The 72,089-nt window shown below is 36.9% G+C and overlaps 2 protein-coding genes across 5 annotated transcripts; one reads left to right on the forward strand and one right to left on the reverse strand.

Annotated features, from left to right (window-relative positions):
- Positions 1-13,817: 13,817 nt before the first annotated feature.
- On the reverse strand, positions 13,818-29,327 carry LOC130464084 (uncharacterized). Of its 4 annotated transcripts, none has more exons than XM_056833484.1 (11): positions 28,711-29,327; positions 28,368-28,437; positions 25,213-25,383; positions 21,297-22,285; positions 20,969-21,213; positions 20,437-20,649; positions 20,262-20,354; positions 17,305-17,406; positions 16,749-17,177; positions 16,580-16,654; positions 13,818-14,125 (listed from the first exon to the last, which is right to left on the reverse strand). In XM_056833484.1, the coding sequence occupies exons 4-10, from the start codon at positions 22,102-22,104 to the stop codon at positions 16,607-16,609; spliced, it is 1,938 nt and encodes a 645-aa protein (XP_056689462.1). In that variant the 5' UTR covers positions 22,105-22,285; positions 25,213-25,383; positions 28,368-28,437; positions 28,711-29,327; the 3' UTR covers positions 13,818-14,125; positions 16,580-16,606. The 4 variants fall into 4 exon arrangements, with proteins under 4 accessions (XP_056689462.1, XP_056689460.1, XP_056689461.1 ...); XM_056833482.1 differs by having other exon boundaries at positions 28,364-28,437; XM_056833483.1 differs by having other exon boundaries at positions 28,364-28,450.
- Positions 29,328-46,065: 16,738 nt separating this feature from the next.
- LOC110776641 (dof zinc finger protein DOF1.4) lies at positions 46,066-48,858 on the forward strand. Its single transcript, XM_021981192.2, has 2 exons — positions 46,066-46,523; positions 46,792-48,858. Exons 1-2 carry the CDS (start codon positions 46,440-46,442, stop codon positions 48,025-48,027), a joined length of 1,320 nt encoding a protein of 439 aa, XP_021836884.2. The 5' UTR covers positions 46,066-46,439; the 3' UTR covers positions 48,028-48,858.
- Positions 48,859-72,089: the final 23,231 nt, after the last annotated feature.

The raw sequence follows: 72,089 nt of genomic DNA on the forward strand, positions 1-72,089 counted from the left end.
TTAAGTTAACTCTAGTGAATTGAGGCTGAATTTATTGTGTTCACATACAACAGATTTTTTGTAATTTTGGTGGGTTGCATTTAAGAGACAAAATTTGTGGGAAAGTGACCCTATTTATAAAGGGTTTCAACTCCCCTGTTTTAGCTTTTCAGTTTGGAGGGAAAAGTTGGAGGGAAAAAATCCAACTCCAAACTTTTTGTTTTGGGAAAGTTTGGAGGGAAATGAACTTTTTTGGAGGAATTCACGTGTAAACTTAATTTGTTTGGAGGAAAAGTCCCCACTTGCACATGTATTGGTCCCCACATCAAACAGATTTTTCTGATTTATTAATAAAGAAATAAATATCTTTACTTTAAATCATTTGTTTATTGTTTTCTCTCTCTTTCTTTATTCCAATCACTTACACCCAATTATTACTCTTACACCCAATCATTACACAAATACCCAAACATTCAAAGATTCCAGTTTTCTTATTTTCCACACCCATTCCCAAATGGGAAGAACTTAAAGGAACAGAGGGACTATGATATAGGAGTACTCCGTAATGAATTATATTGCACTCTTTTCTCAATAAGGTAAAGAAATACAATCAGGAGACCCACCCTCTCGAAGGGTACGTATATATACCTAGTTTGTAACTTTGATGAATTAGGAGAATTTGTGGGCTATTATAAGTATTGATGTAGATGGACGAATTCAAAAAAATGTTCTACATTAGTTATTCCTTCAGCAAATCAGCAGCTCTATTTTCTTGAAACGTAGGGAAGAAGAATTTCAAGTGGGTGACAAAGTGTTACTCAAAGTTTCACCAATGAAAGGTGTAATTAGGTTTGACATGAAAAGAAAGCTTAGCCCAAAGTACATAGGTCCTTATGAGATCCTAGAACGGATAGGAAAGGTAGCTTGTTGACTAGCCTTACCAATGAAGTTGCATAGAGTGCATAATGTGATATACATCTCTCAGTTGAAAAAGTATGTTCTAGATAAGTCGCATGTGTTGCAACCGAAAACCATAGAATTAGACCAAAGTTTATCTTTCGAGGAATGACCTGTCAAAATCTTGGATAGTAATGTGCGTAGTACACGAACTAAGGATGTTAATATTGTGAAATTTTTGTGGTCTAATCAAGAGTCAAAAGAGGAAACCCGGGAAGCTGAGGACGATATGAGAAAGAAGTATTACGAGCTATTTCCTGAGGGTAGTTGAGTTACGGGGTCGTAACTCGTGTCTTTTAAGGGGGGGGGGGTAGAGTGCGGTAGAATTTCGCGCTTTTTACCTTATTTTATGCTTAATTTATTGCTTCCTATTGAATTTGCACTTCATATTGTCATGTTGAATCACTAAAGAGTACAACTTAAATTTTTGCAAGAAAACGTAATAAAGTCTCACAAAGCGCAAATTTTTGGCTATACCCGGGTACAGCCAAAGCTGGCTGTACCCCCATCCAAAACGGTGTCGTTTTGTGTTGTTTAAAATGAACATTGATATACTGGTACAAAAATGAACATTTACTATTTCGGAGATGAACATTTATTTATTTATTTGGAATGAACATTTACTATTTTGGAAATGAACATTTATTTATTTATTTGGAAATAAATTACAAAAATGAACATTTACTATTTCAGAAATGAACATTTATTTATTTATTTGGAATGAACATTTACTATTTTGGAAATGAACATTTATTTATTTATTTGGAAATAAACAATATAGGCGCTTGTAAAAACATAAAAGACCAATGAAGTGAACAATTTTATTATGAACATTAACCATATATTTATTGTGAACAAACAAATAAACAAGAAAGAACAAATAATTCAACAAAAAAGAATAAACAATATAAAATGAACATAAAATTCCAGAAAAAAGAACAACTAATACAACAATTATGAACAATTTTATGATGAATTTTAAAGCCAACATGAAAGAAAAAACAATACAACAAGAAAGAACAAATACTGGTACAAAAATTAACATTTACTATTTCGAAAACGAACATTTATTTATTTATTTGGAATGAACATTTACTATTTTGGAAATGAACATTTATTTATTTATTTAGAAATAAACTAAAAAAAATGAACATTTACTATTTCGGAACTGAACATTTACTATTTCGGAAATGAACATTTATTTATTTATTTGGAATGAACATTTACTATTTTGGAAATTAACATTTATTTATTTATTTGGAAATAAACAATATAGGCGCTTGTAAAAACATAAAAGACCAATGAAGTGAACAATTTTATTATGAACATTAACCATATATTTATTGTGAACAAACAAATAAACAAGAAAGAACAAATAATTCAACAAAATAGAACAAACAATATAAAAATGAACATAAAATTCCAGAAAAAAGAACAAACAATACAACAATTATGAACAATTTTATGATGAATTTGAAAGCCAACATGAAAGAACAAACAATACAACAAGAAAGAACAAACAATAAAGCAGATAATTATTATGAACAAACAAATAAACAAGAAAGAACAAATAATTCAACAAAAAAGAACAAACAATATAAAAAAGAACATAAAATTCCAGAAAAAAGAACAAACAATACAACAATTATGAACAATTTTATGATGAATTCCAACATGAAATAACAAACAATACAACAATAAGCTTGATGAATGAATTTAAAAAACAACAAGAAAGAACAAACAGTACAACAAGAAAGAACAAACAATACAAAAAGAAAGAATAAAAGATTAATGAAGAGTTTAATTATGAACATTAACCATATGATTATTAATAAACAAATAAATAAACAAGAAAGAACAAACAATATAAAAAAGAACATAAAATTCCAGAAGAAAGAACAAAAAATACAACAATTATGTAAATTTGATGATGAATTTAAAAAACAATATGAAAGAACAAACAGTACAACAAGAAAGAACAAACAGTACAATAAGAATGAACAAACAGTACAATAAAAAAGAACAAACAGTCAACAAGAATGAACAAATAATATGAGCGCGTCGTTTTTGGAGGGTACAGCCAGAGCTGGCTGTACCCGGGTATAGCAGTTAGCGATTACTCACAAAGTCTCAAGTTTTGAGTTTTAAGTTTTGGTTACCGAGCCCAAGTTTAGGGATGAAACTTCTTTTAAGGAAGGTAGACTGTAATTCTTCGTATTTTGTAAATATGTTTTATTATATTTATAAAGCATTTTTATTATTTCGAGAATAATGTATTTTATTAATTAAGAATATTTATCATTTTAATTAATAAAGAAACGAATTTAAATTTCAAGTTGGGAATTTAATTGGGTTTCAATAGTAAAACGATTTTAAATTAATCTAGCCCAATTCAATTCCAAGTTGAAGTCCAAACAAATTAAACAAGCTCGTCTTATGTTTAATGAAGCCCGTAAGGGAATCCTAAACCTTATCCCATCTTTGAGTTTCCTAAGCCTATAAAAATAGGTGATCACCCTCAAAATCCCTCACTATTGTTCATTAAACCTAAAAGTAAAACCTTAACCCTAAATCTCTCTTTCTTTCGTCGAACTTCTGTTAGGCTGTTTTTCTCCTACTTCCGTTCATTTTCAGACAAAAGTTTCTTCTTCAAAGTTGTAGATCTCGAAAAGTTCTTGAACTTTTCCTCAATAATCAATTGATGTGGAGTTATGAATTAGGATTTATGGCTGTTTTAAAATCCTGCAACAATATTTCACCTTTTATTTCTCCCTCTCTTTGCTCTTGTCCGCACAGCCCCACGAGAAACCTTGCTCGCTCGCTCGCTGCCTTGTGCCCCCGTGCACTCGTTTTCCCTCACCCTTGATGCCTCATGCTCGTACATCACCGCACAACACCGCACACCCATTGAGCGCTCGTCGCCTGCCCCCGCTCGTACGCTGCTCGTGCACCCTCGCTCTCCCTCTCCTTGTGCACGCGGCTGCAGTCTCTCGCCCAGTCATCGCACACCTGCCCCTTGCGAGTGCTGCTGCTCGGTGTTGATTCTTCGCACACCCTCGTGCTCTCTCTCTTGCTCGCGCCCCTGCCGAGCCTTGCTTCCCTTGTTGTTGTCCGTCGCACCACACACACACAAGCCTCGTGTGTGTTGTCGTGTGTTATACACCGTATCTTTTGATTATTTATATGCCCAATCACATCCAATTCGTGATTATACCGTGCTATAGGCCAGTTTGGTATAATTCTCTTCTTCCTTACCTATTCTATTTCAATTCCGTATTTTAAATTATATTATCATTATTGGTGTTTTATTAATTAAAATGCTAGGATCGGTTATGAACACCGACTTTTGATGATTTGTATGTTTGAATTATTGAAGAATGTTTTGAATTGAAGTATTATAATTTTCAGATTTGAAATATATATAAAAGCTTCAATTTTTATTAGTTTTAATGGGTTTACTTCCAAACTATGATTAGGGTTTTAATCTAAGCCTAATGACTAATTGATTAGCATAATTTGATGACTAATTTAATTATGATAATCAATTATATTTTTTCAGAATATTTTAAAGTCTTAAATTGGCGATTTTGAGCGGTTTTATGCACGAAAATAAATTAATTTCATGCTAGGGTTTTAATCGTTCAAATGAGACTATTATTTTATTAATAAACGAATGATTTCTAATTAATTCAAGTGTTTTAAATATTAATAAAGTTGCTGGAAGTTTAATGAACATGAATACTAATTAAATTTCATTATATTAATGATAGGAGGTGATTTCTAATCTAAAGCCTTGATTCACAAAGTGACCCCGTACTTGGATATACAAGGTACGTACATGTCTAGGGTGACAACCGTTTACGTGAGGACTTTTGTGATGCTTTATTGTTGTGAATCATGTGACTTGGATTATTATTGGATTCATGTTTGATGTGTGAACAAACATGTTATGGATTATTATTGAATTTATGAATTCTATGTGAACGATCATGTTGTGACTATATATTTATAATCGTGGAATTTAATGTCAAGCATGTTGTTCAAGTATTATATGCATGTATGGGAGTTTCACATGCAAGGGATAATTATTATGCTATAGTACGTAATGTCTAGCATATTTTGAGCCAAGTATTCGTGCCTCATTGTACTATTTATTCTACCCCGTCTGTAGGGTATGTTTTGGAAGTCTATGTGAGTTGAACTAAGGATTTTTCGCGCCTTGTGCACACCCCGCTTATTAACTGGCAATGTCGGGTTATCTCAATAGTATATTGAGAAGGAACAATGGGAGTAATATCACTTGAGTCTTGTACATTGATCACAAGTCCTAATGAATTAAAAGAAGTGTTGTTTGGTTGCTTTATTTTACCTTGTACTCCTACGAATTTACCTTGAGTATGAACAATTAGGGGAGTCTTGTCGGAAAACTTGTACTCCTACGAATGATACAAGAAGTTGTTTCATTCTTTCTTTTTATGAGCTGGAACTCCGTCGATATGGTCCAATAATTATTTACTTTTATTTATTTTTGTGTTTGGTTGGCTCCCAACACCCTTCATTTTATGGATATTTCTTTTGGGCCCGTTTGAAGCTTATTCTTAGTTAATATATGAGTCAAGTGTCGTGTCAAGAGTCGAGTATTGTATCCATGGTTTATTGTTTACTTATATGACTTTAATTGTTTATTTACATGGCTTTTGCATGTGGATTAATTATTGTGAGTGAAGCATGTTAATTAGACTAGGATTTCATTCTAGCTTGTTCGTACTCAACTTTCGTTGACTTCGTGCTTCATGTTTCTTTTGGTCATGGCCTTTGCCTTAATGACCCTATGATGATCCATCATTGCACTTGCGTTGTTGAGGAGTAGATTTTTATAAGCAGGTTTGTAGAGATAACTTGTGGGAGAAGTTATCTAGCATGGGATTGTGTTTGAGCGTTGTTTTCCCCAACATTCTAAACTCTATTTATTTTATTTAGTCTAGACTATCACGATTTCAAGTTAGTTAATGGATTTTGATTTAAAGTATTTGGGGTGAGCCGTCATGGTTCCAACTTGTAGTAATTCCATTAACTATTATTTATTGTTTTGAAAGTTAGTTGATTTCCGCTGCGTAATTCTGGTACTAGCCTTAACCGTTATCACGGTGGGGGTAATATTTTAGTCATTCCTTTACTTGAAGTTAGAAAATGGTTTTATAAAGACAAGGAATTATCATGGTGTTACATCGGAGGAGACGACGACGCTATAGGATGGGGACCCTCACCGCTAGTAATGACCGACATCTCCATACTGCCGCCAATCCTGGAATAACGAGCGACCAAGGGTAGAGTGTTAGATCTAGAAGCAGCAGCAACCGCAGCCGTAGACGAGCGAAGATGTTTTCTCGCCTGTTCGGCCATTTCGGAAGGAGACATCCTGGCCATAGGCTTAGACGACAAGGTATGTTCTGTATAAAAAACAACACCATTTTAGCCCTCGATTATCCAAGCACAAATCAAAAGACGCAAACCAAAAAAACATTTATCCAAAGGTAGGCACATTACCAGAAGTGTTCACCATCTCCACTTCAGTCTTTTCGCTTCCACCTTCCTCAGATGACGAATTTGCGATGACATCTTCAGCCAAAATCCTCTTCCCACGTCGCGTAATCAACTCAACCTCCTCTTCAACTTCCTCGTCCGCGTCACCTACCTCTTCACATTCTTGATCTTCGGAGTGACTCACGTCACGAAGAAATTTCCTCTCACCTTCAAAACAACCCAGAAACCTCGACGTCTTCTCATGAGAGACGGCGTTTAGACCCACTATCAACACGTCAACAACTGCAAAACAACACAAAGCAAGGCGACGTTCAGTAAAATAGCAACAAAACACATAAAACGACAAGCGTTTACCTTCTTGCGTCCACTCTTCAACCAGAAAGTAACCCATCTCCCCTAATAAATCTTAGTTCACAAAAACGAACCGACTTTTCCAACCTTTGTCGTTTACCCCTAGGCCAGTCGCCAAGTTCTTCATCGACTTTTTTGTAACCAAAGTGTACCGACTACAATCCATCATCATCATAAGATTGTAGGTATAGAGAAGGTCAGCCAAATCAAAAGGCGCCTCCCAGACAGCAGTACCCGGTCTATCACCGAGAAAATCCTCCAGATCTGAGGCATCAACTGCCCCGGACTCAAATTTAACACTTTGATAAATAACTAAGCAAGGGAGTGAAAGGAAACGCAGTCCAATGAGAAACGGGTATCGTAGAATACCACATACCCTTGGGGGAAATGAAACGCCTCCTCCTGTGGACCAGGAATCGCGACCTCCACCGAGGGCAGGAGACGGGAGATTGGCAATGACTCTTTCGCATCAGCAACCGTAGTGTAAAACGGAAGATTCGAACTAATCCGGCTAGATTCAACCCGATTTCTCTCTCTAACCGCTACTGTCTTAGGACTAGCCATACCTCTCGAAGAATTTAACTAAAAATACAAAGAACATTGGAGAAATTACCTGAACTGAGCTCGGAATTAAGCAGGGAGTTGATTCGCCTTCTTTCTCTCTCTTTAAAACTTCAGATCTGGAAAAATCCGGAGCCTCTTTGTGTCACGGTCCGAATGTTTTGACACTGGAACCGTGCGGCGCACTCTTGCCTATTGGCGCCAAGGATGCGAGCCTTGTGCGGAAAGAGTTTCTTGTGACTCGTAGGGGCACGAGTAAGCGTCTGATTCTGAAAGGTCGCTCTTGCCTATTGGCGACGAGAGCAAGGGACGAGGGTCAACCGGGGCGCTTGTGTTCGCATAGCAGGCACAAGCGGGACCGGCGACGAGAATTTATCTGTTTGTGGGACTTTTTGGGACTTTGTGGGATTTGGGATGCTTTAGAGAAAGTGATGGCACAATATCTATAAAGGCCTACAACAAAACACACGCAATAAAGCGATGGCAACAATTGGTGAGAAGTAGGAATTCATTCATTCATACCCCTCATAGAGGTTTATTTTGAATTAGCTACAAACTACTAGTGAACAATGGATTGACACTAACATAATAATTCTATCTAGAGCCTAGAAAACTATTAGAAAGATCCTAGAAAGCACTAGATAAGCAAAATACAAGTAAATGAAAGTTGGATTCTAACACTTTGAGTGGGTATTTGTGGATTTATTGCATGTTGCTATTTTCTATTTTTTTTGCATTTAATTGTTTGCGCTTACTCACGTCGAAAATTAAATAAGAAAATAATCCATAAAACTTACAAAGACCCCCCTAAAAAACTTAGGATAATACTAAATGTTGAAATTAAAATTTCTTTGATTGATTTTGTCATTTGGTATACCATAAATTAAATCATAGCATATGCCATTAAAATCTTAGCTCAAAAAATACGCACACTCGAAATCAACACACATTCAATAAAATAATGGCATAAAAATAATTTCAACTTTTTTATTCCTTTCAAATTCTACTAATTTTTTTATGCATTTATTTTACTTCAAACTTCTTTTATTTTATCTCAATATGCACTTATTAATTTGTTGACAAAAGTTAATAAAACTAATACGTATTACATTTTTTTTCTTTTAAAACTTGATAAAACTAATCCTTTAAGAGTCACAATTACAGTGTAATCAATTACTGTGTAATCAATAAAAGCTACTTATGATAAAATTTTCTAAAAAAAATTGAGATTAAAATTAATGTTGAGATTCCTCTCAAACTAAAAACAATTAGTCAAAATTGTGCAACTACTTAAAAACGATGGTGTTATTATAATAAAATTATTATATATTAATATGTTTGCAACAACATAAATATTTTGAATATGTTAATGTAAAAGATTGCAATATCACAAAATTTCGTGCAAATTTAACATTTGACATGTAAATCGTGCATCACACTTAATCAGGCTGACGACAAAGATAGACATAGATGATTGACTAATATTGACTAACAAATAGAGGTTTTGTGTCGATGAGCGGGTTTAAGGATATCATGTACCCACCTTGGTGATGAAGCGAGTTTTAATTTGTTGGATTTTAAAACACTCACTAAATCCTAATTATGTATGTCACTTTTTTAAAAAATAATTTATCAACATAATCAATTTTAATACCACGTAATAAACTTATGTCAAGATATTCAAAAGTTAGCTGGAAAATAAAGTAAATTATCTAGCAAATATAGGGATGTTAGATTAATTGTTAGCGGGGCGGGTTTTTTGGGAGATTGTTCCCCCCCACGGATTCGTCACATGGTCGAGCGGGGATGGAGGAAAGTTTGGTGAGTGATGGGGTTAAAGAATGTATTCTCCACGGGTGATGATCAGGCAGTGATGGATATTAGATTCCTTCCTTGATTATCCTTCATCTAATTCATTATTCCTTTTATATATTCCAATTTAATCGTCGCACTTTCTTTTTCGAGCGTCCAATTTAATTTTCATACTTCTTTTATGGCATGGACTCACTAATATATTACATCTCTCTTCTCACCGTCAAAAATTAAGGTCCCACTTATTCTCCCATTCAATTAAAATAGTTTTGTGTTTAAATAATAGATAAGCCAAAATCTACTTATTGTATAAACTCCGTGAAAACTTAATGTGACGATTAAACTGGGACGACTAGAATACTAACCTACATATTATGTAGTATAACGTTTTGTTTATTTACTCAATTACTCTAATCAGATAACCGAATTGTCGAATATTCTAGAAAAAATATTTAAAATTCAAAACTCTCTTACTGAAAAAAATAGACGAGTCTAGGGGTGGGTGTGGATACACGGATGAGTGGGGGAGCAGGGATGAATTTTGTTTTTTACCCCTTGAGACATGGATTGGGAGGGGTGGGAACTATCATTGGTGGCGGGGATGGGGATGAAAAATTTTAGGCGGGTACGGTGTAAAGGTCGCACCCTGCCTCAAAATGATCTCTAGCTAAATAAGGTAAATGGTCGGGTTATGTGTTAAATGGTCGGATAATGAGGCAGATGGTACGGGTATTAAGTAGATATGACTATCTAAGGGAATGGTGGATGAAAATAAATTTATTCTTGACACAGATGATGAATGAGGATGAATATAATTTTGTCCATGTATCATTTTTTGTTTTTTTTTTTTAATAAATAAGACAACTAATAGGGCAATAACGAAATTATTTATCATTAACTTAATAAGGAGGATATCTATCACATCTATTTTGATGATTATTTTCTACCACTATAGTTTAAATTTCATATAAATTTTATATTTAGGTTAGAAATCGTACATCGCACGGGTACTATACTAATTATTACACTATTGCACGACCTGCTATCTCACATTTCCTCCTCATATACTCTGCACATAAAAGAGATTTCATTGACATGGATGATTTGGTATATATTGATTACTTTATTGCCTATAAAACTCTATTATACGTCGTATAAGTTAACTCGTGAGATTATGCTTTGAAACACCCGTATAGACTAACTCGTGTGATTATGTTTGAAAACACTAGTGTTTGGGCTCCCAATTGACTCTCAATTGGGCCACTAAGTCCAAAGCCCAATGGCTCTAAACAACAGCATCAAACCTACCAATGGCTATTCAGCCATCCATTAAGGCCCAAAGCCCAATAGCAATAAATGACCTATGGGCATTTATTATGCAAACACTATAAATAGGCCGCCAAGGTTCACACCTCAAGGTACGTCCAATTTTATCGCCTTAAGACTACTCTTCTAGAGAACTTCTCTCTAGAATCCGAGCATCGTTCTTACTTAGGCATCGGAGGGGCTTTCCTCGGAAACACCCCCGAGGCTAGTGACTTTGCTCTTGTGCAGGTGAATTCGGACTCTACTCATTCAAACAAGCAAGATCTTCAACACATACAAAAGGGCCTTCATTCGAAGCCCATTGTTTCCATCTTTACAACACCGGAACAATTTGGCGCCGTCTGTGGGGAACAACACTTCAAAGCCTTTGAAAGACATCAATCACCTCTTTCCGCGAAAATGGTGAATGATGTTGTTAACAACAATGACGACGATATGATGGTGCGGTCAGATTCAGAATCTGACCAAGAGGAGCACCCTCAATCGATGGCGAGGTCACAGCCAAGCAGAGCTACGACCGCCACAAATGCGGGACCTCCGATTCCAACTAGAGAAGAGCTCACTGCGGCCATGACCATCATGCAAAACTTCCTCTTCAATGAGAAGCAGCAAGGACTGGCAAATGACCGCAGAGAAGAGAGGAGGACCAGGCGAAGGCTGAACGAGCCACCCAGTGCGGAAGTGTCCAGACCCGAACGAGAACTCCTTCCCTTGACAGGTACACACTTGACGTCGAGATGGATGGAAAGCACGTGGGACACCCAAAAAAGGGCACAACAGCAACCAGATTGGTTTGCGAAACCATCGCCTACTCCAACAGCTCTCCAAAGCGAATCGACTACTCGTAACACTCGGGTCCGAAGCTCGGTGCTCAGCAGGTTGAGGCCCTCGGTCCACTCAAGGTTAAGACCCTCGATCCATACGAGACTCGGGGTGGGCGAGCCAAGCAGATCTGGCGAACGACCCGAGGTCAGTAGCCGAGAGAGAAGAAGAGACAGGAGGCATGATCGAACCCCTAGCCCCCATCGTACGCCCGAACGTTCTAATCACAGAACCTCGGAAAACGAAGGCATCAGGGCTAGACTCGGGAAAAGAATCATGACTCCCACGTCATCCCCTTTCTCGGACGAGCTGATCATGGAAGAAATACCGAAGGTAAGACTGCCAGCGCACCTGACCTACAGCGGAATCACAGATCCGAGGGATCATGTCATCTCCTACGAGCAGCAAATGTTCTTGAGTCCCTACTCCGAAGCATGTTGGTGTAAATATTTCCCAACCACGCTAACCGGAGTGGCGGGAGAGTGGTTTAGATCGCTGCCGAAGGGATCGATCAAGAGCTGGAAAAAGCTGAAAAAGAGATTCTGCACACAGTTCGTGAGCAACAATCGCCCCGAGCGAACCACAGCAGAACTGACCTCAATCCAACAAGAAAGAGACGAAAGTCTGAGAGAATTCATGGCCAGATTCATGAAGGAATCAACAAACATACCAAACTTGCAGCCAGACGTGGCCATCTTCGCCTTGAAGCACGCGCTCCAGGAAGGGAAGTTCCGTGACGAACTCTCAATGAAGAACCCCTCCAGAATAGCTGACGTGCTCCAAATGGCTGATGCGTTCATCAGAACCGAAGAGTTCAACAAGGCCGCTGCAAGACTGAAAGGATCGTCGGATCCGAGAGACACAAAGAATACCCAGAGCAAGCCCGAGGGCAGCTCAAGGAAGGGGAAAGAGAAAGTAGGAGCTAGAGAGATGAGCCCGAAGAAAGACGGGAGAAGGGGTGAACTTCAACCCAAGTACACCAACTACACTCCACTAGCTCTGCCCCGAAAAGAGATATTCAGCCTCAACAGAAATGACGAAAAGTGGAAACTACCTGGGAAGCTCAAGTCCAACCCAGCTCGGAGAAACAAGAACAAATGGTGCGAGTTTCATGATGACTTCGGTCACCACACCGAAGAATGCAACTCGCTGAAAGACAACATTGAGGACCTCGTTCGCCGAGGCTACCTTAAACAGTACTTGTTAGACCGAAGGGAGGAAAAAGAAAAGGCCGCAAGCGGCAAACAACACGAGCAACCCCAGAAAAGGGTCTACGAAGCAACAGGGCACAAGAAGAATGACATCCTAGTGGTGTTCGGGGGACAGAAGTCTGGCAAGGCCAGCAAAAAACACCTAAGAGCCCTCTCCCATCGGGTCAACTTCAGCGCGGTGGGAGATAACCAGCCACACCCCCCGAACATGACCTTCACTGCTGATGATTGCTTCGGAGTCCAGTACAAACATGACGATCCTCTGGTCATTTCCATGGACCTCAATAACCACAACGTACATCGAGTGTTAGTCGACGGAGGAAGTGCCGTCAATATCATCTTCAGAAACTGCTTCGAGCAGCTGATCCTCGAAGAGCCAGAGGAAGCACTAACGAAAGTCAGTTATCCTCTGATCGGATTCAACGGATCCGCAGCTATCCCTCGAGGAAAGATCACCCTGCCAGTCACAGTGGGTGAAGGCCAGGCAGCAAAAACCCTTCGGGACGAATTTTTGGTGATGGAATGCGACTCCGTATACAACGTAATCATGGGGAGAACCATGATTCACAAGATGCAAACAGTCCCCTCACTACAAAAAAACGCGGCACATTGTGACGCTTTTTGGGACAAATTGTGACGCTCTACAGTGTCGCTATTTCACATAGCGACGCTTTGGGAGAGGGTCGCTATTTTCATTGCCGCTATTTACCGACGCTTTAGAGCGTCACAATTTGCAAAATATCGACATATTTCTCCGTCGCTATTTGGGATATAGTGACTCTTTAGAGAGTCGCAATATTTAGACTGTATAAAGCGTCACTATTTGCACGTGTATAGACACATTTTTCCGCCACTATAAACCACATAGAGACGCTTTAGACACCCGAAATATATAGACTCTTATTAGAGTCACTATATGTTCACTTTCGTGCGAGGTCCCCCCATTCCCTCCAAAATAATTTAGACCCTTTGGAGCGTCACAATTTGCATCATATTATTTTTCATATATACATAATAATTTAGACGCTTTGGAGCGTCACAATTTGCATCATATTTTTTTCATATATATATATATATATATATATATATATATATATATATATATATATATATATATATATATATATATATATATATATATATATATATATATATATTAATCTAAAATCATGAATTATCTATAAAAATATATATCGACCATAGATAATTAATCATAATCAAATACATTAACTTACTACGTAGGTACACTATATATCTTAAAGCAACATATTAACTTGCTATGATTCATATATACTTAAGTAGTTAATTTAGGAAAAGTGATAAAAATCATCTATACATTAAATTAATTCGCAGAGTCTAGTCAAACTGAAATAAAAGCGATATTTTAAAACAAATAACTTTCTAACTAGCATTATCATTTTTTCTACAAGATAGTCCAAAACTAAATAAAAACAACTTCCTGACTACGAACAAGTAAACATATCGTTATGCTAGCTTAGCTTCAAGATAACTTGTTCATCTCTTGATCTACATTTACTATTACCACTTGAATCATCAATAATCTGCAAAGAAAATTTAATGTCAAATATAGTATGATGAACATTCCATAAAATCAAGGGAAAATTAACAGTAATCCTAACCAGCTTGATCCTAACTACTAGTCGTCTTCTCAAAATAATATCAACTATTAATCAAGGGAAAAATGCATGACTATTAGAAATATAGACATGAACAATGAATATATATATATATATATATATATATATATATATATATATATATATATATATATATATATATATATATATATATATATATATATATATATATATATATATATATATATATATATATATATATATATATATATATATATATATATATATATATATATATATATATATATATATATATTATTGGTAAATTAGTTAACTTAATTACCAAAGGTAGAAACCCAAACAACAACCAACAGAAAACAACAAGGGAAACAAAAGCTAAGGGAGCACAGCCCGCACCCAATCAAAAACAAAAAACACTAAAACATTCTACAACGACACCAGCCAAACTCGCAAAATTTGAGTTATAAAAGGTCATTTTTTACAAATTTGCAATGCTTGTATAATAACACTTTAAACATTAACATTTGATTTTTGCCTTGTTTTTTCCCTGTATGAATTAAAGGTTAGTTCCTACTTCCTAATCAATGGCGAAGAGACAAAAGTTAAAAGTGCTAAGTGTACTTGACGTAGCAAAGACACAATGGTACCACTTGAAAGTTTTCATGATTCTTGGTATGGGCTTCTTTACTAATGTCTATGAGCTTTTCTCCATATCTGTGGTGACCAAAATCTTAGGCCGTCTCTATTACACTGAGCCAAATCCAACTAGCCCAGGGTTTATACCCATGAATGTGGCCTTGTGTGGTACCTTTGCTGGGCAACTCATCTTTGGGTGGTTAGGTGACAAGTTAGGAAGGAAAAAGGTATATAGTCTTACCTTAGTCATAATGGCTTTCTTATCCTTAGCCTCTGATGTTCATTAACTTGCTGCTTAAACTGTGACTTTCTTTAATTATCAGGCTTGCCCATTTGAAAACCAAAAAAAAAAAAACAAGACACCAGCCCAACAAGCTACACAGCAGAACCAGACTGAACAACACAAGGTTTGCACAAAAGAACTGCACAACAGCAAGCCAGCCTGAGCAGAACAGTATGCCTGACTGACTGCAAACCTGCAAAACTACGCAACACCAAGACTGAGCAGTAGCAGCAGCTACAACAGCAGGACCTCAAGAACTTTCAGTTTTCAGATTCAGTAGCAGTAGCAGGACCTCAACATCAGGACCTCAACAACAGTAGCAGTAGCAGCAGATTCAGTTTTCTCATGTTATCAAAGCTGTAGATTCTTAATCTTTCGAGTTTAGTTCCTCTTGTCAGTTATAGATTTAGATTAAGACCCCAAGAACTTTCTTTTTTCCTTTGATATAATATTCAGGCGTGATGAGAAGCAAAGCAAGTGATGCTTACAAGTACAATAGCTAAAGAATTTGTACTTGGTATTCATTTATTGGTAATTGGTATTCATTTCTTATGATTTTCTTTTTACTGGTGATTTTAGATGGATGAGGAAATGCTAGAGGAGGAAGTTGGGGAAACAGAAGAAGAGACAAGTACCAAGAATATGTGGGAAAGTGTGGAAACTCTCACTAAATATTATAAGGAGGCTGTTTAACTGGGGATTATCAGACCATTACAGAATAGAGATCGCTGTTTACCGACTAGAAACAGAAAAGAACGAGTTGGTTGAGAAATTATCAACTTTGACAGAAGAGTTAACTTCTGGAAAGGATAGATTTATCCGCCTGCAAGCTGACTTTGATAACTTTAGAAGGAGATCAGGTAAAGAGAGACTATCAGTTCGAAGCGATGCACAGGGAGAAGTAATTGAGAGTCTTCTTCCAATGGTGGACAACTTTGAGAGGGCGAAGCAACAGTTACAACCAGAAACGGATAAGGAAAAACAGATTGATACGATTTTTCTAAGATAGTACTATGAGTGAACAGACCAAAAACGAAACAGACTATAGAAGTCAATCAAACAGAAAACAAGCTTATACTATGAGCAATTTCTATGGCAACTAAAACTTTTTATAGTAGTTGATTTCAGACTTATCTCTCACTCATGGTCAGAGTTCGAATGAGGTTTTATTAGGAGAGTAAGTCGGAGTCGCTGCTGTCTTGGATTGACATTTAACACTGTGTTTTCTTTACGCGTTACAGAAGGAGCATCATAAATTAACTAACAGAAACCATAGTTTGTTAACAACCCAGACCTAACACCAAACTCGTGTTTCAGCTAATATCAACATAATACCTTATTATGATAATACTAAATCTAAACATCTACCTTCTAATCTCACCATCATCCATAAATAATCTACAACTATAAAGCTTGTTTCAGCTATAAGTTTATCTATAAAGCATGAAATGCAGTTAATTAATTCCATATGAAATTACCTTGCATTTGGCAATAGTGTCAAAGTCTCATTTCTCGGCCTGGTTGTCACCATTGCCACCAGAATCATCAGTAATCTACAAAAAGCATTTTAATATGTAAATTAGATATGCCACATTTCAGGTAATGATACATGATGCTCAATCAGAATAATTTCCAGAAATAACTAACCATATTTATTGCTGATTCCGCACCATCTAAAAGGTTCGATGAAACATTCCCTTTGCGTACTTCCTTCAAAACTTGTCCCAAAAAAGAAGCAATCATTTTAAATGATTGTGTTGTTTCTTCAAACTTGGTGTTTAGAACTTGATTTTGTTGCGCAAGGTCCTCATTTTGCTTCTTGACAACTGATATTTCACCTTTCATGTTCTCCACTTCCATAGCATTGTTGTTAACATAGCTTGACCCTTCTTTCCTCAGCAAACCTTCCACTCCAAAGATGTCGCTTTGCTTCACTCCAAATCCATAATTCAGAGGACGTTTAGGTACTTCACCTTTATACATGAGCTCATTAAAGACTGCATTCTCAATTTCAATTACGGGCTTTGAAGAAGAGGAACTCGCAAGATTTTCTTGGACCTTTTTGTTGGCATCCTCCTGTTATATAATATGAAAAGATCACTCAAAATCTATTAACCAAGAATACTATGTACAAGCAAAGAAAAAAATAAATAGACTTCAAGAGACAAGATTGATTTATAGAATTAGCTCAATGCAATGATACCACAAATTGATGAGGAAGTGTGCCCTCTTTAAAGCTTCCATCTTCTTTGGCGTAAACTGATTTGAAAAATGCCAATTCGCTAAACACTCCTTTCTTCTCTTTCTGCAATTTCAGGAAAAAAATAAATTGAAAACTGAAATTTTGAAGTTCTTAAACCGACTATCACTATATTTGTTTAACACTTTGAGTTGTTATCCCCGTAGTAGGGTTGCTGGGTGCATTGCCACTTTGCAAGGGGTGACAGAGTCGGCAACAGAGGCAGTGACATCAGCAAGCTCTCTGCTAATTGTGTCAGGCTAAGGGGAATTCAGGAGTACGTTTCCGTGTAGATGCAGGGAAGATAATAAACAGAAGAAATATCAGCCAATAGTTTCTTTATACCTGTATTCAGTTTGTTTTGTTTCTGTAACAAGTGGCAAATATTAGTTCTAGTTATTAAGATATTAGGTAAATAAGTTTTTGCAAACTTGTTTGCAGGTACATTTTCTTTGCATTGTTTTTAGTTTATCTTACATGATCCAATAATTAAAATCAATATGGACATTGATGAATCCCATGATCCCAGCTGGCCTCTATGCTTTTGACAGAGGACTAACAGATAATCTATCGATTCTTATAATCTGATAATGTAAACATTGACAGATAATTTGACTACTAAGTGAGTAAATAAAATGAAAACCCAGACCAATTGGACGACTTCGACGCTGTCCCACGGGCACCATAGGGTTCCGATTTCCCCTCATAAGAAGGAGAAGGAGAAGGAAAAGCCTAACTCTTTGAAGGTTGTGAGGGCAGCGCCGAAGGCAGAGTCGAATACCGATGCTAAGAGTGGAGTTCAGAAGTTTAGGGTCAAGCTGTTGCCTGAAAGTGGTGGCCAAGAGTGTCATGGATGTTCTCTGTATGGTATGTTGTTCTTGCAGCCGTTTACATACGTTTTATTCTGTTATTGTTGTGTTTATTGATTTTGGCTTCTGTATATCCTTTAGCGAGCTTGGATTTCCTGTTGGTTTTCAGTTCTAGAACAATGTATTGTCATCATGAAGGGGATTAGAATTTCCTGGAACATATATGGTTTCCTGAATGAATACTTTATTGGTTTCGAGTCAGATGTTTGGGAAAGAACCGGATTAGTTGGTTGTTAACTTTTTATGTCAGCTAGAATTTAGCTAAATTAGTGAGTTTTAGTGCTGAATGGCTTGATCAATTATCAAAAGTTCTAGAACAATGTATGTCATCATGAAGGGGATTAGAATTTCCTGGAACATATATGGTTTGCTGAATGAATACTTAATTGGTTTCGAGTGAGATGTTTAGGAAAGAACCATATTAGTTAGTTGGTTGTTAACTTTTGATGTCAGCTAGAATTTAGCTAAATTAGTGAGTTTTAGTGCTGAATGGCTTGACCAATTATCAAAAACTCATTTTAAAGGATCAAAGACATTATTTCGGGAATAAATTATATGGTGGACTGGTGGTGGTGAGGTGAAGCTTTGTTATTTTGGTTGAAATGTTAATAGAGAAAGGAATGTTGTTGGTTGTTTGTTGATTGGATAGGTTTGAATTTGTGTAATTGATTTACTCTTGAATTAGTCATGTTTAGGCTGTTGTGCTTGATTAATCTCAAATTAGAAATAATAATGGTGTTGATTTGCAACATTTGCAGCTCACAAGGCCGCACTTCACATCATCTCTAATTTTATTTACATTATGCTATGCTCTTATTAATGCTGGTTTTGATGTCTCAGCCTTACTTCAATAGCTGGGAATATCATCAACTGAAACAAGTGAGAAAGTTGGGACATTTTCACTTGCATATGCAGCTCACAAGGCCGCATCTCCGATAAAGTTTCTGCCTACAGTTGCCCTAACTCCATTGTTGCTTCCTGGATTTCAAGAAAGTAGATAAAGATAACTAATCCCAGAATATATGACTACTCTGTATATGACTTTTCTTCCATTTGTGTAATACCAGAATATGTTATTGGATACGTAGCAGAATCAACTCTTTGTCATTTCATTGTGAATTTGCATTTTAGTGTGTTCAGAGCAAATGCAAGAACCATTAATTGCTGGCCTATCTCAAACATAGATCTCCATAACAATTTATCTGTTAACAGCTACTTACTTGATCTGTTCTCACTAAGACCAACAATGTAATTTACAGGCTACACCTACAGACTAACAGCTAAACATGTTTCGTTCACAATTAATTGATTATCATTGCAGGGTTTTTGTTGTAAAAATGCAGATCGAATAATGATTAGTTATGCTTAATTATGCATAATTTTTATTCTTTGTTATTGACTTTTAGTTAGAACTTTGTGAACAATTTTTTATCGCCTTAAGTTTATGGGGATAATGTAATAGAATGAAATACTGCCTTTGTTGTTTAAATTGAATAGTTTTTGCAGCTTCATGCACTGCAGATGGACTTCATTGCCTCTGCTTTCTGATTTTTTCTACTTTAAACTTGGAGTAGCCACGCACACCCGCTCCCATCCCCAGACCACCCTCCAGAATCATACTTCTTAGTTCCTGTTAAAAAGTTGACTCTATTTGACAGTAATAGTGTCAGGTAACCCCGTTTCCTGATCCTAAAAGCTCTAAGTTCATGAGAATCTAGGACAACTATCTCCAAAACGTTTGAAGAGTCACATAATGTATACTTCTGCAACATGGTTTATAACAGAAACGGAAAGTAGGAAGATTTTCCCAGCTGCTGCTTTCAATTCCATTTGCCCGCATAGCCAACTTTTCTACATTTCTCTACTTTAACATTAGAAAACTAAAGAATGTCCTTATGTGTGAGATTAGATATGCATATACGAGTAAATATTACTCTTATTTGTTTATGAATTTTAGACTTTTATATCACTCTTATTTGTTTATGAATTTTAGACTTAGCACCTATAGCAATTGAAATGCTACAAACCAAATAGCTAGGTTGAAAAGCATACCATATCAACTCTTCGATTAGCAAAGCTTGTAGCACCACTGTTGTGCTTATTGCCTTGTAAAGCTCGAGCATTTTTTCCCATTTCAGATTTTTCCTAGTTTCATGAAACCAATGTTAGAATATATAGGTGAAACAAATAAAACTTACTAAATTTAGGATATTTTGGGGTCACAAACCATGGCCTCTGGTAAAAGCCAATAATCTACCAATTCCGTCCAACTCCTAGTGGACACTCCATCAGGCACGTTGGCATAGTTCTCTTCTCGAGATTTATTCACTGGATCGAAAAAATCCCTCTTCAATTTGTATCGATGATTGTTCCATGGTTTGTCAATACGCATCACTAGTGCCTTGTTAACTAGAGGTCCATCAGGTAACACAAAATGTTTCTTCAAAAAAAAAAAGGAAAAATTAAGTTACAATGTTAACAAAATAATTTGCCTAGCTAGTTCTGATCAGATCAGATCAGACTGATCTGTCTGATCTGATCAGCACTGATCTGATCAGAACTAGCTAGGTGAACTTAGTGATTCTGCAGAAACTTAACCCGGGGTCGGAACCCCCATGACCAAATAAAAACCTGAAAAACGGGCAACTGATTGATGAACACAGATGGAAACAGAATAAATTTAAAGCTAATTACACAGTTAACCAAGCTAAAATAAAACTACAATTAACATAAGTGTTAAGAACAATAAATCCACATACCCGAATCATTGTAACAACATTAGTTTTTAACTGATTGTTCACAGCACGCCAACTTGGGACTCCCACTGGACAAAGTGAATCATTTTTTGCAATATCTCCAAGGAAGCTCACAAGGATCTTCCCACCTTTTCGAATAGGTTGGTTGAATTCATTGAGCTTGACAATGTATCTGAACCCCTTTGCATCATGCCAAACGTCTCGAGGCAGAACTGGTCCCTTTACCAGATGTCGTATTCCATCAGCATCTGTCACAGGAGCTAAATCAGACTAAAAAATCACCAAGATCGATAATTTACAGTTTGCATATTTGATGTAGAGACATGTTTACCTATAGCTATAGCCTCCACCTTCTCATCAAACTCCCTCGATTCTGGCCAATTTGGAATAATGATTCGATGTCGAAGTGTTGCTTTCTTCACAGCAGTATCACTTCCTTCTCCTTGATCAAATTCATTTTCACTCTCAGAAGCCGATTCTTCAAATTCGTCCCAGTTGTAGTTTGGCATAACTTCACTCTCAACCTGATTGGATGGAGGAGATCGCAGAGGTTGAAATGCATTCTCACTCACATGCATGTATGTTGGAGGCAACTGACCTTCTTGCTTCCCGGTTCTCTTTTTCATTGCCATGGTGTCTGGTGGTGTAGGAGATTGTGACATCACATGTTTTGTTGCTCCCAAAGGTGCAACAAATGCTCTTTTCTCTAAATGTGGTTTGACACTTGTAAAAGAAGATACCGGCTGTTGTGTAGCTTTTTGAGGCTGTTGTGTAGCTTTGTGAAGCTGATGGGTAGTTTTTTGAGGCTGATTGGTAGCTGTTTGAGGCTGTTGGGAAGCTTTGAAAGGCTGCAAAGAAGGCTGCAAGGTAGCTTTGAAAGGCTGCAACACAGGCTGCATAGTAGGCTGGTGTGGATTCGGTGTTGACGCTTTTTGTGTTGCAATTTCAGTCAGATTGGGAAACGTAGGTCCTTTATACCATCTACTTTGTGTTGTTCCTGTAAGAGTGGGCGGAATTGGTTGTTGTAATGGGTTAGAGGATGGTTTTGTCTGGGTAAAGGATGGTTTTGATAATGCCTTCAGTTGTGGCTTTGAAACCATGGAAGTAGGCCGAGGCAAGGATGATTGTGGTGCAACCATGGTTTTTTTAGCAGCTACTGGTTGCTTAATGGGTTGTGATACCGTCCCAAATGTCTGTGACACTCCAAGTGTTGGAGGACTGAACGGTCCCCAGTTTTGGGTGGATGGATCAGAAGATTTTGGGGACTTGGATGCAGCAATGCTCGACCCTTCGTCAATAGCTACCAATGTTCTTTTAGTCCTGTAACTCATATTTTAGTTCCTGTTCAGAAAGTAAGAAACACAATCAGCCATGAATAAAAAGGTCATTAAACCAACTCAATTGCTACAAGAATGAATCACTAAATAGGATAATAGGTATTCACTCAAAGTGACAATCATACACGTTAAATCAGTTTAACATTTTCACATAAACAAGAATTACAATGAGCAGAAAACTCCGTAAATATAGAAGCAAAGTGCAAATCTGATTGAGAAAAAGAAATTCATCCTGGCTCTAATTGGTCGTTAGCTCACTGAGTGATCTAGAGTCTAGAATATACAAGTCATAGACTCAAAAGTCTGAAACCTTCAAGGAACTTGAAAACTTTATATTGGAAGGCCTTTTGCTCCGTTCATCCCTTTATTAAGTTTCATTATAACCTGTCACATTACAAGCATAAGCACGAAACAAGATAGAGAAGGCAAACCAGAAAGGAAACAACTAACGGAAATGCACTGAAGATATTATCAGAAAGTGAAGATATTAGCACTATGGAAACAACCAACCTCCAGGTGGCTACCAAATCTCCCTGGGGGTCGAATTAGCACTATGGCCCCTACGAATGTGGATGCGAATGAGTGTGTAGCAGCTTGGTGGAATGAGGAGGGTGATGGATGGCATTTGGAGGGATTGATCTCACATCTTTGGGTGCACGAACAGGAAGCTATCAAGATAATGAGGGTAGCAAGAATTTTGTTTATCTCCCTTGAACTCAAATTATCCCTTTATTGGTTTTAACATGTATTTTGTTTCTGCAGAGATACTTGAAATTTGAAGAATCTGCAGGTGACCCTGCGCGTGTTCAGATTCTATATGAACGTGCTATCACTGAGTTTCCTATATCTAGTGATTTGTGGACTGACTATGCACGCTATATAGAAAAGAAGCTCAAGGTACTTTCTCAATTTCTGATTTTAACTGTTTTGGTTGAGAAATCTGCTAGCTAGCTTATTGTCAGTTGCCAAAAAACAATTTTTTCAGTTCTGATGGATCAAAGAGATGATCTCATAGCTGGCACACTTCCTTTTTTTTGGGTGTAGTTTAGACTGAAGTTATAAGCAATATTTTAGTTGGCCTACACTCATTTACTACACTTTTGCTCTACAGTTATGAGGGAAAGGGCAAGATGAACCTGCTACACCCTCCTTTTCTGAGATTCAGACTACAGTGAAAACTCTCAATTTTTATATTATCATGGCACCAGGAAAAAGCTAAAGAACAATCTAAAACAAGTCATCAAACAAATCAGGAAGCTGTGAACCAGCAAAACAACATCAAGCAACAGTTGCATGTCTGACATGTATTAACAAAATGATTTGGCTACCTTATTAGTTATTCCCCATTCTGTTTTGAAAAGAAAGGAGGGGAACCATACCTAGAATAAAGATCTTTGCTGCTTGATTCAGAGGGCCTAAATCAGTAATATCCTGAGCCTGTAGTTTTAAGAAAATGATTATCAAGAGAGTTATACATTCCATAGGAGAGAAAACAGGCGATAAAAGGATCAATATTACAATACAAATGAGCTTAGAGAAGCTTGAAAAAAGCTAGCTATAATTATATAAAGTCGGTGGTCACATATGATTCTCAAAGTCAAAAGACATAGAAAGAGGATCCAATGGGTGATCCAGCAGCTTAGTATAGTAGTAAATGGCAGCTTTGAAGAGGTGGATGCACATTGTTAATTGTTAACATGAATGCAGAACACAAATGCTGATCTTAATAGCCCTCCCATATTATCTCGACCTACAAACCCACTTTGGTTATCAAGGGATCCTTCACTAGTAATCCCTCCATCACTCTCAAACATACGCTGAAACGTATCCCCTTTACCATGAAAAATCCAATCCTTATATGGCTTATAAAATCCCTTAAACAAAATATGCCTCTCCACTTCATTTACGGAGAACCATTTCTCTACCTTACAGTTCTTACATGGACATCTAATTTTTCCTTCGACTAGATCTTGCTTGGAAAACTCAATAAATTCCATACAACCGTCGATATATTCATGATGACCAGTGGGTAGATCGATCCAACTTTTATCCATATCTATACGAAATTAGTTGAGTAATTAGTAATATACGTCGGTCGCAGAATAGGAAATTTTTATATGTACTTATTAAAATATTATAATCATTCTTAGAACCTTGATATATCACACGAGATTAATTTAAGTCACATAACACCTCCGTACACAACTCTTCTTAATTCATACCATAACTTATGGTTTTTTGTTTAATCATTCTTCCTTAGTGACTAATATTTGTGATCTATCTTCATCTTCTAAAAGTTATTACCCTATATCACTTCCATATTATATTTTCTTTTTGCGTACAAGATCATACTTTCAACTTCACATGAATTTGCAAGGAAAATAAAGCATGTGATTTTAGCGCACAAGGTGATATTTTCAACTTCACACGAAGACAACAATATAAATCCATTTTTTAAAAAGAGTAAGAGTACCTTAAGTAACGTGGCATCACATAATCAGAATTTATGGTAAAATTTCTTGGATTAAATGTAATTAAGCTAAGCAAAATTATGTAGTGGGGATAATGTAATTAGACAAACAATACCAACACAAAATGCCAAAGCTAACAAAAATACGTACTTACAAATTTGAAGCTATTATATCAAAACATTTGAAATTAAATCAACAGGAATACAATAGAAAGATCCAACTTTTGCATGATTGACGTAAGTTATGATAGCACAATAAACGTCGGTATATGCTCATTGTATATATATTGGACATCGAGGAAATGTAAAGCCACGGAAATTATATTCTAACACTTAACAAACCTAACTTGCAGAGTTGTAGCCCACCCTTGTCCATACAAAATTAGGGAAATAACAATTGTCCAATAAAAAACCTAAAAGGGACTTTATAGTATACATACCTCTAGTATCAAAGAGCATATGCAACGTACGAACCGATGCAGAACCTACGAACAACGCTAAAGACTTGCAGGAAACCTTGAACCGGTGTAGCAACGCACGAACTGATGCACGAACCTACGAACAACGCTAAAGAATCACAGGAAACCTTGAACCGGTGTGGTCGGCGAAACCTGATAATGTTGATAAATTATGGTCAAAATATAAGGACAACAACATTATCAGGAATTTAAAATCTAAAAAATATAGTAGATGAAGTTATCAACTTAAACAGAAAACACTACAAACATATCAATTCATGACCATGAATGCTCCATGAAAATGAACAAATGTAGGGAAGCAATGTGCTAAGCGCAGGTCAAAGAAGGGTGTTTTTTCTACATGGAAAGTAAAAGCAAATATTATCTGCAATCTACTCCGCGATAAGGGGATCAAGCAATTGAGTTTACGAAAGTCGTTATTGTGGGGCAACAAAAATACCAGAGGAGAGAGAAAGGAGATAGTGGTGAACGTAGAGGGACAGGAGAAGAAGTGAACTGATCAGAAGTGAACTGATCAGAAGTGAACTGATCAGAAGTGAACTGATCAGAAGTGAACTGATCAGAAGTGAACTGATCAGAAATGAACTGATCAGAAGTGAACTGATCAGAAGTGAACTGATCAGAAGTGAACTGATCAGGACTGATCAGGATTGATCAGTAAGGACTGTTCAGAACTGATCTGATCAGGACTGATCTATTTTCTATGTCGTCTGAGAGTGCAAGTGTCACAGTCCATAGAAAGCTAGCTATTCCATTTATTACTCAAAAGTGATCACCATACTCCGTATTAAGCAGCCATATTATCTCATATTCAAGGAAGTTGACAGAACACAACACATAATTAAAAAGACTCCCAAAAGTTTTATAATAATATTAATCCTACCTTGTTATGTCTAATCTAAATATTAGTCATTATAGATTACTCTTCTATTATGACTCATCAATTCCACGATCAATTATTTATAACTTGTACACCGTAGCAATCAGTATGTATTACTCCACTTCTTAAGCTCTTAGCTAGTGTTTGTTTGAATAATGAAATAAGAATAGTAATCACAATTTTGGATTAGATTCTATTAATTTGTTAAGAATAGAGTTATTCAAATAGAACGATAATCTCATGATTGAGCTTGAACTGATTTAGTGAAACACTCCTATCCGGTGCAATTGCATAGCCTCTAAAATGTTTTCTGTTAATGTTTCCCATTTTTTCCCGGTTATGCGCAACACATGATGTATATAGTTAAGGTTCGATAGTTATATTAGCAAACCAACATAAATTGGGATGTTTTCCAATTCCAATTACATTATTTATGTGTGGGATAAAGTAATTAAACCTAAACAACACCAACACAAATCAGGAGAAGAACTGAACTGATCAGAAGTGAACTGATCAGAACTGATCAGGATGGATCAGTAAGGATTGATCAGGACTGATTTGATCAGGAATGATCCGATCAGGACTGATCTGATCAGGATTGATCAGAGCAGGACTGATCTATTTTCTATGTCGTAAATAGCCTAGGACTGATCTATTGTCATGTAATGCATGATCTATTGTCATGTAATGCATGATCTATTTTCTAAAATCAATAGAGATAAAAAGTTCAGGTATGTAATAAAAAATACTCTAAACAACTCTATAGAGAAGCACTAAAAAAATCTAGGTAACGACTCTTTACCATAATTCCATAAACCCTTACTCGCAAGTTCAAAATAATTCAACAGAAGAATACAATGTCGTTCTTTCTAACAATAGAACCTAAAGTGTAGCCAAACCATCCATCTCAAAAATTTGCTACTGTTACTTTTAACTCGATACATGTTGAAACTAACTGATATGTTATTATCAAAGCTCGTAGTCATAAAAACCATTTATGCATGCTGCAGTTTATCGGGGCAAAGATGGGGGCCTCAGGACTACAAATACAAACAGAAAGTGGCCTAATTAGCATCCCTAGTAATATCTGATGTGTTGTTGTGAAATATCTTCCTAGAGGTGCCCTAAAGAAATACCTCATTGATAATCGAAGGAAGAAGCTAGCTTTTAAGGTTGTCCACCAGTTGGCGCTTGATCTTTCTAGAGTGACAAATAATTTTGCAAACTCAGATAAATAATACCGGATGATAAGCTATAGTTCAAAGCTACTCTCAACTTGGCATGATAAACCCAGATAAACAATAAGCTAGTGCTGATAAGATAATATTTGGTTAGCTATGACAGTTCAAAACCGGATGATAGAAACTCAGAAATGGTTATCTGAGTTTATCATCCCAGCTATGACAGTTCAAAAATCAAAACCGGATGTTCTATCCCTTAACTCAGTTAAGCTATAGTTCAAAGCTACTCTCACTTCTCTGTGTTTTGAACTGCATATATTCAGATTAGGGTGCTTACTGCATAGGTTTATTCCTTACTCCATACAACTGGTAGTCAAACCTATATTTGGTTCCAACTAAAGCAGGGAAAGGCAAAGAAATTTATAATAAAGACAAGCAAAGTGCTGATAAGATAAGATATTTAACACTGCGATACACTGCCACTACCTAATACTACAGTTATGACATATAGAAAGCATGCAGTAGCTTAACATAACGATGACAGACAGACAATGAGCTTATCAGTCGCCTAATACTAAGTTCTGCTTTGTAAAGCTCAGTTCTGTTTTGTGCAAAGTTTGTTCAGTTCTTTTCTACTTACAGTCAGTCCATCGGTCACACATTTCACATAATCAGTCACAGAAAACAGTGTAGCCTCAAAAGAAGTTATAGATAACAGTAGAAAATGCTAAGTGAAAGGGTTCAAATAATTAGTATAAGTTCTATAGCGACAAATAATTTTGCAAACTCATCCAACATGCTCATTTGATGCACCAAGTTTCTCACTAAAGACAACCTAAACTAACCAAGTACAGCTAGGTGTCTTAAAGATTGACAACAGATTTTTCATACTAAGTACCAGATATCTTGGTCAGAGATTATCACCTAAATCTCACTAAATGTCTGTGTGTCTTTATACAAAGCATTGCCATGTATCCAAATTTCAAAGATTCTAGGCCAACTAAAAGTTGCAAATTTAAAACTATGAAAATTAGAAATAGATAGACAATACCTACAGTAGTAACAACACGGAAGAAGAAGTCAGACGTTCACCACTTTCCAACTATCGTCCAAATTACCAACTATCTGCAATTGAAAACTAAAATAAATGAAATAGCAAACACTCTGTAAGCGGTATATAGAAAATCACAGAAACTAAGAAGACCCATTCTAGTTTTTTTCTTGAATTAAGGATGCAATATAACATGGAAAACTTAAAGGCATATGATTGACATTAGAAATTGACATGAAAAAACGTGAATTAACAATATATGACGGAAATTAAAATAGTGAATCAAACCTAAACATTGTTATATGATAAAAATCAAATAGTGAAGGCGTGAAGCAGACCAAAAATACCTGGCGAATATATCCGGCAACACCGAGGATGAAGCAGCAATTAAGAAACCAGAGTATGCTTGAATTTCTCCAATTAAAAACCAGAGAGAGCAACGAATTTATCTTGAATTTGTTGAGCGAATTGTGAATTCAATAATTGGGCTTTTTCATGAATTTATAGGATGAGGAGTGAGATAGCTTATACTGGGAGATTTGACTTTGCTAACGTAAAGGTTGAAGACGGAATTCATGGAATTCGTTAATGGCCGGTGCTGAAGGTGAGGAGGAGAGATACGAATTCATCGGAAATCTGACGAGGGTGGTTAGTTTCAGCAAGGTATGTCGGTGGGAGGAGGTTGAGAGAAACGTGGGAGGTGGGTTGAGAGTTAGGCGGGATTCTGCGAAAAAAACAGAGAGTTAGGCGGGATTTTTTGCCCAAAAATTCAGTTGCATTGCTGCCTCACAAACACGTGCAACACACGTGTCTTTTTTTTTGTAAATAGCGACGCTTTAGAACGTCGAAATATTTTGCGGCTCTCTAAAGCGTCGCAATTTACAAATTAATATTCGCGCCCCAATTTCCTTGCGACTCTTTGTTAGACCGTCACAATAATTCCGTCTCAATATGTACCTCTTTTTTGTAGTGCCTCCACATACCACCAGCTGATGATATACGTCTCGGATGCAGGATTCGCCGAACGAATCAGAGGTGATCAAGAAGTGGCGAGAAGAACCTGCCACACTGCTGTCCGAAAGCCCAAACTAGGGGACGGCCCCGAAGAAGAAAAGTGAGCTACGGGAGAGGAAAGCGAGGCAAAAAGGAGAAGAGCAAGCACGAGCAGCTTGTCTCCCGCAGAAGTTGATGCCCGCCCCGAAACCCTATCTCCCGAACCAGATCAAGAAATGGAGGATATCTTCCTCGAAGAGGATTCAGACAGGAGCGTCCGAATAGGCAAGGGCCTAAGCTCGGGGCTCCGAATCGATTTGATCCGATTACTCAAGGATCATAAAGACATCTTTGCATGGTCAGCAGCAGATATGCCAGGGATAAATCCGAAGCTGATTTGTCACAAGCTGGACGTCAACGCTGAAGCTCGGCCAGTCAAGCAAAAAAAGAGGAACTACTCCTCGGAGAAAAACAAAGCCATCGCCGAGGAGGTGAAAAAGTTGCAGGAGGCCGGATTCATTAAACCATGCATGTATCCGAAATGGCTGGCCAACGTGGTGATGGTCAAAAAAGCGAACGGCTCCTGGCGAATGTGCGTGGATTTCACAGACCTGAACCGAGCCTGCCCCAAAGACTGCTATCCCCTGCCAAGGATAGATCAATTGGTTGACTCCACCAGCGGCCATGCACTGCTCAGCTTCATGGATGCCTTTTCAGGCTACCACCAAGTATTCATGCACCCCGATGACAGAGCAAAGACAGCGTTCATCACAAGCGCAGGAGTGTTCAACTACAAAATGATGCCTTTCGGCTTGAAAAATGCCGGAGCCACCTACCAGAGGCTAGTTGATCACGTCTTCGCCGACCAGAAAGGGAGGAATGTGGAGGTCTATGTGGATGACTCCATCATAAAAAGCATCAAGGAGGAAGACCACGTCAAAGACTTGGCAGAGACCTTCGGAAATCTGAGGAAATACAGCATGAAGCTGAACCCAAAAAAATGCGTCTTCGGGGTGAAGTCAGGGAAATTCCTCGGATTCATGGTGAGCGAAAGAGGAATTGATGCGAACCCGGACAAAGTCCAAGCGGCATTGGATTTACCCGAGCCGAAGACCAAGAGAGATGTGCAGAGGCTAACCGGCAGGTTAGCCGCACTAACAAGGTTCATATCAAAAGCCTCGGACAAGGGAGCCCCCTTCTTCAAAGCACTGAAACCAAAGAACCTCCCCGGAGGAGAAGCAGAACCAGTCAAGAAAAAGGGGGTCCCGAGGAAAGTGGATCCCGAACTGATATGGGAACAGGAGCAAAAAGAAGCTTTTCAGCAACTCAGAGCCCACCTAGCTCAACTGCCGACACTGGCCAGACCAAAGGAGGGGGAAACCCTGTACCTATATGTCGCAGTTAGCCCTGGAACCGTCAGCGCAGTGCTTCTTCGGGAAGAAGAAAAGAAGCAACAGCCAATCTACTTCACCAGCCGAACACTCACAGGGGCCGAAACCCGGTACCCACTCATCGAGAAAGTCGCATATGCAGTAGTGGTAGCTGCACGAAAACTGAGGCCATACTTCGACTCCCACCAGACCACAGTGCTAACTGACCAACCGCTCGAAAAAGTACTCGACAAAATAGAGAGGTCAGGAAGATTGGCTGCCTGGGCCTTCGAACTATCAGAGTTCGGCATCAAATATCAGCCGAGGACAGCAATCAAAGCACAAGAATTGGCAGACTTCTTGGCCGAGTGCTCATACCAGGAAATGCTGGATGATACGAAAAGCACTTGGGAGGTCTTCACTGACGGATCTTCCACAATAAACGGCTCAGGAGCAGGAGTTGTACTAATCCCCCCGACGGGGAAAAGCATAGAGTATGCATTGAAGTTCGGCTTCAAAGCAACTAACAACGAGGCCGAATATGAGGCCGCAATCGCAGGGATAGAGCTTTGTTTATCCCTGGAGGCCGAGCATGTTTGCCTCAAAACTGATTCCCAGCTTGTAGCCAACCAGATCCGAGGGGAGTATGAGGCCAAATGGCCCAGCATGACAGCTTACTTAGCAAAAATTAAATCCTTAACGTCAAAGTTAAGATCCTTTGAAGTCATTCTCATCCCCCGAGGACAAAACACGCAAGCAGACGCATTGTCAAAACTCGCAAGCTCAACACTCATCGACCTAAACAGGTCGGTCCACGTGGAGGTTCACCAAGAGAGAAGCATTGACTTGCCACCCACCACAGTATGCAGCTTACGTACCGAACCCAGCTGGATGGACGCAGTAGTTGCATACAAAGAAAGGGGAGAACTTCCCGAGGATAAGCTACAGGCAAGAAAACTGAAAAGATTCAACAAGTGGTTCATCATCAGCGCCGAAGGAGAGCTCATGAGGAAATCATTCTCTGCTCCGCTGCTAAAATGTGTGGGTCCAACAGACGCTGACTACATCCTAAGGGAAATCCACCTCGGGATATGCGGAAACCACATCGGAGGCAGGACATTGGCACATAAAGCCCTTCGGGCCGGGTACTGGTGGCCCACTATGGTTTTCGAGGCAAAGCAGATGGCAAGGAAATGCGAGAAATGCCAAAAGTTCGCACCAGCCATCCATCAACCAGCTCAAACCCTACAATCAACACTGTATCCCTTACCATTCGCACAGTGGGGGTTAGACATCATTGGTCCCTTCCCCTCAGCGACGAACCAGAAGAAGTGGTTGATTGTAGGAGTCGACTATTTTAGCAAATGGATCGAAGCCGAAGCTGTCTCCTCCATCACCGAACCTCAGGTCCGCAAGTTCATATGGCAGAACATCATCACAAGGTTCGGCATACCAAGACTGATGGTCTTCGACCACGGGAAACAGTTCGACAACACCCCGTTGCAAAAGTGGTGCAAACAGTTCGGCATACACCTAGCGTACTCGGCAGTCTGTCACCCACAAAGCAACGGGCAAGCCGAAGCTGCTAACAAACTCATCCTCAATGCACTCAAGAAAAGAGTCGAGGACGACAAAAACAAATGGTTAGAAGAGCTACCCGGAACGCTATGGTCCCTTCGGACCACTGAGAAAGAAGCTACCGGGCAAACACCGTTCCACCTTGTATACGGATCCGAAGCTGTAATCCCTGTGGAGATCGGAACAGAAAGCCTGAGGATCCAGGCATACAACAGGTATGATGGGCTCCAAGGAGAAAGCAACAACCAACTTCTATCCGAAGCTCTCGATCTACTGGACGAAGCTCGGAACGATGCAAGGACACTCAACGCAGCCTATTTGCAGAGGGTCAACAAGCATTACAACCGAAGAGTCAACGCCAGACCCCTAAAAGTCGGTGATCTAGTACTCAGAAACGCCGCCTCGGTTCAGAAAGGACGGATCCATGGCAAACTCTCAGCCACTTGGGAAGGACCATACATCATCCATTCCGAAAAAAGGCCAGGCACGTTTATGCTGAAACAGTTAGATGGAACAATTTTGAAGAACCATTGGAATACCGATGTTCTCAAGAAATATTTTGTATGATCTCTGTCTGTAAACCAAGTAAGTTGTTTAATGAGAAGAGGAAAGCCATGGGCACCATGAGTTTCATTAAACTTATCTCTATATTTATTGTCCCTTTATATATACATGCAGCCTCGGATCTGATCAATCCGAGACTAAAAACAGGATTGACTTTGCCCATTCCTTGATAAAATGCAAGAAATGACCAAATCATACACTTCAGAGAATCGTCCAGAATCCTCGGATTCGCGGTACCCTAATAAAATTTGTTCGCAACAAACAGTCGCTCGAATCAAGTTATAAAACTCCGGCTCAGATCCACGGATCGCCGAAGGCATAACTAAGAGGCAGACTAGCGATCTCTTGCCCAGGTTTCCGAACCACAAGAGATCGGAAGAACAATCCAAACCTCTGAGCAGATCGACGGATTTGAAGAGTCTGGAAACTAAAGAGTCTCTTAGCAGATCTACGGATTTGAAGAACTCGCAAAACTAAAGAGTCTCTTAGCAGATCTACGGATTTGAAGAACTCGCAAAACTAAAGAGTCTCTTAGCAGATCTACGGATTTGAAGAACTCGCAAAACTAAAGAGTCTCTTAGCAGATCTACGGATTTGAAGAACTCACAAAATCAAAGAGTCTCTTAGCAGATCTACGGATTTGAAGAACTCGCAAAGTTAAAAAGTCTCTTAACAGATCTACGGATTTAAAGAGCTCGCAAGATCAAAAGGTTTTTAGCAAGTCTACAGAAAGAGGAGCTCGAGAAATCTACGGATTTAAAGACCTGAAAATTGCGAAAGTACAAGTTGAAAAGAAGCAGCCAAGTAACAAACATTCATTTTTTATTCAATATTTGGGGGGAGTACAAATACATTGAAAGCCTCAAAAATTGAAAACAAAATGAAACAGTTAAAATCGGCAGCCATCAACAGACAATACCGGCCTACCGAAGTACTAAAGAAAACAAAAAGAAATGAGTACAACGCAGCGCCGAGGCAAAAGGGGGAAAGGCAAGCACATGTTCGGAAGTCCTCAACTGGAACCGACCGACTCTGAAGAAGACGACTGCCCGAATCCCTAACTCTTGGGAGTCTCAGGAGCATCCCCCAGGGGAGCATCCTTCGAAGAACCCCCAGCAGTAGTATCACCTTCGGAAGTCGCCTTCTGGGCCCGAGCCTCTGCAAGAGCAGCTCGGCGTTCAGCTTCAGCTTCGTCTCGATCGGCCTGGCACTCCACCAAGTGATCCTGGGCCCTCATCCAGAGCGGAACCTTCTCATTCCAAGGGAAATGAGGCATATGCTTCGTGAACATCCGCCGAGCGCCCAGGATGCCATTCCAGTATTGCTCCCTACACTGATCAGCAGTGTAGAGGTCAACTCTCTCTTGCTCCAATTTCCGAATGGCAGCATCCTTCTCTCGGATCTTCAGCTGGAGAACGGGCACCTTGTCAGCTTGGTTCTGAACAATCTCCCGATGCTTGACAAACTGCTGAAGTCTCGCCTCCGCTTCCTGGCTCTGCTTAATGGCCGCCTCAAATTTAGAAGTCATCTCCTTGAGAAGACTGTCCTTTTCTTCAAGTTCGCTCGCAAACTTGGCGGCCATTTCTTTCCTCTCCTTGTCGAAGGAAGCTATCTTTTCAGCATCCTCCTCGACTTGGAAAGTAAGCTTCCCAACTTCGGCCCCGATCTGCTCAGCCGATTCCCTAGCCTCACGACTGTACTGAAGGTACAGTTGCTTGAGGCCCACCATCTCGGCCATGAGCTGCCCAGCCTTCTGGTCCAAGACAGGGATATCACGAGCATAAGCCTCCTGATACCTCCTCAGTTGCCTCTCCTCAACCGAGCTACACTCGGAAGCGAACGAGGACCAGAAAACAGCCTGGGAAAGAAGAAAAGACGAGAAAAGATGAGGAAAGAAGAAAACAACAAACCCAAAAACGGAACTCAAAACAAAATTTCCAACACTTACCTCATTCAGATAATATTGGGCCATCATAGCTGGGTTCCTCTTCTCAGCTCCAGGAACCCTCCACTGCGGGTTGGCCCGAAGAAGATTCTCCCGTGCAGCTTCGGGACCCACCAAAGATCCCACGTGAGCCATGGGGTTCTCCCCCAAAACCGGAGCTCTAGCATAGCGAGCCATCGCCTCCCTTACCTCCTCGGGGATCCGTTTCAGCGGAACATCCGAGCAAGGGTCAGCGTGGATCAGTCTATCCAGGGCCGAGGTCGAAGTAGAGCCCAAGGTCGAGTGGCGCCTCTTCCTCGTCAGACCCTGCTCAGGTTGCTCCTCCTCAGCAGAAGGGACCTCCTTCTCAGCTTCGGGAACCTCTATGTGAGCTTCGGTGAGATCCACCATCTCCTTATCCGGACTTTTCTCCCTTTCGAGAGAAACGCCAGCAGATTCTTCCTTCTGCTCGGCCACAATAGGGACATCCGAGCCAGGAACAAGGTCGGCTTCAATTGCCTCCATCACCTTGGTTATATCCTGGATCTCGATCCCTAAAGCAGCAGACGGCTTCAGCGGAGAGGGGATGGTATCTTCCTCAGCCAACGGTTGGTCCACGGGCGGCGGTTCCGCAACCACCACACTCTTCAACTTCTGCCCTGGCAAGGGCATGAAGTGAAGGAGATTTTTGGGAGGAGGCATGACTTCCGAAACCGCTTCCTACAGGGCAAACGCTCAAAGGTCAGTTTCAGAAAAAGAGAGAACGGACCACAAAAAGCTCCAAGTCAGAACAAATACCTTCTCCGAAGACTGAGAAGCTTTCGCTTTCTTCGGATGCACAGAAGGCCTCAAAAGAGTGCTGCCCTTCCTTTTGCGCTGATCCTAAACAGAGGAGACCAAGGGTCAATAAATGTAAAAGAAGACAAAGGAAGGAATAAAGAAAAATCGCGAAGTACCCGGTTCCTAGATAAAGAGATATCTATCCGAGCCGGAGATGAAACCGAAGGAACGGCACGCGGCACAGCGTCAGTCCCAGGACCCTAAAAAGATGGTCCAGGACCAAGACGTTAGCCGACGGCCAACCAGAAAGAAAGACAAACAAAAGACTTCGAGATATAGAAACACTCACCGGATCCGAGGTTGTCCTCAAATCAGGGAGCACGACTTTCACTGGAACAGCTTCGGGAGAAGAGGCAGAATCCCACGGATCAGCTCGAACTTCAGATATCCGAGCGACACCCGACGGAGACAGCACGTAATCCTTCAAGCGAGGATTACGAGGATTCTCCTTCCCGAACTTGTAATCAGGGGCCGAGTCGTGAATGGTCTTCAGATCCAAAGAAATGCCCAAGACCACAGGATCAACGCAGCTAAAGCCGTACTCTGCAGAAACAAAGCACAAAGCAAAATCAATAAAACGAGACAAAAAGGAGGAGGACAAACTTACTAAAGCACGGTCCCAGCCGAAAGACACCTACCCCTGTCAAAAATCCTGCTGAGACCGGCAACAGCAAGAATGTCCTCCCGCGAGATATAGTTGAGGTTCGGGAGCCAGTTGGACGGCAGTTTGTAGTTGTCCTCCCGAGCCAAAAACCACTGGAGGAGATCCACGTAGTGGTGATGGTTCCGATCCGGAGCAGCCACGCTTCGCATATCAGGATCAGGAGTCACAAACCACTTCGGAGGGCGGTAAAAATGTGGATGCTTCGGATCTGTGGGCACACGAACGAACAACCACTCCGTCTTCCAATTATGATCAGAGCTGAGGTAAGGGTAGGCCGTAATGTAGTTCGGCTCCCCCTTCCTTCGGGATCTTTTGTTGATGATGGTCCACCAACCATACCCATCCCCCTTGGAAGCGTGGTTGAAAGACAGATCGTGCAGATCCCGAAACACGGCAACAGAGCATGGAAAGTTAATAAAATCGCACACCCATCTAAATCCGATGATGTGCCTCATAGATTTGGGGGTAAGCTGGGCCAAACTGATGTTGTACGACACCAGGAGCTCGGAAACGAAGGGATCCAAAGGAAAGCGGAGACCGTTCTCCAAATGATGAGTATACACAGAGATGAACCCCCTCGGCGGATGAGTCACCCGAGGACGCTCCTGGTCGGGAAGCTCGCACCAGTACCCCAAGGCGTGCTGGATTCCGTATAACTCTTCGGCTCTCCTATGGTAGTTCCCCAGCTTCGCCTCCACCAACCAGTCACCACTGACCGATTTTTCCAAGGGACCATCGATCTTAGTGGTCTCATGCAGAATCGGGGCATACTTGCCCTGCGGATCAGCTTCAGTCCAATGAATTGGAAACTCAGGGTAAGAGCGGCGCACACCCGAAGAACCAGCTTTCTTACCAGAAGTTGCGCGTTCAGACACGCTAGACCCGCCAACAACATCATCTTTTGAAGCATCCCAACCAGTCGAACGCCTCTCCACCGGCCTCTCCGAAGGCCGACCCCTCGAAGTTTTCGGTAACCTTCCCGAAGGCACGTTCTCCCTCTCACTAGAGGAGCCAACGACGAACTTGCTCTTGCCCCTATTCTTTGCCATGGCCGCGAATTCTCGGTCTAGGGTTGAGATTGAGGGGTAGAAGGAAAAACGAAGAAAAAAGGAGAATTCGGAAACAAATTACCTTTTTCCGAAGCGGAATTCGCCGATAAAACGAACAACACAAGTTCCCGAAGTCTAAAGTTGGCCGAATTTCGTAGATCTGAAGAAACAAATTGCACTGCGATCGCCGGAATTTAGAGAGAGAATGGGTTTGAAAGAAGGAGTAAAAAGTTCGAAAAGAGCAAAGCACCCCGTATTTATAGAAAAGAAAAGGGGGCGCATCAACTTCCTCAACCCACGATCTCCACAACACAATACAACTCCCAACACTTGTCATCAATGCAAATCATCCCTTTTCAAAAAAGAGAGGGAACTTTCGGACTTCTGACAGCTGGAAACCCACCCATTTAATTCTAAATGGACCGGGTCTGGGGGGCATGTTGTTTGGGCTCCCAATTGACTCTCAATTGGGCCACTAAGTCCAAAGCCCAATGGCTCTAAACAACAGCATCAAACCTACCAATGGCTATTCAGCCATCCATTAAGGCCCAAGGCCCAATAGCAATAAATGACCTATGGGCATTTATTATGCAAACACTATAAATAGGCCGCCAAGGCTCACACCTCAAGGTACGTCCAATTTTACCGCCTTAAGACTACTCTTCTAGAGAACTTCTCTCTAGAATCCGAGCATCGTTCTTACTTAGGCATCGGAGGGGCTTTCCTCGGAAACACCCCCGAGGCTAGTGACTTTGCTCTTGTGCAGGTGAATTCGGACTCTACTCATTCAAACAAGCAAGATCTTCAACACATACAAAAGGGCTTCATTCGAAGCCCATTGTTTCCATCTTTACAACACCGGAACAACTAGTATAGACTAACTTGTGAGATTATATTTTAAAGTACGCATTGCGTGCATATATGTCTAGTTACGGAGTATTTTATAACGCTCGAGCGCGGAATCGACCTCCTCAATTTAGTGCGGATGGTGGCCTGGTGGGATAATCCCGAATTATATGCGATCATGATATGATGACCATAAGTTGATAAATCCACTAGAAAGTCTACTTAATTGAACTCAGGACCAGCGGATCTATGATATCCCCCAAAGCTATTTCATTATATTGGCTAAAACATTACGTTGGAGTTGGACCTCAACCTCTTGCTAGGTGATGGACGTTTGTGCATCAAACATATTACACATTTACACCCCCTCGATCTCTACCTTCACTGTTACTCCAAGTTACAACTACTAGGGATGTCAATGGGGCGGGGCGGGGCGGATGCGGATGTAGGTCCCTCCATCCCCATCCCCACCTAAAATTTTCATCCCCATCCTCGCCCCATCACCCATAGCGGGTACAAAATGCATCCCCATCCCCGCCCCAACGGGTGTAAGCTAAAATCCATCCCCGCCCCGCCACCCAACTGGGTATCCATCCCCGTCTTATCCCCGCTTCACACCCGTACTAATACCCGCCTAATTTTTCTTATTTAGCAAACATTTGCCATATATACGGAGTAATTAAAGTTAACTATAGAAAAAAAATACCTTATGACTAAAGTAACCTATATAATCAAACAAAATACTCGTCATAACAAAAAAATCCAAACAAAAAACATAAATATCTCACATAAATTTATATTATCACCTAAATATGCAAATAAATCCAAACTCACCCCATCACCCATGGCGGGTATAAAGCGGGGCGAGTGGAGATGGGGCGGGGCGAGTGGGGATGGGGCGGGGCGGGCGGGGATGGGGCGGGTTCAACACAAAATCCACACCCGCCCCATCACCCATGGCGGGTACGAATTTTATACCCATCCCCGCCCCATCACCCGCCAAACCTACCTCCATCCCTGCCTATTTGGGGCGGATGCGGGGCGGGGCGAGTGGGGATGGGGCGGGGCGGGCGGGGATGGGGCGGGTTCAACACAAAATCCACACCCGCCCCATCACCCATGGCGGGTACGAATTTTATACCCATCCCCGCCCCATCACCCGCCAAACCTACCTCCATCCCTGCCTATTTGGGGCGGATGCGGGGCGGGTCTCCCGCGAAACCCGCCCCATTGACATCCCTAACAACTACAAACATATGTCCACTATTCAGAACATTTGGGTCGACTCTTTCATTCCTTTGTGACAAAATTGTTAAATACTGCCTTATTTTTAGTCGAGTTTGTGAGCTAGTATCTTATCGGACTCTTTTTTTGTCAACTACTTCCTCCATTCCGCAAAGAATGCATCATTTCTATTTGCACGAATGCCAACACACTTCTTTGAACATTAATAATTTAATATCTCTAAATGCGTATAACTAAAAATTATAAAAAGTTGATATTTGGAATCCTTGCATTAATACGAATTTAACAAGATTTCACTTGACTATGTTTTTTCTTACACAACAGTGAAAAAATGATTGTCAAAGTTGATTGATGAATAATGCGCAAATGAGAAACGATGCATCTATTGTAGATTGATTCCCAACACACACACACACCCCCCTCCCCCATATATGTCTTTGCGTATGCTTATGTAAATTTAGAACATAAGAAACTTGTCCTTAAATATTATTTTGGGTCAATTCAAGAAATTTAAAGTTTGAGTTATTGTAGAAACAAATCTATTGAGATGGTAGGAAGAAAAAAAAAATACTCCGGAGATATTTTGAAATAATTTTGTAAAAGAGAGTGAGCTAAACGCGCTAGATTACAAAGGAAAATCGGCGGGAAAGACAAATTTAATGTTTAAGAAATTGACTTTCTCATCGAAAAATGGAGCTAAGGTACAACTTTAATACTTTCATAAAATCATGATACGCGTTTTAAAAAAAAAATCTAATAATTTAAGGTTTTGACTCACAAACTGGATAAAACAAAGTACTCTGTATTTTTAAACAATTTTGCCTTTCTTTTGTAAAGGAGTGGTTTTTTTACTTATTGGAATTAGTATGCCCCATCTAACAATAACTTGATATAGTTAGCGACGAAATGAGCTTAACTGGTTTGTGTACTTGATGTTGGTTAGGTCAATCCTTGGCTTGAGACTTAAGCGACTCGAGTTGAGTCTTACAAATGTAAAGATCACGAGCAAGATTATGAACTACCAAGCTTGTAACTCATACGGTCATACCCCGTACTTCAACTCTTCTAATTATGCATGTAACAAGCCAAGTTAACCTTGATAATTCTAAACTCGATTTCCAATTATAGCAAGCTGATTCAGCCGAGGACCTAAACTTCAACGGACGCAGTCGGGATTATCAAAGAAAAGCAATCGCTAATCTTTAGAATGAACGGACAGATTTACAAGCGATAAATCTGTAAAAACTCCGGAATCCACCAGAAAAGAGATAAACTATCATAATTTATATTATCAAAATAATAGTTGATTTCTCATGACGAAAATAAAGTGTTTAAATAGTTAACACAAAATCCTAACAACAGGTTTTGTGTCAGGCGGCCTGACACGCGCGTCAGCGTCAGACCATGCTGACGTCATCCCATTTGCCCACGCGCAAGTGATTTCACGCGCTAATAAATAAGGAATTTCATTTTTCTCTCCTCCTCGTTCATCTTTGCGCTTCTCTCTCCTCTCTATCTCTCCTCTCCTCTCCTCTCCTCTCCTCTCCTCCCTGCGATCTCTGCTCAAAACCCAAAGAAAAGAAGACGGTGAAGGAGCGGCGGCGGTACACGGCGGCTACATCGATCTCGTCGGTGATCTCTCTCCTTTTAAGAAAGTGATTCCGCCGCCATAATTTACTCCATGAAAGAGCTGCAAATCTAGGATTCCGATTTGTGTTGCTGAAATCGGTAGAGTTTATTAATTTTGATTTTGATTTAGGTTTTTTATTTTAGGTTTTTTATTTATGTTTTTAATTTTAGGATTTTGATTTAGGTTTTTTATTTTGATTTTGATTTAGGATTTTGATGTATGTTGCTGAAATTGGTAGAGTTTCGGTAGGTCTTGGGCCATTGATGCTCTCTTATTCGATTTGATTATGATGGGGAATTTTCGCAAAGCTGGGCTGGTGAACGCTGCTGTTGTTAATGGCCGCGGAGGAGCAACATGCAGAAGATGGCTGCGTGGTCAGGTAAGAGATTGTGGTAGCGAATCAGAGTCGAGGTCGCGCTGTGGTCGAAGCATCGTCGGCGGCGGTAGATCATCAAGCTTGGAATTTTTTTGTTTCTTTTATCTGTTTTATTGGTGATAAAAGAGGCAAAGCCAAAATTTCTTTTATTTGGCTGGTTTTTAAATTCATTTAGTTATTGTGTATTAGTTAAAAATTATATTGTTTTAGTTACAGTTTTGTTATGGAATGAAATGGTTCATTTACATTTTTTTTTTCACTTAAGCCATTTGAATTAGTTAAAAATATTTTATTTTAGTTAAGAATAATTTTCGTTTAGGTATGATTGATTTTGTTATGTTGTAATATAGTGGCTATGTAAAAGTTTTGGTTAATATTGTTTTAGTTAAGATAATTTTCATTTTAGTTATAAATAATTTCGTTTTAGTTATGAGTATATTTGTGTTAGTTCAGAAAATTTTAACTACTTAGTCACAATGCTTAACTAATCGGTTTCATTGCTTAACTAATTGGTTTCAATGCTTAACTAATCGTTTACATTGCTTAACTAATTGGTTCGATTGCTTAACTAATTGGTTCGATTTTAACTAATTAGTTCGATTTTAACTAATTAGTTCGATTGCTTAACTAATTAGTCCGATTGCTTAACTAATACGTTCGATTGCTTAACTAATTAGTTCTAATGCTTAACCAATTGGTTCGATTGCATTGCTTTAAATAACTCGTCAATTATATGTATTCCTTTATATAACTAAAACATACAAGATGTAACTAAATACAACAAAAGCTTAACTAATTAGTTTCATTGCTTAACTTGATTCAAGTGCTTAACTAATTGGTTTCATTGCTTAACTAATTAGTTCGATTGCTTAACTAGTTGGTTTCATTGCTTAACTAATTGGTTTCATTGCTTAACTAATTGGTTCAAATGCTTAACTAATTAGTTCGATTGATTAACTAATTAATTCAAGTGCTTAACTAATTGGTTTCATTGCTTAACTAATTAGTTCACATGATTAACTAATTAATTTCAGTGCTTAACTAAATGTTTTCATTGCTTAACTAATTGGTTCAAATGATTAACTAATTAGTTCGATTGATTAACTAATTAATTCAGTGCTTAACTAATTGGTTTAATTGCTTAACTAATTGGTTTAAATGCTTAACTAATTAGTTCGATTGATTAACTAATTAATTTCAGTGCTTAACTAATTGGTTTCATTGCTTAACTAATTAGTTCACATGATTAACTAATTAATTCCAGTGCTTAACTAATTATTTTCATTGCTTAACTAATTGGTTCAAATGATTAACTAATTAGTTCGATTGATTAACTAATTAATTCAGTGCTTAACTAATTGGTTTAATTGCTTAACTAATTGGTTCAAATGATTAGTTCGATTAATTAACTAATTAATTCAGTGCTTAACTAATTGGTTCGATTGCTTAACTAATTAGTTCGATTGCTTAACTAATTGGTTTCAGTGCTTAACTAATCGTTTACATTGCTTAACTAATTGGTTCAATTTTAACTAATTAGTCCGATTGCTTAACTAATTAGTCTGATTGCTTAACTAATTGGTTTCAGTGCTTAACTAATCGTTTACATTGCTTAACTAATTTGTTCGATTGCTTAACTAATTAGTTCTAATGCTTAACCAATTGGTTCGATTGCATTGCTTTAACTAATTCGTCAATTATATGTATTCCTTTATATAACTAAAACATACAAGATGTAACTAAATACAACAAAAGCTTAACTAATTAGTGTCATTGCTTAACTAATTGATTCAAGTGCTTAACTAATTGGTTTCATTGCTTAACTAATTAGTTCGATTGCTTAACTAGTTGTTTTCATTGCTTAACTAATTGTTTCATTGCTTAACTAATTGGTTTCATTGCTTAACTAATTGGTTCAAATGCTTAACTAATTAGTTCGATTGATTAACTAATTAATTCCAGTGCTTAACTAATTGGTTTCATTGCTTAACTAATTAGTTCACATGATTAACTAATTAATTTCAGTGCTTAACTAAATGTTTTCATTGCTTAACTAATTGGTTCAAATGATTAACTAATTAGTTCGATTGATTAACTAATTAATTCAGTGCTTAACTAATTGGTTTAATTGCTTAACTAATTAGTTTAAATGCTTAACTAATTAGTTCGATTGATTAACTAATTAATTTCAGTGCTTAACTAATTGGTTTCATTGCTTAAGTAATTGGTTTAAATGCTTAACTAATTAGTTCGATTGATTAACTAATTAATTCCAGTGCTTAACTAATTGGTTTCATTGCTTAACTAATTGGTTCAAATGTTTAACTAATTAGTTCGATTGCTTAACTAATTGGTTCAAATGCTTAACTAATTGAATTTGAATGTTTCACAAATTAGTTACAGTACTTAACTAATTGATTTCATTGCTTAACTAATTGGTTCCAAAACTTAACTAATTGAATTTTGGGCTTAACTAATTGAATTTTAGGCTTAAATAATTGAATTTTAGGCTTAACTAATTGAATATTAGGCTTAACTATTAGTTACATTACTTTAACTAATTCATTCGATTGCTTAATTAATTGATTTCATTGCTTAACTAATTAGTTCAAATGCTTAACTAATTGATTCTAGTGCTTAACTAATTAAATAACTAAAACTAAGTTATTCTCAACTGGCAAGCCTAGTACCAAAATACAAATTATTTATCAACCAAGTGAAGGATCTTAACTAAAGCTAAAAATAATCGAACTAAAACTTCTAAAACCATAACTAAAATATCTCAAATTATAAATAAAATTCAAAACATGAAAACTCATAAACATAAAACTAAAAGTAAGAAAATCCTAACTATAACCAAGATAATCCTAACTAAATATCAAAAATAGAGTATTAACTAAAACGAATTAACTAAAGAATTTATTCTTAACGAAAACGCAAATATTTTTAACTAAAACAATGTTATATGTTACTATAATCTATCTCCATTAACAAAGATGACTTTCGTCCAAACAATGTAACTAAACCATTATATTTTATAACTAAACATGCCAAAAGTATAACTAAAACTAAATAACTCTAAACTAAAATCAATTAAATCATTATCAAAATAAATAAAACTAAATTGTTTGAATTTACAATACTGATCAAATCATATCAGAGCTTGTAAATGGCTTGATTTTACAATACTGATCGAACTAAATTGTTTGAATCATATTAGAATTTACAATATTTTTCGAATCATATTAGAACCACCGTCGCGGCCTCCGTATCCTCCAGACGAAGGTGGCTGCCTCTCAATTGCACGACGAGGAAGAGGTGGTTGTCGTTGAGTCGGTGGCTCTTCTCTTTCGTCTCCTTCCTCCGCCCTGGCAGCCTTCAATCTCGATTCTGCAGAAACATCCGCCGTCAAGCTTCCCTTTCCAAGGGATTCGAAAATAATGGTTCGATTGCGACAGTGGCAAGGATGCGACGCCGGCGGCTTCAACGATAATTCCACCTCCGTCATCCTCCTCCACCTCTTTTACGACCCCGATTCTCCCTCTTCTGTTGTCGAAACCTACGATTTATGATAAATAATTGAATAATCAAAACCTAAACAGAATTGAAAATTCTAAAACCTAAAAGAATTGAAGTAAGGAGGAAAGAGATGGAAGACTTACAAACTGGTTGCCCGACGAGGTGGTTGTGTATGCGGCTCTTCTCCGCCCTCTCCTTCCTTCGTCGATCTTCCATTTCCTCGCTCGTTCGGCAGCCAAATCTCCGGATCTTCAACTCCGGCGGAAATCATTCTCACCTACGACGACCGCCGGCGCCGGAGAGTATCAAGAGGAGAGAGAAACTCGCAGGCGGCGAGATCGAGTTCGCAGCCGTTCGCGATTTCAAGACGCAGAGGGTTTGAGGAGAGAGAAATGATTTAGGGTTTTGAAATTGGGTAAAATTAGGTATTTATATGATCCGAATTGAAAACCACGGTTTTTTTGACCCGCGTCCTGACCCGCATCCTGACCCGCGCCCTGACACGTGGGCACGTCTGACGCGTCAGACCGTCTGATTTAAAAATTTGTAAAATCCTAATACGAAACGGAATTAAAAACAAAAGTCGAAAATAATTAAACTGCAGTTTTCGACCCCTAAACGAATTCGGATGGTCTAAAAAGCCCATCAGTCACGGCATAGCTGTGAGTTGAACTCGTGGGCCCGTTTCTTTTCCGAAAACATATTCTATTAAGCAATCGGACATGCCCGACTAGTAGAAATCATTTCAGCAATTTTCGACGATTTCCTTCTTTGTGGAATCGTGCAGCTATCAACCTTTAATCTCAAACTCGACTCATTAACACCTCTAAACTTCAACCTTAATCTCAAACTAAAATAATTAACACCTCCAAACTTGAACCTTAAACTGAAATTCGAGTCGTTATTAACCTCTAAATAAGACCGGTCTTGCCCAAAGACAGATAGATCCAATTATTCTATTATGAAAACGGTGAGGAGTGAGGAGTACATAGAATAGAAAAATGATTAAAAAAAGCGAAAGTGGGATTTGCTGTCTAATAAAAATGCATCGTGGAATGGGCCTCTAGGGATTCCCTCAATCTATTCTCTCCCCTTATTCTAATAACTAAAGGAATGTTACGTAGTGATGCCTACTCACTCACTGTCTTCTTCCTTTCTCGATCCCTGTGAGAGATTCATCTCTTCTTGCTTTTTCTTCTTTGAAATTCTTCACTCTTCAAATTAACAACATTTATCCTGTAACAATCACGTGAAATTTATTTATCTTTCTTTTTTTTAAAAAAAACATTAACATTTTATACTCAATCTTTACCACTAGACTAAAACATAATTAATCGAACATGATTATATATAATTAATTTAATTTCTGGCAGTGGCTAGCTTATCTTGAAGTTGAGTATTTAAATCAATCTCCCACATTCCTTACCACCTGTTATTTGTCTGCTTACTGATTGTTCTTTGAGAGAGAGAGAGAGAAAATGCTGGGAAACTGTGAGAAAATGCTGGGAAACTGTGAGAAAATGGTACTCATCTCTTCACCTTCTAATGAATGGCCACTGCAGGTTTGGCTTCTTTTTCTCTCTCTTACTATCATTTTCTTCTCTCTTGAGCATTTCGTCGAATAATACACATGCATTACATACCCACTATAATTTTGGACCCCTTTTGTTTTTTTTGTTTTCTAGCATTTGGAAAGAGTATCTCATTTCATATAACCCCCTTATTATGTGGGTATTATTAATTTTGCAACCCTAAATAAAAACCACCCACAAAATTTTAAACTTTTTTGAGATTTTTCCTTGTTGTTGTTTCTTGTTGAGTTTTTATCAGATAGATGATCCAAAAGGGACCTTCAACTACAACAACAACAACAACAACAACATGGCCTCAGTAGCAACAGCAGCCGCAGCGACAATCAGAACTGGTGTAGGGGAAAGAGTCATGGATCAGAAAACTGCAGCGATTGCGCTGCAAGATCAGCAACAGCAAAAACAACAGCAGCAACAGCAACAACAACAGCAACAACAACAACAGAACCAGGAGGCATTAAGATGTCCACGATGCGACTCGACGAACACGAAGTTCTGCTACTACAACAACTACAGCTTAACACAACCAAGGCATTTTTGCAAGGCGTGTAAGAGGTACTGGACTAGAGGAGGTACTTTAAGAAATGTTCCTGTAGGTGGTGGTTGTAGGAAGAACAAAAGGGTTAAAAGACCATCTAACAACAACAACAGCAACATTTCTACTACTACTTCTTTGTCTAATCCTAATATTACTAGTAGTAATACTCTTGAAGGTTCTGTTAATTCATCTTCTGGTGGTGGTGGTGGTGGTGGTGGTGGTGGTGCTGCTGGTTCCGGTGCTCAAATTCATGACTTGATGTCTTCGGGTTCGAATCACCATCCTCATATGTCGTACTATGGGTTACCCACTAATTCTGACATCAATTTCCCTTTCTCAAGGTATGATCTTCAAAACCCACATCATCATCATCAAATCAATGGGCTTGGATTAGGGTTTTCATCAGGGTTGGTCCATAATATGAATAGTATGAACATTCATAATAATAATAATAATAATAATAGTAATAGTAATAATAACAAGCAGATTTTCCAAGATTTGATCTCATCAAACCCTTTACTTTCTCCCAACACATCAACAACTACTATCACTACTGCTACTGCTACTACAACTTCACCCACAATATCTTCTCTTTTGGCTTCTATGAAGGGAGGTAGTATTAACAATCATTTTCAGACACTATTGCCCTCGTACGAAGATGATCTCCACATGAAAGGAAATGGGCAAAATGGTCCTAATGTGAAAATGGAATTTGATGGTCAAAATAGGTCAATGGATCATCATCATCATCATCATCATCTGCATCAACAATGGAATACTCAAGCTCATCAAAATGGAATAAATCATCATCAACCATTATCCATGGTATCGCCTTCGGATCCGTCCATTCTTTGGGGTAATGCAGGAGCTAATCTTGGTGCTTGGCTTAATCCTTCAGAAAACAACAATCTTGGGTCTTCAGTTCCTTCTTTGATCTAAGGACTTTCTTTTTCATCATCTCCCTCTTTGTTCATCCTACCCAAAAAAACCAAAAAAAACAAACAAAACTAAGAAAAGGGAAAGTTGGGTGTAGGTTTTTTTTGTTTCTTTTTTTTTCTTTTGGGTTTTAAATATGGGATTTTGTCTGGTAATTGGTGATTTTTGAAACCACATAGAAGGGGAAACGTAACATAATGGGGGTACGGTATACTGGAGAAATTAAAATGGGAAGAGTTTGGATCGGATCGGCGCGTTCATGTCAGCAGCAGTTAGATATAAAGAATGCTTCAACCCTATATATGCTACTCTTGAAGCTAAGGTTGAGTTTGCGCTGAGAGGAACCTCGGATCCGATTTCGCCGTCCTAGACGACAATGATGATGATGACATGAATGTAATGGAAGTTTAGGTTGTCATCATCATCAACAACTGCAAACACATTATATTGTGGAGGAGAGTATAAGAGATCCACTGGTATACTACTTTGATATATGGATCATGGATGCAACAACTTCAAACTTTAAGCTAAGGTTAATTCCCAAATTAATTATATGTATAGTACTAGTAGTTGTTTTTAACTAAAATGAGTTTAATTTTGTTGTTAATTAAGGATTAGAGGGGTTGGGGGTATATGGTATAGAGCTCCTCAGGTTAGGAGAGTAGAAATGAGGAACTCATACATTTTCCTATGTAACTTTATTTTTATTTTCTTATTTTTTTTTTATTTTGGGGAAATGGTTTGGTATAATGGTATAGTAAATGAGGGAGATTAATTGGTTATTCAATTATGTGGTTGTTTTGAATTATTGAACTTAATTGTGTCCTTTTTTCATTCCCTTAATTATTATTTATTCTTGTTTATTTATTACCGAAGACGGAGTATTTGTTACTCCGTATCATGTTTATTACCTAGTACCAAGTACTAGGTACTTTATATGATATATGTTAGATTATGATAAACTCCTTGAATTGGAGTGTATTTCTTTGATCAAATATATAAAGATTACAATATTAATTAGTCTTAATAGAATTAGGAACACTAATATGACTAAAAACTTAATATATATCAAATATCCTAAGAGATTAAATCTTATCTCTAAAAAGTGGCATAATAAATCAAATTGAAATGGATTTCTAGCTATGTACGGAGTAATTTGTAAATTAGAGAATTTTCATATAGAGTACGGAGTATTGTCAATTCATGAGAGATTTACCTTGACGTGCATTTTGACTTGTAGTACATCTGATCTCTGAGTGTTTATGACAAGCTACAAATATATATCTCTGGGTTGGGTTGAACTATTCTGTCCAAAACCAGTAATTTTTGGGTCCGGTCGGGTTAGTGGTCTGAGTTGGGTCGGGTCGGACCCATATTGATCAGCTCTACCATTAATAATACAAAAGGTCTTGCATGTATAAGATGTACAATAAATTTATTATACACTACCTAATTTTTTGTAATTTTTTTTTTGAAGGAAATCCACACATGTCAACTAGTTTTTTGTAACTTTTAATATGTTATGATTAATTTTTATATTATAGAAAAAAAAGTTGGTAGATAAACAATTTAAAAGGTTAAATGACTGATTTTATACATTATTAAGGATTTCCTAAAATAATTTTATTAGAATAAATTTTTTTATCAATAAAATAGACAACTTTTACATATATAAAGGTATCTTTTAAAATAGATAACTTTTACAGATATAAGGGTAACTTTTAAGTATTTTGGGTTAACTTTTATCCTGGTGTAAAATATTTTATTGTACGCTATTTGTAAATAAGAATTTGCGTTAATCATATGACCAGGTTTGTGTCAATGGATTATATTATCCGTAAGTGAGATATCTATACTAATATTTAATAACATGCAAATTTGCAAAAAAAAAAAAAAAATTTGAATGCCACATTTCCCTTTTGTAAACATATTTCCATTTAAAGAATAAAAATAAATTATACCCCTTCCTTCCAATTTCATGGCTCTCACCACCAAAAAAGACTCATGCCCCTCCGCCTCAAATAAATTGCATGTTCCTTTATCTTTAATTTTTTCTATTAATTTAAAGAAATATTCCAATTATATTTCTATCGTCACTGTTTTTTAGTGAAACACGAAATTAAATATTAGGCAAATTTGTCAAAAACTACCTTATAAAATTGGATTTTTGCGAAAAACTAACTTATAAAAAAATATTGTAATTAACTACTTCTAAAAGATTTACGTCGTGAGATACTACCTTTGGTTGGATTATAAGTATTGACTAAACATTCCGGGATTGACTTTATTTGGTGCATTTCACGTGTCATCTCACGAGAAATGGGAAATTAAATGACACGTGAGATACATATGATAAAGTCAATCTCGAGATTTTGATACAACATTCAAAATTCGAGAAAATGTAGTATCTTAGAACATTATTTTTTATAAGGTAGTTACACTACAAGAATTTGTATTGTTAATGACAACTCAATAATGATGGGTCAAAAATTCCGTCACAAAAGCCTTTTGCGACGGAGCTAACAACCAAATAAAGACAAGAACAACTGTCGCAAAATACCTTTTACGACAGACTAATGGGGGATTTTCCATCAATGACAACCCCAAGAAATCAACCACTATTGGCCTTTAGATACGGGATTTTCCGTCGTTAATGGTACAATTTCTTGTAGTGTTAATTACAACATCTTTTTTATAAGGTAGTTTTATACAAAAAATAATATTATAAGGTAGTTTTTGTTAAATTAACCTAAATATAATTACTCTTTTTTGATGAATTAAAAAATTAAAGTCACTTTTAAAATATAACAAAAGCCGTGCACGACACTGGATCAATACTAACTTAGTTAAAATATTGGCATGTTTTATTGACGATGGTAATGAATTTGTATCTAGTTTTGCAAAATTGTCTCATGCAAAGTTCATGGTAATCCAATTATCCAACTTCAATTCATTCTCAAACATATACGCAGTATTGTTTTATAAAATTAATTTTCTTTACTAAGGAGTACTCGATAAAACATGCCAATAATGGCCGGTTGTATTAGAGATATTATATCATGGATTTTACAAGCTTTTCTGTAAGGCGGTCTTACACAAAAGATCACATCGGTGTCATATAAGTTAATCACTATAACGAGTTAGTTAAGCAAAGAAACAAATTAGTTAAGCAATATAACCAGTTAGTTAACAAATAAAAGTGGTCTTTCCGATAAGGCGGTCTTACACAAAAGTTGCCGTATGGATTTTACGGACAAAATTTCACGAACTCATTATTGCCTACCAAACAACCGATTAGTGTTAGTTTACATGTGTTCTCGTCCAAAAAATAACTAATCTATGGTAACAATACAGTATTAGTCCTTCGTACTACTATCTCCGTTTTCTCTTACCTTTGTCATTATCATTATCGTTAACCCATTGTCTCAAAGAGACTCCCGGAAAAAGCGGGGTAAGGGGGAATCTTACACTTATAATTGCAGAGAGGTTATTTTCAATTGACCCAAAAGCGATAATGGTACGACAACGGGATGCCATCTTCTACTTCATGGAAAGGAAGCGAAGAGGTTTTAAAAGCCATTTTGATTTAGTCAATTACATCCCACAGCCAAAAGAAAAAATGGATCATTAGCTCCTTCAGAAATGGACAATAAAAATTAAAATATTACTCAAAATTGGGACCACCAAAGAGATAGAGAGTAAGAGAACTACTCCCTCCGTATTTATTTAAGAGATACATTTGGCCGGGCATGAGTATTAAGAAAAAGAATTGAATGAAATAAAATAATAAAGCAAGTGTGGTTGGGTATATTTTAATAAGTAAACAAGTGGGGACCATGACATTTTGGGAGGTGGAAGATGAGGTGGGTTTATTAAATTATTTGTTTAATAGGATGGTGAGTCATATGGTAAACTAGATTTTAGCCCGTGCGATGCACGGTTTTATTAAATTGTTATGTTAATATAAAACTCCTATATATATCAACTGTTTTATTTTATATATTAGATTAGATTGGTTTTTTTAAATTTTAGATTTATTTTTTAATTATAATAGTGTTTGATTTTGGACGAAATTGTATATAAGAAAATAATTAATAAAAATATCTACGTGGCACCTAATTATTTATCTACGTGTCATCCGACTTTTAATTCAAAAATAATTTTGAAGTCTTATTTTTTCATTGGCCAAAACGAATTGGATGAATTTTATTTTAGATTTATTTTTTAATTATTAAAGCGTTTGATTTTGGATGGAATTGTATATATTAGTAATTAATTAATTAATTTAAATATCTACATGGCACCTAATTAATTATCTACGTGGCACTCGATTTTTTTAATTCAAAAATAAATTAGAAATCTTATTTTTCATTGGCCGAAACCATTAGTAATCCTAGGTGGCGCTCTAATAGTTAAGAAAATATGCCTCCTTTATATATATATATTAGATTAGATGTATTATTTAATTAGATGGAGGAGTTGATAAGTTACCAAATATGACAAGTGTATCTCTTAAATAAATACGGCCAGAAAAATAAGTATATCCCTTAAATAAATACGGAGGGAGTACTAAACATGATTGTGACCCGTAAACGGAGTGAGAGATAATAAAATATAAATAAAAGGTTGATTATCCGTTATGTACTTTGTATAATGGAATAAATTGAAGGTGAGTAGTATAAGGAAAATGGAGGCATAGGGAGTCTGTATTACTACGTAATTGCTAAATAATTACGATGTGTTCAATAGAGAATTCCTTACAATAGGAGATAAGTTGTAAATTACGTAGTAGTACTACTCGTTAACTTTATTTGTTATCATCACTTGAATTAGTTTGCCACGCACTACATATGTATGGCCATTATTGAATGAGAAAAAGAGATCTCGTGTAATCTTCCATTAGAAACAAAATCATTGAGTGAGTTTCATAAGTCAATTTAACTTTTGATTTAGTTATGGTTTATTCACATACGTACGTATATAGTATCTTTAAAGGAAAAATTATCGCCCTCAGAGCCGTTCGAGTATCGTGAAGGAGGTAACCAAGTTAAAGGTAATAACTGATCTCAATAGTTTTTCAATAAGTGGTCATATGTTTAATTATCAACTTAATAAAGACAATAACGTTATATAAAAATAAAAACAATAATAAAGACTAAGAAGTCTAGAACTTTCTTAACCATAAATTAAAAAACCATAATCCAATTACAATGGAATATCTTATTAATTGCTAAGGGGAGAAGAGAAGTCAGACTCAATTATTAAGGAATTGCTAAGGGGAGAAGAGAAGTCAGACTCAATTATTAAGGGGAGTTGAAGGTGGTCAAACTAGTATAAAACTAATTAATACGCTTAATAGCCTTTTATTTAACGAGTAAATAGGTCTGGAGGTCTCTTAACTTTGCCAAAAGGAGCAGTTAAGTCCCTCAAGTTTCAAAAGGAGCATTTAGGTCCCTCAAAATGGATGGAATAAGCTATTTTTATTAACACCGTTACATTTTCCGTTAAGTCAATTAAATAATAATAAAACTGATTTTAAATAAAGGGAAATCAATTTACATGTGTATAAATGATTTAAAATAGCTTCTTTTGATTTTGACTTAGCTTTTTCAAGTTCCTTAGCCTTTTCATTTGCTTTTTCACCATACACATTTCATCAAAACTGATTACAAATAGTTCTTACACTTAACTTATTAAACACAAAATCACAACATATATTAATAAAGGATAATCTAGTTACATGACAATGGTCCTTCCCCACTGTACAAGGCTAGTAAATACCCGTTGCCAACCCAATCCTCAAAAGGGTAATACACTTGAACCATAACATAAGACCAACCGAGTAACGGATACCATTTATGCACAATTTGATCCGACTCACGTTTGTTCGGCCCGGGATACAGACATTCTGGGATACAGACCAACTGCCTCGCGTACCTTCTGTTCACATGCCATCCATTCGTTTCATGTACTGCTTGAAGCCTTGGTTTGATGGCCATGATCTAGAACTCTCGAGGTGAGGCCCCACGAGGTGGATCCCTTCACAACACGCCTTTGTCGAACCCAAGCTTCACTTCATCGAAAAATGATTTCCTCACCATTCGATGATCTGCTTTTCAGGATTCTCCAACATTCACAACCCCTTTGAGAATGACTCAACAAGGGGTCATGGAAGCATGACATTGGAAGGCTACTTAGACAGAGAAATTACGGTCGTGTTTTTTTTATGACTAATTTTTATTTTCTGATATGGGGGGTGATATTTGTATACGAAATCTTCTATGGTTAAGAAGATATTCATTGTGTTGTGATGAATTGAAAGGAAAAAAAATTGGGTTGTTGAGTAGAAGAAGAAATATATATGGAGTATTGAATACAAACCAAGATATAAGAGATGAATATTGTTGTAATGCTTTAAGCCAACCCCCTTGTGTTTATATAGTCAAGGAAGACCAATGGAAGATAAGCTGTTTCTCACATCTCAATGCTTCTCATTAAATACTTAGGAGTAGTTAGTAGACCAAGGAAGACCAAATTAAATATAGTCTTGTTGTAATGCTTTAAGCCAACCCCCATGTGTTTATATAGTCAAGGAAGACCAATGGAAGATAAGCTGTTTCTCACATCTCAATGCTCCTCATTAAATACTTAGGAGTAGTTAGTAGACCAAGGAAGACCAAATTAAATATAGTGCGTCTGAAATGCAACTTGTATCTAATACAAATGTTTAAATTTCCAGAACAGTGGATACATACTCCGTATATGTGCCTAGTTTGAACACATAGTCCGTATTAAGGTTCATTACCTTACTCGGACGAAGCTCTTTTACGTCCTCTTATCTAACGAGTATGACCATTAATTGAATTTCGTTAAATAATACTTTGATGAGCGAGCTTAGCTTTGAGACGAGATAGAACACAAAATGAGGCTCATTAAACAAATCAGTTACAAGCTCGTTTATGATCTGAACACAAACATGCTCGTTCATGTTACAAGCTCGTGAACAAGCTCGTTTATGTTCATTTATTTAATTAATTAGACGGGCTTGAACACACATCGAAACTTGATAAATAAATTAGATTCAGGAGCATGAAATATTGGACATATCGGTAAGTGCAACGTCTAATTGTAAATTGTAACAAAATTCATAATTCACGTTCTACAAAATTTTTAAGTGTTTTATTTGCCATGGAATGTTAAATACTCTGTTTTTTGAGAGCCTCAACGGCTATATTTTTGTAAAAAGCTAACTGAAATGAATTTCCCTTTATTTAATTATTGGTAAATGGTAAAAGTAACTGTTTTTTTGTCGTTTAGTGCCTTTTATTTAGTTTCCTTTTAATTTAAATGCATTTTAACGGACGTTAGTGACGGAAAACAAAAAGCAGCGGATTCCATCCAAACGCAGGGACCTAAATGCTCCTTTTGAAACTTGAGGGACCTAACTGCTCCTTTTGGCAAAGTTTAGGGACCTGCAGATCTATTTACTCTTTATTTAACATGAAAGTCCTTCACGGGAGATGACATATTTTGGCCAACATGACGTCTCTGTCCTGAACACCAAAATAGATATTTCTCGAAATTATCTTATGACTAGCTGGGGCGCGTAACTGCGTAAGCCATAGAGTAATTAAGTATTCCCTCCGTCCTTTAATACTCGCATCGGTCGACCGATGCGTAGTTTAAGACATTTGAATTGACTTATTAATTTAAAGAGTTTTAGTTGATAGTGAGGTATTTTTTTAATATAGTCAGTGGGAAATGTGTAAGGGGTGGAGAGTGGTGAGTGTGGGGTGTGGATTTTTAAATGATTTTTTTTGTAGGGACGTAGGTGGGATAGTAGGTAAGTTTGAGAAATAATATAATATTGGTAAAGATTTTCATTTATAGAAGCGGTGTAAGTATTAAAGGACGGCCCGAAAAGAAAAGCGGTGCGAGTATTAAGGGACGGAAGGAGTAACAACTTAATATAGTCGTATGTGTATACTTTATAAATTAGTGTTACTTCATAGAGGTATCGTGGTATATTAATGGAGTCAATGGGGCTCGTCTAGAAATATTTGGTTGGGGATTAAGAGGGTACTCCCTTCGTCCCTTAATATTCGACCTGTTTTGACTTTTTGCACTATTCACATAATTCACTTTGACCCTATTTTATTTTTAGTATATATATGAAAACAAATGTTAGTATATAATATATTGTTGGCTTCATCTTAATATATATTTTCAAAATATTAATATTTTATAAGTTTTTATAATATGTAGTTAAAGAAATTGGTGGTCAAAGTTGTGCATTGGCAAGTGTGTCCGTTCAAAACAGGTCGAGTATTAAGGGACAGAGGGAGTACGTATTAATTAAGGGTTGTCTTCACCAAGAGTACTTCTTATTTTGGATTTGGACTTCTATGGATAGGGATGGAAATGGGTGGGATTTGGGTCGGGTGGAGCATCACCCGCTTCCATCCGCTCCACCCGGTCCATCCGTCACCCGCTTTACTCATCACCCGCATTCCGTCCATCCATCACCCTCGGGTGAAGCGGGTGGATCGGGTGATATTCGGGTGAAAATTATTAACTATTAAAAATTCACCATCTAATAATATGCATAATAATTAACGAAAAGAAAAGGTTACATGCCTTCACTTATTTCCAAAACATATAATTAGTTCTTATCACGCATAACTTATAATCAAAAAAGAAAATTAAATAAGCACTAACTTTAATACATAATGGGTTTATACACATTTTATGTTTAAATATTAATATAAATAATATATTTAAAATAAATGGGTGACGGATCGGGTGATAAACGGGTGATGGATCGGGTGATGGATACAAAAACATCACCCGCATCCATCACCCGCTTCACCCATCACCCGCTTTTCATCCATGTAATTTGGGTTTTCACCCATTTAATTATAGCGGGTGACCGGGTTAATGGATCATCCACTGGATATTTCCATCCCTATCCATGGACCTTATTTTGGGAAATGAGTATAAATTTATCTATACTAATATATTAAAAGACGTTGTGGAAATCGTTTATGTGTCACGTAATACTCTTCCCTTTGCGACACATCATTCACTCACTAAGTGGTATGTCATGTAATGGATAACCAAAAATCAATACAATGAGGTTTGAACTCAAGACCTCATGTCTGCATGATAATTCTCATTACCATCTTAACCAACCACCAATTGTGGTTTATTTCTTCACATAAATTTACAAATAAATGTTAACATGAAGTCTAATTCAACTAAATTTTTATTTGAATTTTTATTTTTTATGGACTATTTTGATAAAAAAATAAAAATAAAGAATTATGACAACTATGAAGAGCATTATGTCATAAATCTCATAAGCATCAACTAGGAATACCATGCATGGCTGCTTATACCTAATTTGGTGTTTATTAATTTGAATCACTTAGTTCCACTAGAATACAAATTATACAAAGTGTAAGATGATCTAATTGAAAAATTATTTGGCATGATAAATGACGTAGTGTGTCTGTGCAATACGTTGACGAACTTAATGGATGTTTTTCACTTTATAAAATACATGTATTTCGTCAAATATTGAGCTCGAGAAAAATTTAACATTTTAACTATATATTCAATGTAGCGATCGGGGCATCGCCCGGGCCACACACTAGTGCTATTATTAAAACTCCAAGGCAAATAATGTCATGCCGCCACATGTCGCTTCCTATATAACGATGACATGACACATCGTCATCTTTGACATGTTATCTCGTATAATTTCATTATCATGAAAAAATTTTGGTTATAGGTTTTGAACTTGTGACCTCTAATTTATTAGTCACATATTTTCACCACTATGTCACAACTAATTTTGTTGTTTCTTATACGTTCAAAATTAAATTCACTCAATATCATTAGAAAAATGATATAAATAATTTCTAATATTCTCACATCACTAATTAGTCATTACTTTTATGAGTTACTAATCCTTACATTGTAAGATTTATTAAAGTATACTCAAAGCAAGATATATTGTAATGTAACAAATTAAATTATACTTAAAATGAGTTATGTAATAATCTAATCGATCCATTATTCTACTATTCAGAACATCGCCCGGACCACTAACTAGTTAAACATTTAAACGAAAGAATAACGTGAAAGAAAAATGCATGGTTATTAATTGGTTGGTGTTGTAGCTAGCATGCTGTCTAAACTTAGTGCATCTTTTTATTTGAAAAGAAAAAATTAACTACTCGGTACAATTATAGTTATAGTAGTATACATTAGTACACCCTTCCCTCTGTGGGGTAATTCCTAACTTAATTCCTAAAGAATAAGGTGAACTCACCTTGTAACTTGAAGGTCACATGGTCATGTTTATTAACTATGAAATTCTTGGAAATTGCTCAAATGAATACCTACATATATAGATGAATTGATTAACCTGTAATAGATGGTACTCCTCCATCTGTCTATTTTTGTTTTTACGTTTTTCTTTTTGGGTGTCCCAAAATGTTATTTACATTTCTTTTTATATTATCACATAAATGATTTAATATTCTATCAAAATTTGTATCCAATTATTATTTTAATCAATTAAATCCATTGGTTCATTTAATCTCTCACACATTTCCATAAGGACATTAAAATTTTCTCATTTTTCCAATATCAGAATTTTGATAAGAGTGACAACATTATAAATAAACGTAATTTTTTTCGTTTACATAAAAACATAGATCGAAGAATCTCAATGCACATTAATTAATCGTTAAAACGCGTTCAAAATACCAAACGTAAAAAACAAAAAGAGACGGAGGGAGTAGTTCAGTAAAATTTCTTTTTCTTAAATAGAAAAAAATCACCATATACGTAATACAATACTCGTACTTCGTGTATCGGTGTAGATGAACCAGATCTTAATTTGAAAGAGAGCTAGAAATGAAGTATGGAACTATGGACCATGTTGTTGGTAAAAGCTGCTAAAATTAAAGCTTAGTTATTCAAAGTAATAAGGTTTGTACTTGGGGGCACAAACGCACAATTGCATGCCTGACACCACACAACTGACATAATTTATATGTATGTATTCATTTTTATCTCAGACGACCACACTCTTCAGTTCAAGTTTCCTCATGCTTAGACAAATACTGTTTTTGATTCTTCTCGATTAGTAGTTTTCATTCAAGAATATGCGCGCTTACAAACCTAACACGTACGGACTACGGAGTAGTCTCTATGTGCATCTTAATACTCCGATCCAATGGCGTATCTTAGTGGTGGCCTTAGGCATGAGAGGGCCCGGCCCGGGACAAATTTTTTGGCTATAATTGTGTAATTACATACTACGGAATATATGGTTTAATTTTTTTTTATTGATTTCCTGGTTAAATGGTTCAAGATCCGCCACTGTTCTAATTCTCCGTTTTTATCGTTAATTTATAAACAATGCAGTTGGAATATACTTCATGTTTTTTGTATTCCTCCGTATTAATTAGTTTCATGATTTTTAAAATGACATTTTTTTTAAGACATATAGGGACAACAAATGTGAGATTTAAGACAATCTTTTATTTAAAATTTTAACTAAAATAATTGTATGCCAACTTGTGCAGTGATAATTGACAAGTGAGAGAATTGTTAAGTGGAAGTATGACGAATCCAAGAGTATATGAATATTCTCCAAAATCCGACCAGGCCATTAATGGTCAACATTCCAGAAATAAAACAAATGCAGAGTTTGTCAACACGAGCACCAACTCTACATAAATCATACCCGAACGACTGAACGAGTCTAACAATGAAGAAAAATCTAGCCACATATATTTCTGATAGAATTTTATCTTAAAATCCATTGGAAATAGTCATTATCTATTTTTTTTTTCTTTTCATGTGGGACAATTAGTCATAACTTATATGTAACTGAATTATTACTCTTAAATCTTAACCATATGAGACTCACAGTAAACCAAGGTAAGTAATACAAAGTACATAAATACTGAACAAAAGAATTGAAATAACTTAAACAAACACACGAGTGAGCTTACAAACGAACAGGAAAACAAGTTGTTTGTGAGCCTAAATGAGACAGGCATCAATTCGTTCAAGCAAGTCTTGTTCATTAAAAGAGTTTGAATTTTAATTCATACGTGGTTAATTGTTAAAGAATGAGATTTGATCGAGCTCACCAAACTTGTTCATGAGCGAATTAACTTATTGACAATTTAACATCCCTACTTACCATTCCTTTTGAAGTTGGTACTTGGTAGTAGTCCATGTCAACTTATGGGCCAACTCTGCCAAACCAAGCCTAGGGCTATCAAAATGTTTCCAGGCCCGAAAAACCGACTGAAACCAACCGTCATTCGTTCCGAATATATCTAAGAAATAGTCAGACCAAAACCGATCTGAACCAATACGTCGTTGACTCAAAATCCGATTTGACCCGTGAATTGAAGACCCATACCCGAACCGCTAGCAATCGGAGGAGACCCGTAACCCGATTTGCATCCGATAACTTTTAACCGAACCGAACCCGCATCCAATCTGTTAGCAATCCGAAAACTGATTACCTGATAACAACCGCAACCAACCCGACCCGAAAACGTCCAATACCCGATTTAACCCAAACTAGGTCTATCCGAAATCCGAATTCAACCGAATTTTGTCAATCCGACCAGATTAAATCCGATATCCGAAAATAACATAACTCGAGTTAATCCGATAAACAAAATTCGGCCCGGTTAAAACCTGAATTAACCCGAATCGTATTTAATTATAAAATAATTTGGAAACAAAGTAACATAAGTCTCGAAAATCTTTATCTGGCATGGAGTTATATATAGAATAATAAAGTGATCTGACTTTATCGCGAACTCGAGAGTCACTCGATTAATAGTGTAACACCCCCAAATTTCTCTTTTTTTTTAAAACCAACATTTATTTGAATAAAACCAACATGGAGAGAAATTTAGGAGTATTACGCCACGTGATTACGTTAAAGGCTAATTAACTCAACTAATGCAGCGGGAATAACTCAAATACTTTTCTTTATTGAATAATAATAATCGAAATAAATAATAGTGTATATTGAATAAACCCTTGAAATTAAAATACTAAAATCTGAACTCACAAATGAAACCAACTTAGAAAAATAAATCCTAACTAGTGAACTCTCCATTAATCCCGTATGCAAGCTCACCAAAAGGTGAACAGGGCCAAGCCAAAACAAATAGGAAATACGGGTTAGCAAAAGCTAAGTACGAATATATGCAAGACATGTAAAACATTTATATATATATTTGAACATACTTTCACAAACCATTTAATTCAAACTTGCTTAATTGAAATCATAGAATATTCATTTTCCAAAATTAGAAACTTTCCATAAATAGTAACTTTCCATAAATAGTAACTTTTCAAAAGTATAAACATTTCAAGATTTAAGATTCCCAAAATAGAAACTTTCCAAAAATAGAATCATTCCACGAAAAGAAATATTCCCAATATATAAACTTTCCAAATATAACAATATTCCAAAAGTAGAAACTTTCCAAAAACAGATTCCAATTAGAATATGAAAATCAAACACCTCTTCTTTTCTCCCCTTCCTTCCTAAATGTGCACACCCCCAAGCTAGTATTCCATCACAAATCTATACATTGGGGTACTAACCAAATAATAGTCAACAAGTGACCCTCGACTTACACAACAAGTGATGCGTATGAACATAAAAGTTCCATGAAATCCATTCCACCTTGAGACTTTATAAAAGTATAATAATGTCATGAAAGACCATCCAGTTCCAACCATATGATAAACCACAATCCTCCTTTTATTTAATCAAACGTATTTTTTAAAGAAAACAACGTATTTTGAAATAAAGATTTATAACTCATCAAAACCAAACAAACTATTTCAAACACCACTTGAACAAATCCATCATCATATTATTAAAATCAATAAAAATATTTAACCTTTCAAAAATCCTCAAACAATTTTCACAAATCAAGAAACAATTCAAAATCACTAATTCACAATTTTCAATTTGAAAACAATTAATAGTTAATAATCAAACCATACATAGATTTCAATCTATAACAATCTAGCCACATACACGTACCTTGATTAAATAACACCTCACACAAAGATTAGTTTGATCCTGCTACGGATCATTCACGAGTTCCTAACAATTAATAAATAAAACCCTAATTAATTCATGATTAAACAATTAAATTAATTAAAATAAATCTAATGGAAATTTAATTCATGAGTTATGAATGCATAATAATAGTATTATAAATCAAAATTTCGAACAATGGTTTTAAAAATACTCTTTTAAAAATTACGGCATTAATTTAGAAGATTTTAAATAGTAAAAACTGACCGTAAAAGAGAAGGCTTTGAAAACAATTGGGGTGTGGAAGTCACGACACCAAGAGGTAGACGTCGGCGGCAAGGAGTGCACGACGGGGGTGTCGTGGTGGTTGTATAAGGGTTTTAGGTAAGAAGGTTTAGAGCCAAAGAGGGAGAAGAAGTTTAAGAGCGGGCTTGGGAAAACTCTCAACTTTTGGTGTGAGGAATTATGAATGAAGTAGGAGGTATTTATAGGTGTAGGATTAGGGTTAGGGTTATAATGAAACCCTAAGGGGTATGGCCGTGGTTGGTGTTTAAGCTAAGATAGGATTCTGAATCTAGTCATGATTATGGTGATATTCGGTTTAGAGTAAAATTGTTTAAAATAGAAATACAAAAGATAAAATCACGAAATTTTAAACAGATGCTTGAATAATTAATTAAGATTTATCCTGAAATTTTCAGAATTTATCTCAAAGCATTCGGATTTTTAGGGAATTTTGAATTGATAAAACTCTTTAAATCCAATTTTAAATAGAATTATCTTATTTTTCCAAAACAAATCCGAAATATATTCTCATAAATATCATATAATATATATTTTATAAAATACTAAACATAATTTTTGGATTTATAAAATAATTTTAAGTTGATTAAAACTCTTTTTCTCCAAAATTGATTCCTAATAGAATTAGGAATTAATAAAATATGAAAAATATAATTTAATTCAGTTTTGAAAATAATATTCACATTTGAATATTTTCCCTCCAAAATATTTGAATATTTTTCCCTCCAAAATAATTTAATATCAAATATATATTAAAAAAAATGCATAAAATGATTAATAAAATGCCTAAAAATATGGGGTATTACAAATAGAACATAAAATTACAAACTTCACTAGATCTAAACTTGAACTGCAAATCCAATTCAGAATTGACTCGAATCCGAGGTATGTCTTATCCGAACTTGATCCGAACCCGAGACTTAGTCGATTCGGACATGACCGTACCTGAAGTAAACCAATCAAATTGTATCTGAATCCGACATACACCCGAACCAAAATCAATCCAAACCAAATCAAACGATAAAAACCCGTTATAAACTCGAACCAGTTTCAACCTAACCCGAGATTAAAACGAACCGAAGTTACCCGATCCGAAACCGAGTTCAATCAGAAACAATTTATGACCCGACCTTACCTGAACCAAAAGTTTTCGAACTGATCTGAACTGACCATATAGAAATATTGACCTGACATTAACCAATTTCAAAGGGCCCCGAACCGTTTACAATCGATCCAAAACCGATCCGATGACCCGATTTGACAGCCTTAAGCCTAACTAGTAACTATATACACTAGTGGAAAAATAGTCATTTGCGTCGGCCATTTAAGCCCATTTGCGTCGCACAAAATGTGCGACGCAACTGGCCGTGACGCAAATGAAAAAAGTCATTTGCGTCGCACTTTTGAGCGACGCAAATAATAGTCATTTGCGTCACAGTTTAACTAAACTGCGACGCTAATGGCCTTTTTATATCATCCTGTAAAAGGCATTTGCGTCGCTGTTTAGTTAACCTGCGACGCAAATGACTTTTTTTTACATACTGAAAAGCCATTTGCGTCGCATTTTAGTTAAACTGCGATGCAAATGACTTTTCGGTATGTAAAAAAAAAGGTCATTTGCGTCGCAAGTTAACTAAACAGCGACGCAAATGACCTTTTTTTACATACTGAAAAGTCATTTCCGTCGCAGTTTAGTTAATCTGCGACGTAAATGACTTTTCAGTATGTAAAAAAAAGGTCATTTGCGTCGCAGGTTAACTAAACAACGACGCAAAAGACCTTTTTTTTACATACTGAAAAGTCATTTGCGTAGCAGTTTAGTTAATCTGCGACGCAAATGACTTTTCAGTATGTAAAAATAAAGTTCATTTGCATCGCAGGTTAACTAAACAGCGACGCAAATGATGGTCTTGAAGGAAATAATGCCCTTGGTCCAAGTATGCATTCAATGTTAAGTCTAATAAATGCGGTTCAGTATTAATTAACAAGTTAATAATTCAGTGAGATCAAGTGAGCTGAATGCCTAGCTAGAGGCCGCTTCAGTTCAAGTGGAATTAATGATATTAATCCACAGCTTACTCTTGACTGAACCCGTAGGGTAACACAAATAGTACGTAAACGGATCAAGTATTTAATGGCATTAAATACTCCATCTATGGATATTCGGAATCGACGGATCTTGGTTTCAGTGGGAGCTGAGATCGTCACAAGCAAGAAATGAATACTCCGGAAACGATGATATTGCCGGAAACGGAAATATGGATCGAATCGGAAATATAAATATTATCCAAGTCGTAGATGTTGCCGGAAACGGAAACATGGTACGTATCGGAAAATATTATCGGAAATGGAAATATTGCCGGAATCGGAAATATTGCCGGAAACGGAAATATTGTCAGAATCGGAAATATTATCGGAATCGGAAAATAATTCCGGAAACGGAAATATTAAATATTTGTTCGAAACGGAAATTAATTCCGGAATCGGAAATATTAAATATTGTTCGTATCGGAAATGAATTCCGGAATCGGGAATTTAATCGGAAGCGTATCGTACGAATTAGCATCGGACGAGGCCCGCTAGACGAAGGCCCAGCACGAAGCCAGGCCATCGCCCAGCGAGCCACACGCACCATCGCACGCCAAGCCTCGACCAGGCCCAGCGCAAGGCCAGGCCCAGCCAAGGCCTATGGCGCGCGCGCGAGAACACAGCAGCAATGGGCCGAGCGCTGTGCGCCTAGCGTGGGCCGCAAGGCTTGCACGGGTGTACGGTGCTCGTGCAATGCTCGTGCGGGAATCCTAAAGCAATCGGGATTCGAAATATGATTAAATCCTAAAACTATTAGATAATGATTATTTCATAGAGTCCTAGCAGGATTCTAATTAAACTAATTAATATCCTAATAGGATTATAATTCCTTTTCCATACCTCTATAAATAAGTGACTAGGGTCATAATTTATAGACACAATTGAAGTATTCAAAGGGTAAGTTTTTGAAAGAAAAATCATCCATACACTTGCAAACACAATAGCCGAAATTCCTAGTAACCTTAAGGGCGATTCTAGTTGGTCTAACATGAAGCGGATCCGGACGTACTGTGGACTATCTACGGAGGGACGACATTTGGAGTCCTAAAGACTTGTTCTTGTTCGGTTCGGGCGCAGCTACGGAGGGCACGCTACAAAGTGTATGCTCCTAAATTATGCTAAATGATTATGTGTAAATAATATGTTTCCTGGCATTAAGGTTTTTCCGCATGATTTATGTTTTGTCATATGTATCATAACCTAACAGTGGTATCACGAGCCTCTTATTATTTTCATAATCTAAATTGCATAAATATGGTTAAATTTTACAAATTTGCAAAGAATTAAAAGGGGTGATTATTTTTCGTAATTGTTAATTAATTGCAAATTGCGTTTATTTAATTATATGTACGCAGTTTTTCGGCAGTTTCTTCGTTACTCATCCAAATCGAGTGATTTTTGTGTCAGTTCCGCATGTAAAAGGCATTCTAAATTTTTGACAAAAGTAGTAATTTTTGGCCGAACCAAGAATTCCCAAATTCGAAGCCTAACTATTACTTTTCGGAGGTTTTAGTTTTTCGAACGCAAAAGTTTGTAAATTTAAGATGTTAAATTAAATATTTGCGATTCTTGTTGATAAATCTTGAAATTTTGATTGACCTACTGTATATGTTTAACAAGTTTGAATGCCTAGCCTTGTTAATTATGCAATCTAATTTGTAATTATGATTAATTGGTTGAAAATTCGAATAATTTAGAATTGATTTGATTTTAATAATTAATTAATAATTTAATTAGATACCTATGATTAAAAACCACCATAAATTGTTAATTTGTGTTAAATTTTATTTTTTATGACCTAGATTTGAATCCATGTTAATCGGAAATTAATTGATTAATCAATTTTCGATTTTCCGCCCTAAAATTATGAAATTAATATGTTTTATTAATTTGACATTAATTTTGAATTAAAAATTTTAAATTTTTATGAAAACGCTCATTAATGTTGCACGCACAAAGCAATGGAAGCTACGTGTTACCCTTAAGGGGTGTTGTAGAGTGCGGGCATGCGACGACGAGCAAGGGAGCTCGTCGCCCGTGCAATACGAATGCAGCGAGCAACATAGCGCATGGCGCGCGCACGAGGCAAGGGAGCCTGTGCGTGTGTGCCGTATGTGCTATACGATGGGCGAGGGCGACGATGCAAGGCACGAGCGACGAGCAAGACGCGTGTGGGCAGCGATGTTGCCGCGCCACAGCGCGCCTGGCTCGCCCAGCCAGCAAGCAGAACGCGCGAGCAGGGAGCGATCCCTCGCTCGTCGCGCGCTGGCCTGCGCAGCAACACGCGACACGGCACAAGGCTGCGCGCAGCGTGGCCAGCTGTGGCGTGTGGCTGTGTATGCTTTGTGCTACGATCAATCGAGCAGGGCGCGCAGCCTCGTAGCTTGATGGGGCTTGGGCGCAAGCCCAAAGTGCCTCGTCTTGCGACGATTGGTACGTTTTGATTTTAATTTTAATTTTCAGTTCGGAAACGATTTTAATTAATTTTAAAATTCGAAATTGAAATTGTTTTCTTGGATTTAATTTTGAATATTATAATTATTATAAATTTTATTTATACTAATTATTTTACTAAAGTTAAATCTTGAATTAATTTAAATTCATTTAATTCAACTGAAATAAATTAAATTAAGGGATTCGATTATAAATTTATATGAGCTTTAAATTTTAATTAAATTTGTATGTTTCCGGTTAGACTAGAAATACATTTTTATGTTTAAAATTAGTAAAGCATATGAATTTATTGGTTTAAGTGGGAGCATTTTTAGTCACAAACTCTTAATTAGGTCTACAAATCCCTTAAGGTTAAACAACTTGATTAGAATTAATAAGGACTGAATAATTGGTAGATTATTGGTGCCCTGATTAATTGCTGCAAATATTTATGTGATGCATAACGTGTTTTACTAACCAGCTATGTGGGCCATTCATGATAATGAATGGGTGAATGGTATATATTGTATATGTACTGTTTTGTAGGTTATGAAGTGACTAGTATGGCCCAAATAGGATAGAAAATATGGTATGCGTACCATTAATTTGAATGTAATTGGTCTAAAGTACCAAAATTGTTTTTCAATTCAAATATGGTCTGCGTACCATCAAATAGTTGTAATTAGTTTAATTATAGCTTATCCTATTTGAAGAAAATGACGCCTCCCACGGAGATTTTTCAAGACGGACTTTGAAGTTGAAGCTTCAAGATGAAGTCGGGCCATACTAGATCACATTTATCTTATGCATGTTTTAAGTTATTTATTGCTTTTAAATATGTCTTAAATATGCATGAGATCAAAGCTTGATTATGTTGCATGATTAAGGATTTTAGTTCACTTAAAATCTAACCAACATAGTAAGAGCTTTAAGTTCCAAACTTAAAAATTGAGTTAAAAGGTGCTATGCCAAAATAACACTTACTTGGATATCCTTTCTTCATCGATCTTAGTAATAGTTTTCCGCCATAGCGAGGTGTTACTTATCGATACTAAAGGGGTAAGGTACACAAATAATTGTGAGTACATGTTAGTTTTGGTGAAACTCAACGATATAAGTAAGGAGTCCTTTTATGTCGTGGCAAAATCGATAGGTTTACCTAATAAGTTCTTAGACGTACCTATCAACCAAGAGTAGTTTCTAGACTATTAGCAAAAGGCTTTTGCTTACCTAAAATGTTTTAGAATTGAGTCAAACATAATGTGCTTAATTCTTCAATGATTTTAGGGTCTTGGAATCATTTTGTTCACACCTGCCGGAACAATAAAATCGAATAAAATGCTAATAACTTGTTTAAATTGCATGATTGCTTTAACTTTCAAGTTATTACTCATGATAAATGTTTAGACTTTGCATGCTTCAATGTATGTTTTAATTATTGTTTATAATTAAATATCTTGTACTGCAATAAACCCTTTTAGAAAGGTAACAGTAAATTTCCTCGATTGGTAGTGAATCCAAGAACGATTCACGGAAATGAGAGATGTGAGCAATTTAAAATGTACGTTTCTTTTAGCGACTTTTATGGTTGTTTTCGAGAATCAAAATCGAATGGCAAACCGATTGGTGCTTGTGAATTCAAAATACAATGTAGTTTTGAGATCATAAAGCATTGAGTTTAAACGCTCAGCTTTACCAATGGTTAAACAACTTAATATCTTTGTCCATTTAATTCTCGAATGAGTCTAGACCCTAGACATTCGAATAGATCGATGCTTAGAGAACTTTAGAAGCTTCTGGTAAGATCATCTAGTTGAAACAAAATATTCAACATGAATTAAAATGGTAAAGAACCTTGTTGGTGACATTGGACATGTCCAACAAAGTATAAAAGTCAACACTAAAGAATTCAATTCTTAAGACTATAAGAAAGGGTACAAGAAATAGGAAAACAAAGGAACAAATGAAAGGAATTTACGATTCCGTTTCTACCTATAAGTTTATGTTTAAAGAAAAGTGACCTAGCAATCAAACTTCCTTGGTATCATATACCGCTTGAGGTTCTTACTTCGGTAATGACTCAAACAATGGAAGCTAGGATACACTAATGGCCTAAAAGTGGGAAATGAAGCATGGCAATGCTACATTAGTTGTAGGGTCATCTAGTTTGTTTTTAAGTCCTTTCAAGGCTGGAACTTAATGGCTATTTTGTTCCATAATCAGCATACCTAAATTTCTGCTTCAAACACAGAAAGACTCACATTCAAGAAAAACAAAAACAATGTTTGTTTGTTTATTTGAATGAAATGGTCATTTACGGGTTGAGTCAATATGATTGATTAAAACAAACAACTCTTTAACAATAAAAACTTTACTAGGTTCAAATCAACCCCTTGATTTGAGTTCCACTAATCTTTGGCATTGTTGCTTAGACCATATCAACCAGTTAACATTCATAAGCTCTATTTTAATGGACTTTTGAAAGTTGATTGATTTCTAGATCAATTCAAGACAAGCTAGTCTTACTTGTTGAAAGTAACAAAAGATATGAACTATTGTTAGAACGCCTAGACAATAGAATTCAAAGCTAAAGAAAGAGATTTTATGACTTTATTATTTCACCTAGATTTGAGTGAATGTTGGTTCATTTACTCGAAGTGATATAAGTTTGAATCTGTTTGGCTAGTTCAAAGATTCAGAAGTATGAAATCCACTTGGCAAGAAATTGTAAAGATCTAGGATAGATCATGTTAATGATTACTTGAGACCAAAATGATCATCAATGATTGTGTGTAGTAAAATTCACAATCTATCTCCATAAGATATGGCATATCTAAATTGGAATGATCGAAGTCGATTAGTACTTGATTCGATCAATGATGGATCATAAAGACTTTTTCCTATAATTTCTAAAACAAAAATGCTCAACTACCACCAAACTATACCAAATTCGTCAAAGCTATTGAAAAGTAATTTCAGGATATCTTTTCAATTATATATATATATCTAAAGAGTTGCTAAACCCAGTGGGAGCTTAGTGTTTGTTATTCAACAAACTAAGGCCCAAGTATAGATATATGTTTCATTGTGATTTATTCAAATGAGACACAAGGGTATTGTTTCTAACACGAATTTTTGAGAACATAATGTTTGTTTGCTCGAAATAATGTCCTTTTGGAGATTCGTTTCCAAAATGACAAGTGGGAGAAAATAGACCTCGAAAGTCTTCGAGGCGAACAACAAACATAAACGGACATTCCGGAGGCTTTTCGAAGTTCTTTAGAAAATCTGAACACGTATTCTTTAAGGACTTTAGAAGTGGCTTTTAAAGAATAGACATCTCTTAGAAGACTTTACAAGTGCTTCAAGGAGAACAGAATATTCAAAGGACTTTCAAGTGGCTATTGATATTCTATTGTTTGATGTTCTATACCCAAGTAGGCATAGAGTTCAAGTCACTGAAACTATGAGATTCTTCTATTAGATAGTGAAGAAACATGGAATTCAGGTCACTGAAGCTATGCGATTCTTCTATTAGATAGTGAAGAAACCTACAACTTGCAGTCAAACTATTATCATGTAGATTAATGAGTTTGTGACTTGTAAGAAAGCTATGACGAAACCCAGATTCCCTAAAATGGTTAGAGGCCATATATAGACTCAAATGTTTTAAATGGTTAGAGGCCATAAAACATACTCAAGGTTTTGATGACAAAATTGAAATTTTGTTGATTTGCAAGAATAGATTAAACACCTATTGATTGCAAATTGGTTTTAAGGATAAAAACCATCAAACATTGAATTGTGTTAACACACAAAGCTAGATTAGTTGCTAAAGGTTACAAGCAAATTCATGACATGGATTGTGTTGAAACCTCATGCATAATCGTAATGCTCAAGTCTATAAATCAAGCAATGATTGCATATTGGTACATATGGCAATTGGATGACAAAACGTATTCCTCAATCAAATGTTGGAAGAAACTATGTACATGGTATGTCATAGGATTTGTGGATCCAAATAAATACTTGAAAAGGGAAGCTAGCTTATGAAATCTAAGTACAGATTTAAGAAAGCAATTGGGAATTAGAAATGTATTTTAGTGAAGCTAATAAGTATTTTAGTTTCATAAAATGTACATGACTCTTATAGATATATAAGAAGTTTAGTGGGAGTGCGTAAAACTTAATTGGTCCTATGTGTATCACAAACATATCTCTCTATTGTGAAATAACATTCAAATGCTAATAACTTAGATTTGAAATTATTCATCAATGATGGACCATGGCGAAACTAAGTACATACTGGATATTAAGATCTATTTACAAAGATCTTATAATAATGTTTTGGATTAAGTAATGGCATTTACTAAATCAAACACGAAAGTCTCCATTGGAGACATTTCACCCATATGAATAAATCTAAGTAAAGGATGTTTGAACTATGTATAAGAATTTACTTAGTTAAACATCAAAGAATCTAAGTAAGATTCTTAACCTATATTACATGTCAAAGAATTTAGCTGGATTCAGTATCTACTGAAATTGAATGAGCTAAAGTTACATGAATAGAATTCAATTGGGAATTATTCTGCAAAAGAATTTATCATGTATGATATAATATGAGGATCGCCAAAAACGTATCGTATGACTTTAGGCATGACGAACATATACCAATCTCTATTGATATAAGTGAAGATCAACTAGATTGAGATCAAGAACACTTATGGTACTTGAAAAGGTACATAGGAACAGTTCTTGATTCAAGGAAATAAAGATATGCTAAATATTGATGCTACACGCATAAACAGTGGCAAAGGATCAAGCAAGACCCTTTGGAGTTAACCATTGATAAGGACGAGCTATAGAGCATCGTGTTTTGAAATGGCAACATGGATTGGAGGCCATGAGTTGTTGCGTGGGAAATTAAAATATTAATTTCTATGTTCTAAGATATAGCTGGAAAGTATTCCACATATATGTGAACTGCTTGGATAAGTAAATCCAAACAAAGCATCACTAGCAACCTAAACAATTGAAGTAAAAGTACTTATTGCCTAAGAAGCAATAAAACAGAGTTGTTTATATTAATGAGTTCTTCATTGAACTTGGGAAGATCACATGTTTGTTGACTTAA

The sequence above is a fragment of the Spinacia oleracea genome, chromosome 6 (genome assembly GCF_020520425.1).
Source record: "Spinacia oleracea cultivar Varoflay chromosome 6, BTI_SOV_V1, whole genome shotgun sequence".
In the NCBI taxonomy this organism is placed as follows: domain Eukaryota; kingdom Viridiplantae; phylum Streptophyta; class Magnoliopsida; order Caryophyllales; family Amaranthaceae; genus Spinacia; species Spinacia oleracea.

Excerpts from the sequence above, each read along its gene's own strand:
- LOC130464084 (XM_056833481.1), bottom strand. The coding sequence starts at position 22,296 with ATGAGTTACAGGACTAAAAGAACATTGGTAGCTATTGACGAAGGGTCG. Across the intron at positions 20,355-20,436 it reads GGCTTTTACCAGAGGCCATG|GAAAAATCTGAAATGGGAAA; the intron begins GTTTGTGACCCC and ends TCATGAAACTAG. Across the intron at positions 17,407-20,261 it reads CTAATCGAAGAGTTGATATG|AAAGAGAAGAAAGGAGTGTT; the intron begins GTATGCTTTTCA and ends CTGAAATTGCAG.
- LOC110776641 (XM_021981192.2), top strand. The coding sequence starts at position 46,440 with ATGCTGGGAAACTGTGAGAAAATGCTGGGAAACTGTGAGAAAATGGTA. Across the intron at positions 46,524-46,791 it reads CTAATGAATGGCCACTGCAG|ATAGATGATCCAAAAGGGAC; the intron begins GTTTGGCTTCTT and ends AGTTTTTATCAG.